This window comes from Nuphar pumila, chromosome 6, assembly GCF_984573655.1.
Source record: "Nuphar pumila chromosome 6, dmNupPumi1.hap1.1, whole genome shotgun sequence".
Taxonomy (NCBI): Eukaryota; Viridiplantae; Streptophyta; class Magnoliopsida; order Nymphaeales; family Nymphaeaceae; genus Nuphar; species Nuphar pumila.
In genome coordinates, this window is record NC_143254.1 from 33,372,278 (window position 1) to 33,434,453 (window position 62,176).

The 62,176-nt window shown below is 37.7% G+C and overlaps 1 protein-coding gene and 1 pseudogene across 2 annotated transcripts; both read left to right on the forward strand.

Annotated features, from left to right (window-relative positions):
- Positions 1 to 19,404: 19,404 nt before the first annotated feature.
- Positions 19,405 to 21,316, forward strand: LOC149834581 (ADP/ATP translocase 1, mitochondrial-like; annotated as a pseudogene). Its single transcript, XR_016432548.1, has 3 exons — positions 19,405 to 19,861; positions 20,221 to 20,605; positions 20,720 to 21,316. The product of XR_016432548.1 is annotated as an ADP/ATP translocase 1, mitochondrial-like (transcript).
- Positions 21,317 to 34,954: 13,638 nt separating this feature from the next.
- On the forward strand, positions 34,955 to 56,001 carry LOC149834582 (uncharacterized). Its single transcript, XM_090009399.1, has 9 exons — positions 34,955 to 34,993; positions 52,923 to 53,024; positions 53,308 to 53,397; positions 53,514 to 53,681; positions 53,788 to 53,915; positions 54,014 to 54,149; positions 55,149 to 55,226; positions 55,538 to 55,662; positions 55,815 to 56,001. Exons 1-9 carry the CDS (start codon positions 34,955 to 34,957, stop codon positions 55,999 to 56,001), a joined length of 1,053 nt encoding a protein of 350 aa, XP_089865525.1.
- Positions 56,002 to 62,176: the final 6,175 nt, after the last annotated feature.

Below are 62,176 nucleotides of genomic sequence, written 5' to 3' on the forward strand. Positions count from 1 at the left end.
ATTCTTTAGCAATGCCGTTAGGGTGGTGATTCTCTAACGATGCCATTAGGGTGGTGATTCCCTAATGATGTTGTTGAAGTGATGATTCTTTAATAATGCCGTTAGAGTGGTGATTCTCTAACGATGTCATTAGGGTGGTGATTCCCTAATGATGTTGTTGAAGTGGTGATTCTTCGACGATGCCATTAGGGTGGTGATTCTCTAATAATGTCGTTAGAGTGGTGATTCTCTGACGATGCCATTAGGGTGGTGATTATCTAATGATGTCATTAAAGTAGTGATGCTCTAATGAAGGTTGTTGGAGTGGTGACTCTCCAGCAATGCTATTAGGGTGGTGATTCTCTAACGATGCCATTAGGGTGGTGATTCCCTAATGATGTTGAAGTGATGATTCTTCAACAATGCCATTAGAGTGGTGATTCTCTAACAATATCATTAGGGTGGTGATTCCCTAATGATGTTGTTGAAGTGGTGATTCTTCGATGATGCCATTAGGGTGGTGATTCTCTAATAAGGTTGTTGGAGTGGTGATTCTCCAGCAATGCCGTTAGGGTGATGATTCTCTAACAATGCCATTAGGGTGGTGATTCCCTAATGATGTTGTTGAAGTGGTGATTCTTCAACAATACCGTTAGAGTGGTGATTCTCTAACGATGTCATTAGGGTAGTGATTCCCTAATGATGTTGTTGAAGTGGTGATTCTTCAACAATGCCATTAGGGTGGTGATTCTCTAATGATGTCGTTAGAGTGGTGATTCTCTGACAATGCCACTAGGGTGGTGATTCTCTAATGATGTCATTAGAGTAGTGATTCTCTAATGAAGGTTGTTGGAGTGATGACTCTCCAGCAATGTCGTTAGGGTGGTGATTCTCTAACGATGCCATTAGGATGGTGATTCCCTAATGATGTTGTTGAAGTGGTGATTCTTCAACAATGTCGTTAGAGTGGTGATTCTCTAACGATGTTATTGGGGTGGTGATTCCTTAATGATGTTGTTGAAGTGGTGATTCTTCGACGATGCAATTAGGGTGGTGATTCTCTAATGATGTTATTGAAGAGGTGATTCTTCGACGATGCCATTAGGGTGGTGATTCTCTAATGATGTTGTTGAAGTGATGATTCTTCGACAATGCCATTAGGGTGGTGATTATCTAACGATGTCATTAGAGTGGTGAGTCTCTAATAAAATGATGGAAGTGGTGAGGCTTCTTCAATGAGACAGTTAGGGTGGTGAGTCTCTAACGATGTCATTCAAGTAGTGGCTCTTTATCTCGAAGTCGGAGTGGTGATTCTCCGTATGGTGTGTTAGAGTGATGATTCTCTAACAATAGTCATCTTGAATGATGATCTTCTGGCGGTAGCGACACTGTTGGAAGAAGACTGGGTTGAGGAATAAAAGAACCACCCGAGCAACAGATCAAGGTTTATGTGAGTACTAATGAGAAGAATCCTAGTGAAAGGGAGTTCACACCACCTACAAAAAAGCAAAAGTGGCAGGAAGGATACTCGAACCGCCAACAACAAAAGAAATCACAACAACCAAAGGTTCAATAAATTTGTTGACTGTGCAATGAGGATCATCCCTTCAGAGTTTGCCCTCTCTATAATGGCAAGTGTTTCAAATGTGAGCAACCAGGACATATTGCTAAGTTTTGCCCAAAGAAGTCAACTGAAAATTTAGTTTAAGCTGATTCGACTCTATTGAAAGAAAAGACGTGCCATTAACTAAGAAATACCATAACCTTTTTGTCGATTGATGTTTGTAATTTCACGGACGAAATCCTTTTTAAGGAGGGTAGGATGTAAAACTCATGAATTTTAAAAAAATTTCAATGAAATAAAAACATGTGTTTATGTGAAATAATATGGTTTATGAAATATTCAATGTGATTTTGAGGCTTGCGGACCAATAGAGCGAACCCGGTAATGAATACTAGAAAGGGTACTTGGATCCGGACTTTAGTGAGATTCGATGATTCGACCCGGTTCACGGGGCTCAATGGGAAACCCGATGGTTTCGGGATGATAGCGTGAAATCCAATGCACATTTAAGGTACGAGAGTGCAAGTTTAGAACAAACGGAAGAAAAATCCATGTGAAAATGAGAGAAATCCATCAACAACAAAAAACGTTCCATTATGACATAAAAAGAATTTTCTTGCAAAAGTAAACACCAAGTGATGGTGTGGTGTAGTGGTAGGACGCACGGTTGTGTGGAGCCACAACCCAAGTTCAAAACCTCGGAGCGCCCACGTAGAAGTGAAAAGCATTGTTTTTTTTATGAAATCCGGAATGAAACCGAAAGGGTTAAATACAATTTTATTCATACACATTGCAACGAAAATAGAGATAGCACAAGTGGAGGGGTTCGTTGCCCCTTTGGTGGAAGACCTTGGTTCAAAACTACCTGTGCACGAATTTCTCCTTTTGCATAGGAAAGTGATAATTTTTACTTAAAAAAAAAAAACCTCTACCTCATAACCACCTCCCACCAAAAACGTGTTGGAGTAGTTTTAGCTCCTCTTTTTCAAGAAACAAGAAAAAAATCCCACCAAATGGGGGAGGGTACCAATAAAAGAAAAAAAAATTGAACTTTGAATAATTTTGCTAATAAGAGGGAGGGGTAGTTTTGGAAATTTCAAACACCCACTAAAAAGGTGGGCTGGAGATTAGGTTTTGAAAAATTAAAAATTTCCCTAAGTAGGGAAGTAAGTTAAATGGGGTGAAAAGGGAGAAAACGGTTGGATCTCTCTCTCTCTCTCTCTTGAAGTTTTGGCCAACCACCCTTTCCTTCCTTGCTGATCGTAGGGACTCCATTATTGAAGTTTTGTGGGTTGCTCCAACGAAGGAACGAGAGTGCAGCTGGGCCGTCGTAAGACTTCAAATAGGTAAGGGGCACTATACTTATGTGTGGTACTCGCTGCCTTGTAGTACGTATGGGATTGATGTTGCCCAGAAATCTGTACTAAACCATTCCAGCCATGGATGGGTATATAGGGGTCCAAGTTCTGGAATGAGATGATGAAAAAAAAAACGTTGGGTTTTGGATGGCCGAGTGATGGAGGGTTGATGTGAACTTATCCCAAATGTTTGATGGGCATTTGTAACACACAGTTAGAGTGGATGACTCTACAGGGGAGTGTATGTGTATTGACACCACAAAGATGAGACGATCATTTCGTCTTCCAATAGCTGTTAGAAATTTTAAGTTATATGCTCAGTAATATACACAGACCACATCATGGTTGATGTTTTCAGTGGAGTTAATTTTCATGCGATAACATCCAATACATCATCATTGGTTTATAATGTCAAAACAGTGTAGAAAAAAAATGTTGGGTTGAGTTGTGAAAAAGGGATTTGCATTGGATCGTTAAATGACCGTGGACTCCTGCACATGTCGATTGTATGTGGTAGGTAACACACATGAATATCATAGTGATACGTAAAAAGTTTTGAAAGGGGCTTGTCCTGTCGTGTATTTGGGTGTACTGGTATTTAGATTAGGTGTATAAACCACAAGAGCTAATAAGCATGTGTAAGATACATATATATATATATATATATATATATATATATATATATATATATATATATATATATATATATATATATATATATATATATATATATATATATATATATATATACACACAATGGGTTAATTCAATGTTAATAATTATAGTGGTTAAGGGGTTCAAATATATATAGTTTCACATGTTCGCATGTTTACAGTATCTGCACTTTCATACTGATGTGTTTCCTAGGAACAATCAATGGGTTATACTGTAGTTAAAGAGAATGACACAACCATTGTGGGATATTGGTTTTTGTTTTGAAACACCCAAATCCACACTAGAGGGTGTCCAGTTATTAGAAATGTCTGATTGTTATCATCAGACGGTCTTGATATGGGCCTTAGTTATATATAAAAAAAAAAAGAAAAGAAAAGAAAATTGTTTGTTCTTGTAACTTATAGTTGTTGCTAAGGCTGAACCACACATGAGTGCAAGGTTATGTTGGGGCTGGTTCGCTCGTTCCTTGTTGGGGTGAACCCAACTATCTAAATTGCTGGATTATTCTTAATGTTTTTTTTTTATATATAACCTGTAGCCCTTGGTAGCCAGCGTTGAAACACTGTCATTGGGTGTGTATGCTGCGACCAGGATGCTGGCCACTACTTGTAACATACAATAGACTGATAGGGGTCTATTGTGGCCAATTGAACCTGAAAGAAAATGCTGAACCGCATGGTGGAGGTGCAGTCTGTCAATCTCCTCCTTTCGGGAGGTTAGTGGAGCCTCATCCGAGCAAGGGTGATAACCGGACCGAGTAGTCCAGCTCCTCCCTAACCGTGGGTGACAAGTGAGTCCCAGGTTTTGAATCGTGCACACTCATGGTGGCAGCTACATGGCCACATCGAGTCAATAGCTCATGGAGCTGAGAATGTGCTTTCGTTTTCAACAAACCATGGGTGGGCCTTTCAAAAATATATTTAGTAAGAGGACCAAGCCTATATACCCACATAGATGGCAAACTTCATGGGTATGAATGTCTACGCCATATCTGAAAACAAATGTTAAAATAGGGGTTCTGAGTCGGGTAAGGTTCTGAGAAATATTACTTCATGATGGTGCTTATAGGCACCAAGACTCAAAAATGCATATAATTGGTGTGAACCCTGAGTCGGGTTTGGGATTTTGGAAATCCCCTGTGGTGCGATGGTTCGCACAAGAGAGACAAACAAATAAATGTGAATCATCAAATCACATGGTTCTAGGTATACCTGAGAGATGGTATATGTTACCGGACCCCTGGTTGTGCGATAGTTCACACGTAATTATAAAAAAAAAAGAACAAATAAACCAAAAACAAAACCTTCGAGATTTTGGGTACACCTGAAAGATGGTGTATGATACCAGATTCTTCGGGCTCTGGGTACACCTGAAAGACGCTGTATGTTACTGGACCCATGGTCTACCTCTGAGAGGGTAGGTGGTACAAGTTTCATGGACGTTCTTGTTTTCGCGAGAGCTAGGCATCTCACTGGGTGCCCAGTCCACGAAGTTAGGGGACCGGGACTACGAATGTATCCTAGGTGGTAGATTCAAGTCTTCCGCAGAAGTGTCATAGGGTGCATCCTAATTCTTGTTCTAACCTTTGGGGAGTTATCTCTCGGTCACAGACCGTTCCCTTTGAATATTTGTACGGCTAGTCATACGGGTTATTAAATAATAGACCCCTGTATGGTCTCGGTCCGCTACGAGGTTTATGCCTGTGCGTACCCACATGGTAAGAGTAAGATAAAACATTAAATAATTTAAGTTGCCTAGATATAAACTTACTTCTGAAGAATTGTGTACTGTTGATATGACTCATAAAACTTGTGGAATCTACAGCTTTGCACTGAATCATGAATTAGAATCTCATAATCATTTTCTTAGAATGATATAAATTTCCATGCTAGTTATATCTGCCGATGTTGCACATATTTGTACACAGGACACTGAGCACCACATATAAATATAATGCTTCTTACGCAGACAGGGGAGTCTGACCCTTCTGCTTTAAATGTTTTTCAGGTAGCAACTAAACGGAGCATCGGGGTGTCATTTTGGATAATGCCAAGAGATCTCATTTATTCAGTATTTTATGTTTGAACTCTGATTAGTAGATTTACATTTTTGTTATGAGATGCAATTAATGACATTAATGTTTTAATTAATAAATTGTATGCTTTTAGTACTTCTCTGTTTTACCCTGTAATGCACCCAAGTCTTGTTTACACACTTTCGCTATTTTAAAAAAAAAAATTTACTCCAAAATTTTTACTATAAAAAGTTGCGGCATTATAGCGCGGGCGGTGGAGGGCCGAACGCCCTCCTCACACCATTCGACTGCGCACTGGGTGGAAGGGAGGGTCGTTCGACCCTCCCCTCTCTTGGTTCATAAGGCAGAAGACCGCCAAATGGCAAAGGGACCTCTCCTTTTCAGATCGTCAGACGGTGGGCTATGGTTCTTGTCTGCTCAGAACGTCAGACGGGCGCTTGCCTCTTTAGATCACTGGACGACAGAGGCAGATGCCAAAGTGTTTTTGGGTTCGGCAGCAACTCAAGGCCGAATTCGGCCATCACCAGACTCGTCGGGGTCAATGGCATTCAGGGCCAGATTCGACCATCGTTGGACTTATCGGGGTCGACGATATTTAGGGTTAGATTCGGCCATCATCGGACTCATCAGCATCGACCATACTCAAAGCCGAATTCGGCCATCATTCGACATGTCGGGGTCGACGGCACTCAGGGCCGGATTCGGCCATCGTCGAACACCTCGGGGTTGATGGCATTCAAGGCCAGTTTCAGCCATGGACGGACATTTCGAGGCCAGCAAAAGCAAACACTCTGTTCAGGCTCGACCTGCGACAGTCGGGGTCGGTTTGGGCTTCAACCGATACGGCGACCCAAGGCAGTTTTGCCCTCATTCGATGAATCGACCAGGGGCCGGTTTGGCATTCAGTCGGGGTCGGTTCGACTTAGTTTTTATTCGGATTAGGAGGCAGCTGACCCGGTTCGGTCCCCATTTGGTTGCGGGGACTGAACCGAGTCATGTGGTATCACTATGCAAGTCGGGTCTGTTCAGGCCTGACCCCATGGCTCAGTGTCGGCACCTAGTTATGGTGTTATGGGTCTGACCCATGATGTGTCAGGCCTAATTTGACCCATTGATAGGTCCAGCTCAATCCCATGGGTCGGACCCTTGCAAGTACCTCATAATAATAATAAAAAATTATAAGGATTTTATTATTAAATTGAGGGGCGTTATGTATGCATTATGGATCACTTTAGAGGGTCGACTTTGGTTACTTTTTCAGCCCTATATGGATTGTGATCATATTTTTTTTTGTTCATATGCATGTATTGACGTATTTGAACCTTGGTATTCTTTTGATTTTGGGTCTAATTCTAATCGAGTTATTTGAAATAATATATTACCAAAGTAACCTCTCTTGTGTAGATTGACTCATTTAGAATATTTTGATGATTATATGTTCGAGGTTCATGCGAATAGTGATCGGCCCAAAGGAAGATTGCTATTGGCCGAGCCCAAATATATATTTTTCAGTAATAAATATGCAACAATTGTATGGTTTTCCCTGTGAATAACGAGTTGGTCTAAAGAATGACTCGTTGTTTGACAGGATTAATTGTCTATGTTTGATTACTGTATTGAGAGTACCACTTACAAGTTGACATTTTTGTCCAAAGACTAAATGTCAATATTGTGTTGGGTATCTTGTGATGGGGTTCACCATAGTTTAAATATATTATTTTATGTTAATGCATGTGAAAATGTGTGTTAATCATAAGCTTATTTTGTTCTTGATTTAGTTAATACTTCTGCTTCTACAATATCTGCAAACATAATTTCGATCTCTATTTTGAGTGGTTCTAATTTTAAAAACTAGAGAGAGAACATTATGATTGTTCTCGGATGTATGGATTTGGATCTTGCACTACGAGATGATCAATCACTTGCTCTTATGGATAGGAGTTCTACTGAGGATAAAAGAAACTCTGGGCAGTAGGATCGATCCAATCACATGAGTCTCATGATCATGAAACGTGCAATTTCTGAATCCTTCAAGGGCACTATGTCTAAAGAGGTTAATGTCAAAGGGTTCTTTAAAGAAATTAAAAAGCATTTTGCTAAAAACGAAAAGGTTGAGACAAACACGCTCCTTTCGAGTCTTGTTTCTATGAGGTATAAAGGTAAAGGGAACATTAGTGAGTACATTATGAAAATATCCCATCTTGTTTTGAAACTAAAGGCACTGAAGTTAGATGTGTCTGGGGACTTACTTGTGCACTTGATTTTGATATCCCTTCCTGCAAAATACAGTTAGTTTAAGGCCAGTTATAACTGCCAGAAGGATAAATAAACTCTGAATGAGCTCATTTCACACTATATGTAAGAAGAGGAAATGATGAAGTAAGAAAAGACAGAAAGTGTTCATTTGGCTGTAGCATATAAGAACAAGTTTAAGAAAAAGAAAAGGAATAAAAAAGCTATAGTGGACCCTCAATCGTAGAAGAAGCAAAAAAGATATCAGGATCCAAAGTCCAGTTGTTTCTTTTGCAAAGAGGAGGGTCACATGAAGAAAGATTGTACCAAGTATCACACTTGTCGTAAAAAAAATTACGCTCCTTACTTTGGTTTATTATGAGGTTAATTTGACTTCTATAGTCAAACACAATTGGTGGATGGATTCTGGTGCTACCACTCACATAAGTGTGTCTATACAAGGTTGCCTAAGTTGTCAAATGCCAATTGATGCTGAATGATTCATCTATGTGAGTGATGACAAATCAGTTAAAGTTAAGGAAATAGGGATATTTAGGTTATTTTTAAAGATTAAAAATTATTTAGATTTGAAAAAAACATATATTATATCATCTTTTAGACAAAATTTGGTTTCTATTTTCACTTTAGACAAATATGGTTATTCTTTTTTATTTAGAAATAATGAATTTAAATTATTTCTTTATTCAAATCTTATTGAGATCGGTTCTTTATCTGCGGTTGATAACCTATATTTGCTTAATATTATTGTCTCATATAATGAAACCTTGCATTTAAGTTCTCGTGGTACAAAACAAAAATTGACAAATAAGAATTCTGCTTTGTTATGACACAAGCGCTTAAGTCATATTTCTAAACAAAGAATTGAAAGGCTTGTGATAAGTGAAATTCTTGATTGCCTTGATTTCACTGACTTTCAGGTTTGTGTTGAGTGTATAAAAGAGAAATGAACAAACATAAGGAAATTAGGTACCGAAAGGAAAACAAACGTCTTAGAACTAATTCATATAGATATTTTTAGGTCATTCTCTATAGCTTCTTGGAATGATCAACAATATTTTATTATGTTCATAGACGACTATTCTCGTTATAGGTACCTATATTTAATTCATGAAAAGTCGCAGTTCCTGAACGTATTCAAATCATTTAAAGTAAAAGTTGAAAACCAACTTGGCAAAAGTATTAAGGCCATCATATCTGACCGTGGTGGTGAGTTCTATAGTAGATATGATAGATCAGGTGAACAATGTCCAGGGCCTTTTGCTAAATTTCTATAGAAATGTGGGATCGTCTCTCAGTATACCATGTCAGACACTTCTAGCATGAATGGTGTTGCTGAGAGACGAAACAGGACCCTAAAGGATATAGTAAGGAATATGATTTCTTATTCTACCTTACCAGAGTTCCTCTAAGAAAAGCATTAAAGACTACAACTTATGTATTGAACAAGGTACCATCTAAAGTAGTAACCAAGACCCTATATAAAATGTGGATAGGCAAAAAGCCTAGTATGAAGCATTTTCATATTTCTAGATGTCCAGTTGAGGCTAGGCCCTATAAGCCATATGAAAAAAAATTAGATTCAAGAACAGTTAGTTGCTATTTTGTTAGGTATTCTAAAAGGTCCAGGGGCTATAAGTTTTATGACCTTGTGAATACATCCTTTTTTGAAATGAAAAATGCTTGTTTCTTTGAGGATGCTGAGTTTGGGGAGATTGATAAAGTAAAAGACATTGCTTTTGAAGAAGAGTTTTTTTCTCTTCCTACAGTTGTAGTTGACAATGATAAGATTTCTATTCCTGACATTGTTCCTACAAATCTAGATCAAGGCAATGCTTTAGATCTCTATATCCAAAATCATGCTTTTATACCTAGAGTATAAACTCAACAACCTCAAGAACAAGTGCCATTAAGAAAATCCACTAGAGAGAGAAAGACAATTTCAGATGATTATATTGTCTTTCTACAAGAACATGAGGGTGATACTAGCTCAAGGAAAGATGATCCAATCAACTTTCATCAAGCAGTACAGAGTTCTAACTCTCAGAAGTGGATTGATGCAATGCATGAGGAGATTAAATCCATGAAAGGCAATAACGTGTATGTGTGGGATCTTATCACATTACCTAAAGGTGTGAAACCCATTGGTTGCAAATGTATATTTAAAATAAAAAAGGATTCAAAGGATAATGTGGAAAGATATAAGGCTCATCTTGTTACAAAAGGGTTTACTCAAAGGGAAGTCATTGACTATACAAAGACTTTCTCTTTTGTTTCTACGAAAGACTCTTTTAGGATTATGATGGCGCTTGTAGCTTATTATGATTTGGATATGCATCAGATGGATGTTAAAACTGTATTCCTTATTGGTGACATTAATGAGACAATATATATAGTGCAACTAAAATATTTTGTCTCAGGCAATGCAAATAAAATAGTTTGCAAGTTAAAAAAAATCATCTATGGTCTTAAGCAGGCTTCCCGTCAGTGTTATCATAAATTTTATCAAGTTGTCCTCTCAAAGGGAAGTCATTGACTATACAAAGACTTTCTCTTTTGTTTCTACGAAAGGCTCTTTTAGGATTATGATGGAACTTGTGGCTTATTATGATTTGGACATGCATCAGATGGATGTTAAAATTGTATTCCTTATTGGTGACATTAATGAAACGATATATATAGTGCAACTAAAATATTTTGTCTCAGGCAATGCAAATAAAATAGTTTGCAAGTTAAAAAAAATCATCTATGGTCTTAAGCAGGCTTCCCGTCAGTGTTATCATAAATTTTATCAAGTTGTCCTCTCATTTGGTTTTGAGATGAATGTGGTTGATAAATACATATACCATAAGTTCAGTGAGAGTAAATATATTTTTTTAATTTTATATGTTGATGACATATTTCTTGACAGTAATGATGTAGGCATACTGCACGAAACTAATAGATTTTTTATAAACAAATTTGAAATGAAAGATCTTGGTGATGCTTCTTTTGTATTAGGGATCCAAATACATCGAGACCATTCTCGAGGTATTCTTGAATTATCACAAAAAAGCTATATCGAAAGGATTCTAGATAAATTTGGCATGAAGGATTGCAAACCTGACGATACTCTTGTTGTTAAGGGAGACAAGTTTATTCTTGCTCAGTGCCCCAAACACCAGTTTGAAATTAATAATATGGAACATATTTCTTATGCGTCTGTTGTGGGGAGTCTTATGTATGCTCAGATATATACACGTCTGAATTTCGCATACATTATTGGGATGTTAGGCAGATATCTTAGTAACCTAGGTATGGATCATTAGAAAGCAACCAAACGGGTTATACAGTATTTGCAGAGAACAAAATGTTACATGCTCACATACAGGAAGTCAGATCAGTTGGAGATCATTGGGTATTTTGATTCTGACTTTGTTGGATGCCAAGACAGTCGTAGATCCACGTCAGGTTATATTTTTCTGTTGGCTAGGAGAGCTATTTTCTAGAGGAATGCCAAGCAGACACTCATTACTTCTTTCACTATGGCAACAAAATTTGTAGCCTGTTATGAGGCATCCAATCATAGAATATGGTTATGTAATTTTGTCACTGGGCTACGAATTTTAGATAATGTTAAAAGATCGCTAAAATTATTTTGTGATAATAATTCGGTAGTGCTATATTTCAATAATAACAAGAGTTCATCGAAGACAAAGCATATTGACATTAAGTTCCTTGTTGTTAAAGAAAGAGTGCAAAATGATCAGATATCTATAGAACATATTGGCATAAACTCCATGATTGCAGATTCGCTTACCAAAGATTTGCCACCCAAGGTCTTTCACGAGCACGAATGGGTGTTTTATCATTTTATGATATGCAAGTTTAGTGGGAGTTTGTATTTGGACGTTCTATGATATAATAAAGTTTCTTTTAGCACTTCAGAATAAAATTAAAGTTTCGATTTTATTCTATACTTATATGTTATGATTTCACTAAAGATTAAGGAATGACCAGTTAGAAATAGGCATGTTTGGATCACATTACATGTAATTTTCATGTTTCACATCCATACTTGATCCATGTCATTTGGTTATACATGATCATTGATGAGTTCAATTATGATATTTACAATGAAGACGACTTTGGTTCTATGTTGACATGATCAATAGACCGAATTGGTAGAGATATCAATTGATAAGATAATATTTTTTAGCTCATAAGGATATAATGCGTGATTATAAGGTAACATATGTGGCCCAAGTTAAAAATTGTTGAAAAAAAATGTGTGGGCCTACATATGATCAATCACATGTTATAGGTTGTTTAAGGTTCAGACCCACTTTATGTAATCTAATACGGTTGGGCCATGTGAGATCTCGTATGGTATGTTCTTATTATGTGAAGAGACCTCTTATGTCTTTATCTGTGAATCTTCAATTTTATGATGGGCTAAATTGAAAATAAACTCTAAGGTGGTTACAATTAGGTTATAGTGCCCCAACCTTATATAGTGGTTATTCTTTGAGGCTTGCATCAACATCAAGAGAAATATGTCCCTCTTTCATAAGGTTTAGATAATGACAATACCACATATAGAGGTTCTGAAAGATCATACCCGTCACAGGTTTATCGGAGCATCAATGGATTCAGATATGCTTCTGCATAAAGTTTCGGTTTCTGTTCAACGATTTAGCATGAACAAGATTGACAATCTATTTAGTTTTTCGGTGAATTCAAAATCCAATATTGGGAACCCTATCTTAAGTCTTTAAAGAGTGATCAAACCATACAAAAGGGGGGAGGTGGTGTAGCACACTTAACCACATTGCACAAATTGACGAGCAGTGAGGCTACACAAGTACATCATAAATGTGACTATACCTACAAACTAGTTGGAATATTCTGAGTTTGGCTCAGGCGGTCCACTGATAGTTACTGTTTCTGTTAATGATGCAAGTGGGTATGTTGAAGGTTAAGAAACTGTTTCAATTAGACCTTCGACGCAGGAAACTGTTTCTGCTAATGGTGCAAGTGTATATGTTGAAGGTTAAGGAACTGTTTCAATCAGACCTTGGATTCGGGTCAGTAAAGAGTGGTTTTAGTTGGGCAATTGCAGATCAGTAAAGAGTGGCATTCAATGTTGGCTATTGATTTATTTATTGTGAGCTTTCAGCTCCCCTCCAATAAGGATTTGGAGTTTTGAGTGCCCAACTCAGTAGAACATTTTGTTTGGCAAGAGTTCTACTGGCAGGGGCTCCACTTGTCTGGTAGGAGCAGCTAGTGCACGTCACTTTGTGTTGAGACGTTGCAGGCTCAAAATCCAATGGTATAGTTGTATAAATGGTAGGGGTTGGCCTGACCCCAACTTGACTATTAAAAAAAAGGTTACCACGTTGGCTTTGATTTTTTTTGTTTTTGCTGTGAAAAATGCTATAACCAGGAGCCCACAAGTGCTCCACTCTTCTGGTAGGAGTAACTTGTGAATGCTACCAAGTTGACAGGATGTCACAAGTTTGAAACCCACGGGTGACGTCTCTTGTCATAAGGTCGAAGCTGAGTGTACACTTCCCAGAGGGTAAGGGGGACCTTCGAGGGTTTTATCAGGGGGCTGTCCTTGGATTATTCAAATAAAAATTTCTAAACCTAGAACGTCATATGCATATGTGCATCATTAGCCAAAATAATGCCATTATCACCAAATACCTTAATTTTTTTATTCAAATGTTCAGGGAAATGAAGAATGACTGAAATTCTATGAAAAGCTTGAAAACAACCAGGTTTCTCATCAAAATTAGTTCAAAGAAAGATGAACCTTATTAATAATCATTGACAATATTGTCATGATCTGCATCTCAATCAATTGCCAACACAACATAAGCTGGAAGCAGTAGAGAACTGGTGAGGTAGGCGTCTTACTGAAATTGTAGTTTTAGCTAGCTTCTAGCAATTAATTTTCTTTTGGCTGTCATGGGAATTTGGTGTCCTTCAGGATTGTGTGTAGGGACTTAAACTGGTCGGACTCAGTTTGGATCTAGGCATTACTGAGTCCGGCATAATCAAATATAGCATAATTTGATCTGAATTCAAATTAGGAGTTGGACAGGGATCAGCTAAAACTGAATTTGGATCTGACTACCTTCAAATCTGACTTTTACATGTATCTGGATTCAAATTTTATTTGAACTTGGTCTTGGACTCTGATGCAAGATTAGATACCAAGTTCATATCTGATTATTAATTGGATCTATATTTGGTCACCAAATCTGATCCTGTAGATTTGGATTCGGTCTAATATCTGACTTGAATTTGAACATTCACGTACCTATAGTATTAGCTGTCTTTGATTTGGTGATCCGTATCTCTACTTCATATCATGCTTTTATATATATATATATATATATATATATATATATATATATATATATATATATATATATATATATATATATATATATATATATATATTAGGTACCCATCAACTTAAAAATAAAATAAAAAGGTCACCTCTTTGAGTTTATATGCTTATTTAGTCAATGGCTTTGATAGGATCCAGATCACCATGGTGGAATGTCTCAACACTTTGAGTGTCAATCTATTTATATAAAGAAAGGTTATTTATTAGGGTTCCATTTCAATGTTTTCATTAGGCTCCGTCAGGTCCATTAAAAAATCATAATTAGGGTTACTTTTTGCTTAATCCGAACATGTGGATGTGCTTGTCATAGTTTATTAGAATGAAAGTTCAATAAAATGGATGAAAGATACACTACTATAGTTTTTTTGACACAAAATATCATCTTTAATTGGGGTTGACCTAACTATATGGATTCAGCTTATAATTTTTTGTTAACCATGGTAAAACAGATTTACTGCATATGCCCTTGCACATAAGGGTTCTCCGGACCCTAACCTAACTCCGGGTCCATCTATAGGTAGGGGCATCAATGAGTCAGATTTTATTGGTTATCTAACCAAATACGATTATGTTTAGTTTCATTTGGTAAGCCAAAACCATATTCAATTATAATCTGATGCATATATAGTTTTGATTTTTAGTGATCGACAAATATATGAATTCGTTTATATGTAAAAAAGTGGATCTCGTATAAGTTCTTCACCATCAAAATTGGAATTTGTTTTGCTAACATCTGATTAGTTGAATATGGTATTTGACTGCAACCGATCCAAACAGTTTACATCCCTAGATATAGGCAAGCTGATGTGGTTTTTTTTTATGATGAGGATCCCTCACCAAAGCAAGGAAAACTATGGATGGGGCTCCACAACTATCATGTCATACATGGCTCACCTTTGAAAGCCATTGATAACCCCCCTGCACTTTGAGGGGTTTGATTTGGTGTCTTCATCTCAACACTAGGTATGGCAGTGGACCAGGGCGGGGAACAAGGTCTCCACCCCCGCCATGTCTCAAGATTTTGCCTTTTATCCCTGCACGGATTTTGATTTTAACCTCCATCCCCAGTTCATTCCTTGTTTCATTTGACCCATCTCCGGTCCAAATGAGGCGAGGTAGGGCAGGAGCCTATTTCCTTGATCTTTCCGCCGTTACTGTCTTTCTCTGTTAGAGGAATCAGGAGAGAAGAGAAATGGGAGCTCGTGCAGCTCATTAGAGAAAGGAGAGAAGAGACAATCAATAAAGAGTTTTATGTTAGGGTTATATATATATATATATGTGTGTGTGTGTGTGTGCGTGCGCGCGTGTGTGTGTAATTTTATAATATGTATAAAGATATAATAATAAATTTCTTAACGGGAATCAAAGACGGAGACATACTGGGCAGGGTGAGGCAGGGGCAAGAGTAAGTCCATCCCCATACTGGTTTTGATTTTAACCTTCATCTTGAGTCCATTCTCCATTTCATGCCCTCCATCTTCGGTCCAAACAGGGCGAGGTAGAGCACGGGGCCTCCGTTTCCCCCCTCCCTGATCCACTGCCATCCCTACTCAACACTAGGGGTGGCAAAACTTGACATGACCCACCAACCCGCCTCTTAGGCAGGTTCGGGTTGGGCTTAAACCAACCCGTTTAATAAACGGGTCGACCCGCCTAACCCGTTTATTAAATGGGTCGGGTTCGGCCGCCAACCTGGCTGACCCGTTTAATAAACGGGTTAGGCGGGCGGGTCAACCCGCCAACCCGACCCGCCAACCCGACCCGTCGACCCGCCAACCTGACCCGTGAACCTGAGAACCCGTTTACCCGACCCAACCCATTTATTAAATGGGTTGGCGGGTCGTGTCGGGTTACCCGTTTATTAAATGGGCCGGGTTCGTGTTTGCCACAACCGACCCGTTTAATAAATGGGTCGGGTTCGGGTTGAGGTATGCTGACCCGCCAACCCGTCGGGGGTCGGCCCGCCAACCCGACACGATTGCCACCCCTACTCAACACCCTCACAACCACCCCCTGGTTCGTTCTCAAGGATGAACGTTGTTGATCATCCCACTTTCTATGGTGTGAGATGTGCCACGTTCGTTCATTGCAGTTACGATTTGTTTTGTGTCCACTCTTTTCTCGTTGTAAAAAGCACCTGCAATGGCAAAGTTGTTGGGCTGCAAGGGTAGAATAGTAAATGAGTATGGACCCACATAGATCCATGTGTGGATCATAATATCAAGGGACGAGCTTTTGGCTCATGTTTTCTACTATGTCACAGGGATTATTCAACTTGCCTTCCTGTCGTGTCTCTTTGTATATTATTTTTAATAGAAAAGTATACAAAAAATGATGTGTCTCATGTCTTTTTTATGCATGTCCTTGTGACATAGGTTTTATGTGCTACATGTGTGTGGAATCCATGTCAAATCGAGATCCAAGTTCAGAAACTATGCACCCGAACATGAACTGCGATTGATTTGGGTCGGAGATGTGTTTTCTTACGACGGATTAGGTCTTGTTAAATAGATACATGACAACTCGGTTTTGGATTCATCCACACACATGGATCTACTATAGTCCGATCATATAAATCATATGAGGTTGTTATGGATCCTAGGCCCAACCGCTGGCTTAGTTGCATTTTTTGTAATAATTCATAAAAAAAAAATTAGACCCTGAAGTAATACAAGGACGGCCTCATTCGACGGACGTGAGGGAGGGAATGGGTTTGGGTTAAGGCGGGGCGTGAAGTCCGGAAGAGCCAAAAAAAAAATTAGGGTTTTGCTTTCCGCATCATAAAGTGGGAGTCTTTCCCATTTCCTCTCTTTCTCTCTCTCATTATTGGAGCCCTCTCCTTCTTCTTTGGGAGAAGAAACGGAGAGCAGAAAGCATACACCTAGGCGGACAGACCTCCTGGAGGTATTTCTACTCTCTCTCTCTCTCTCTCTCTCTCTCTCTCTCTCTCTCTCTCTCTCTCTTTTCTTGATCATTGATCGGTTGGATCTGTCTCTTGTTGATCCACCTTTTGTAATATCTCTGATTTTTTTTTTCATTTTTTAATCTCTATCACGAACTTCTATAGGTTTTTTCTTTTGTTTTTCGTGTTCAGTTCATCGTGAAATGGCGATTCTCGTCAGGGTTTTGGATGGTGACGGTTTCTTTCTAATTTTTTTCTCTTTTATTTATTGCGATCGGGACGATGTTGTTAATATGTGTTTTCCAGAGGCGCATCGGATCTATGTGGTTTTTCTTCCATAAATGGTAGATCTGTTGCTTTTGTTGCGTTGTGGTGATGATGCTTCGAGATTTAGGGTTTTGCTGGTTGTAGGACTGGCTTGCATCGTCATTCCGTGTTGTTCTATTGAAATTTTGAATGATCTGTGAGAGTATGATGCTATTTCGAGTAGATCCATGGTTGTTACTGTTGTTGTTGTCGCCTTTTTGTAAATGATTTGATAGTGATGTGATGTGATGATGATGATGTGATTCTTATTTTTCTCGCGCATTTCTGGGTTTTCATGGCTATATGAGAGGATGTTTTCTGAATAGATCTCTAAATTACTTTTCCTGATCTTGCATTAACTTTGCTGAAATTGTCCTAGTTGGATCTTCACAACTGAGTACTTCAACCTCTAGTCTAGGAGCATTCTTATTGCTCAAAATTGTAAATACCATCTTCATTCTGCATGTTTCCTGGGAGTTGACTTATGTTTGTGTCAAGCAATTGTTTCTTCTTCTTCTTTTCAATTGGGCGGTCCTGATCTTTTGTGTCACAAGTGCTTTCCCCACGATATTCTTGATGTGTGGAATATGGAATATGGATCGGCCCCTGCACGTAGCCCACGTATCTGCTTCAAGCCAGGGAGAACACATAACTGAGATATTAGTTTAAACTCACCGTAGGGAAATATAAAAGTCAAATTAAGACCCCGACTGCGTCCTCCAAGGTAAAGATCTTTTGTGTTCCTGAAATACATCGGGTTTGCAGCATGTCATGGATTCTGGCATTTGTTTTCCTGTATGCGGTTATTACCTGATTTCTTTCTTCACGTATAGCATAATTTCTATTTTTGCTGATCGCTTTGTGATTTACATAGTGGGGAAGCTGGTGCTTTCTGGATGGAGTTAGCACCCTCTGATGACGTTCTTCCAGTGTGTGAAATTTTTATATGTTCATACTCATTTTCAGATCACCTAGATTTGTCTCCTCTACCCTTTTCATGATTGGTATTGCTTGATTAATGGTTCCTTGTGCTTTCCTTCCTTGATAATGGTGGCTCATGAATGTAATATGTTCATACATTATTTCACTGTTTCTTTTTTGGTGCATGGAGATTTTTATATTCTCCAGTATAAAACCCTGTGTGTAGACAGGCTGAAGCATTTTTTTGCTCTACATTGTTGTATCAATTGCTGGCTTCATTGTTGATTGAAATGTTATGATCTTCATTTCAATTGAGATAATGAAAAATCATCTCATCTTTTTATATTGTTAACATCGTTGGAGGATGTATAGTTTGTGGTTTGTGCATATTTTGTGTTTGATTTGTTGTACTGATGATGAAGATGGTGGTGGTGGTGATGATGGATATAATATGGACAATGAAAATTTGTCCATAACCTAGTATCCGATCTTTTTTTATCATTATAGTACAATTGTTACTTCTTGTTATGGGTACTGACAAAATAGATCAAGTATAACCTTGGATAGGTTTTATTTTCTTACGTGTATTGTAAGATTGTTGTATATTATTGAATTATAGGATGATCTTTCTTCTGGTTGTGGGCATTTGGAGTTGAATGTTGTTAAACGTGCCTTTCACATTACAGTGAGTTTTGACTTTTGAGCATGCTGATAAGTCCCTGTATGTATCCTGACTTCTTGAATGGCATTACACAGTGCTGGTTGTTTAGCTGTTCTCTCTCTCTCTCTCGTCTTTCCTTTTTCTTCCCTCCCTTTTACTATTTTCTCTGCACCCCTCACTTTCTCTTTATATTCTAAGCCATATTAGGAATTCTTTTACTATTTTCTCTGCACCCACTCTCACTTTGTTTTCATATTCTAAGCCATATTAGGAATTCTTGTGGTGCTATTTGTGTGGATTTCTATGTAGCCATAAATCTTGATTATGTTATTGTAGGTCTTCTGAGAAGCAAAATGACTGAACAGCGGTGTCATCCTTCTGTTGCTCATAAATTATCTGGGCAATCTTACCTATATTCAAGACTCTCTCCCAATTTGCAGAATAGAAATGTCATCAGACATGAAATCCCTAGGTACAACATGAGCCATATGGCTGGTATTTATGGTAATGGCGGTCTGCAGTGCCCTGCCAACACCTTTCCTGCAGTACCTGTATCACCTGTGTTTGTTCAGGCACCTTCAGAAAAAGGCCCTAATGCCTTCATTATTGATTTTCTCATGGGAGGAGTTTCTGCTGCTGTGTCGAAGACAGCGGCTGCTCCTATTGAACGCGTGAAGCTCTTGATCCAGAACCAGGATGAGATGCTATAAGGGAATTGCAGATTGCTTTAGCCGTACAATGAAGGATGAAGGAGTTGTGGCATTGTGGAGAGGAAACACGGCTAATGTGATCCGTTACTTCCCCACTCAGGTGCATTGTCCCCTCCAATATTTTTGTGTTGTAGTTCTAGAGTTCATTAATATTGTTTTTTTTTATGGTTGAAGACTTGGTTATTTTATATGAGGATTTAGGAGTTTAGTTTCCAGTGCTCAATCTCTTGAAGCCTAGAATGTAAATCTCGACTGTGGACCAAACTATGTTGTCATTGCTGAACTTGCTTCATTTTTGTTTAAATAGGACTTTTTCTGTTCTCTGAAAAGATTAAAGATGACCACTTTCGATGATTGACATGAGTCTTTTTTGGGAAAAAGCAGCTACAATGTTTAGCATACTATTGTTTTCTCTTTTTTCTTTTTTTCTCTAAACCCATAAACTTATTGGCACGCCAGGCACTAAACTTTGCTTTCAAGGATTATTTCAAGGGCCTATTCAATTTCAAGAAAGACAGGGATGGATACTGGAAATGGTTTGCTGGAAACCTGGCATCTGGTGGAGCTGCTGGTGCGTCTTCTCTACTCTTTGTGTACTCTTTGGACTATGCCCGAACTCGTCTGGCCAACGATGCAAAGGCTGCAAAGAAGGGAGGGGGGGAAGGCAATTCAATGGACTTGTTGACGTCTACAGGAAAACCATTAAATCAGATGGCATTGCTGGACTTTACCGTGGGTTCAACATCTCTTGTGTTGGAATCATCGTCTACCGCGGTCTGTACTTTGGAATGTATGATTCTCTGAAGCCTGTGGTTCTGATTGGAGATCTGCAGGTTAGTTTATAGTCATACCTGTGCGCTCAATTGAATTGCTGTTATCTGCGTTTGAATTTTCAAGATCCACCATCTCACATATGATGCGTGTGTTTGTTTGATCATTGCAGGATAGCTTCCTTGAGTTTTCTCCTTGGTTGGGGAATCACAATTGGAGCTGGACTTGCATCCTACCCGATCGACACAGTGCGTAGAAGGATGATGATGACTTCTGGGGAAGCTGTCAAGTACAAGAGTTCCTTGGAATGCTTCTCACTGATATTGAAGAACGAGGGCGCAAAGTCGCTGTTCAAGGGTGCTGGTGCTAACATCCTGCGTGCTGTGGCTGGTGCTGGTGTGCTTGCTGGGTACGACAAGCTTCAGGTGATCGCCTTCGGTAAGAAGTACGGATCCGGTGGCGGCGGCTAATGGCCGTTGGCATAGCCATCCACTGATAGCGATGAAAAAGAGACTGCAAGTGAGTAGTTTTAGATTTTTACCAGGGTTAAAAATTTCCCTCATTATCCAGAAGTTTTTGCGTAGGTGTATTTTTGCGTTTTTTCTTAGATTTTTGAATAATTCGATCAGATTTTTTCTGCGGAGATTTATACTTTCTCGCGAACTTGATCTGCGCCACATGAGTATATTTTGACCGCAGTTGGTATAGAACTGCGGAGGTTGTAGTAGTGTTTACCTCTCTTTAGCCAAGGAAATAATAGTCTGAAGTGATTTAAATTGTAGAAGCTACTGCTTTCTGTCTCTTCATTTTCTTTTCCTTATTAATTTTGACTATGGGGTGACCGATTGTATAATTGTATTGGATTGGTCATTTTCTTTACCTTATTAATAGAATGTTGCTCTCGACATGTAACTCAAGTTGCAAGCAACTAATCCGGTCCCACTGTGGATCAGACTTTCTAGACTTCCAATAGAATGTTGGAAGAGGGATGTCTTTGAAGTCATTGCGTCCTTATAGGGTCAACTCCTCGACATCGATGGATTCACCTGGGCCATGGATTGGTATGTTTTCCCTCAAATCTGTGTTGCAGTTGCACTGAATTGTGTCCCGAAACTGCATATTGAAATTGCTATCCTAAATCAGAGTACTTTCATGCGAGAGATCATATACGAACAAAGTTTGATTCTGTTCACATTGTGGTGCGACCAACCACTCGTTAGTTACTTGTCCCGCTTGTAAAGAACCAGCGTCAGATCATACGCCGTCTCCTCCCACTGGTGATTCGTAACAGATCAAGTTGCACTAGAGGTCCAAGTTAAATGCGTCTCGCACCCAAGCAAGGAGGCAGGCCAATCGTTTTTCAGTTTTAACGAACCTGGAAGCAAGGTGAGGTGGACCCACCTACAGAGAAAAATACCTCCCAAACGATGGAGGTGTACCAATCGGATGCAAATACGGTAGAAGAGACGCTGATGTCCCTTCCAATTTTCAACCACCACAGCCCTTTCCACAAAGGGTCATCGTGGAGATTCTAAAAACCTGTTTTAACTCCAAAGGTGATCCTGAATGATGCGACAGAGCTCCGTGCAACAGGCCTCCCTACCAGTTCACTATCAGGTCATTTAGAGGGTCGTCGTTCTCAGACCCTTCCCAAAACAACGACAGTCCCAGGCTCGTGAAATGATCAGGTGCAATATGATTGCACAAGCCCAAGACCTGATGGATGGCGATCGGGTGCTTAATGCACAATTTTTGTGCAATCATATTGCACCCGACCCTCTCTCTCAAGGATCAGACCTGACAAGCAGGTGGAGGACAATCCTTCAGCGTCAGTCAACCCAGCTTTCACTGTCGTAATTAACATGTAATTTTTTGTTTTAAGTTTTCAATAAATAGGCAGGGGTCTGCCTAACCCCAGCTTTCACTGTAAAAAAAAACATAATATCGTGACAAAAATGGCTAGTCCTTTTCTTTTTCCATGAGGAATGGGAAAACCACTTTTGAGATCGTCTGTCTCCTATACTTTGGTCGTTGTCCTATTGGTGTAAACCTGTGGTGCATGTCTCCCATACTCATGGTTGCTGTCTTAATGATGTAAACCCGTGGTGCAGCCACTACTTGCCCCCAGGAAGTCGCCTTGAGGGCCATGATTATCCTTCCTCTTAATAGAGCAAGGGGCATGGTTATCCTTACTCTTAAGAATGCAAGGGACTGACACTTCAAATACAAAGCAAGAAACCTTTAAAAGGCATATAGAGCCCTCACATCCCACTCTATAGAGAATGGAGCCCCTCTCTTGTAGATTGACTAATAGCTCCCTCCAAAAGCAAATGAATTCATAAATGAAATGGATCTTAACAAAGAGGCATCAACGTCATCAATGAAGCTTTTCTTTTTACCAAATAATTGAGGAGACATTGTCTAGCTGAGGACTATAGTTGTGGCAGACAAAATTCTATCTCAAAGAAGTTACCAACATTAACATCAGTGGTCATCTTACCTCTATAATACACAGAGCAAAGCTTATAGAATTGGCTTGTCTTGATTCCATCACCACCACCACCAATGTCTAAAGGTTCGGCTTTTCGCCTGTGGTCTTATCATAGATCCTCTTTCGGTTTGGTGGTTCAAGTCAGGCAACTTTGACAATAGCAAGAAAACCGTTTGGATATGGAAGTTCCAACGCGTCAAGTGCAGTCTACTAAAAACGACTACAAAAGATCAAACATGAACTTTATTTACAGAGAAGCAGGAGGCATGGACACAAGCAGATGGAGATCGATATCCAGTTCCAGAAGAGAAGTTGCGTGTGGGTCTCCCCTCACTCAGCCACTGCCATCACATGCAGGGACGGCTCAAGAGAAGTTGAGGCCCATATTTTTCCATTTTTTTTTTCATTGGAGTCCCTCAGCATATGAAATATAAGCGTTATATTTTTTTTCATTTGAGGCCCTAGGCGGTGGCCTCAAATCTCAAAGATGCCAACCGGCCCTGATCACATGATCCAAAGGACGAGGCGCACTGCACCTATAGTTTTCGATTGTTGTAGTGCCTGCAAATCTTGAAAGGGACAACATACTCTCGGCTAACCCTAAACCACGAACCTCCACGAGGTCCTATGCTTTGGCCCTCCTCCTCCTCCATCCCCGCAGTTCCTCACTTTGTGTGCTTAAAAATTATGTATAACCAAGGCAACCTATGACACTAGTGGGTTCGCCTCCCCCATGGGAGAGACAGAGAAGTGAGCTCACTAGGCGAAAGCTTCAGCAGAGTTGGCGTAGCATTGCCTCGTCTATGACCTGAACAAATTCGGTCAGTCAAAAAAGATCCCACGATAGTCTGCAGGCAAGCAAGGTAGGGGAGATGAGATGATGTTTGCTATGCCATTAAGAACTTTGAGGGTGGAATTTTTTTGAAAAGATTTAGTTTCATGTGTATAGCAATATTGGTGTTGGTAACTATATAATAATGATGTTCTATCCATTTGTGTAACTTGAGTTATAAAATCATTACAAAGGTTTTGGTGAACTGTTTTTGGGGACGGGGGAATTTTACAACCTATGAGCAACGTGGGAAGGGAACACTTACCTAACTGTTACCTAATAAAGATAAATGCTATAAAAGGGACTACTGATGAGAGACCCTGTGCAAAAAACTAAACGAAAATCATACGTGATTTCCATTGTTGGAATTAGATCCTGCTCACCGTCGTTGAAGGTGCCTGTGCTCATTGGAGGGTTGTGACCGGCTCAGGAGTCGAACATCCCAGAATTGCCGATTCAGGATCACTTAGGGGTTGTTTGCAGATCGACATGGCCGCTCCAGGTATGCCACCGCCCTTCTCTTGCGCATGCCTCTACATTGGGTTATGGGCTCACACCATGCTTTTTCGCTGCGCGGGCCTGCTTGGCATTTTTTTGGTGACTGTCGCCATGGGGCAACAATATTTTCCTGCAGTCCATCACCGCAAGGTGATGTGGTTCATCGATATTCAGCCATCTACGGATCAGAGTTGGGGTTTTACCTGCGCTGTTGGGTTGAAGGTAGCCCAACCCGCGCCGTGGTTGCCTCAGACTGTCGCCGGGGGGGGGGGTAGTTGTTGTTGCCAGATTGCCGACATCCGTCCGGCGACGTGCAACAACAAGGGTTTTAAAACCCCTCCTTTTCCCATTCTCTATTCCATCTGCCATCGGGCAATGGGGCTTTCACGTTGATATCTGCAGGACGTCGTGGGTGCATCATCGGGAAGAGGCGGCCTTCGTCGGCTGCTTCATCAGCGCTAAGGTCCGTCCAGCGTCACGTGGCGAAGCCCTCATTCTTTTTTCTTTTTCTGGCTTCCCCTCTACCATCGGGTGAGGTGGGAGGAGCGTCGCCGGCGGGGCTCTGGAATGGGTCACCGGCAGGCGGCGTGGGTTGTTGCTCAGGCGACGTGGGTCACCATGAAACCTGAGAGAAACCCTTTCAGTCTCTCAGGATTTGTAAACAGAAATCGAGTTTTTGTTTTTAACGCTGCAACCATTTCGAGCCCGGTATTTTTGACTCGGTGTCAGGCCCGATCCAAACCCATTCAGAGTGGATCAGGTCTGTCGTTTTCCTTGGTTCGAACCCAGACCCATAATGGTTCTGGGTATGGGTTTGATCCAGAATGACCGGGTCAGACCCAAGTTATGATTGGATCAGGTCTGACCCGGATCCGGTTTTGTACCCGGTCAGACACGAATTTGGTTGTATCGGGTCAGACCCAGATTTGGTTGTATCGGGTCAGACCCAGATCCGGTTAGAATCGGGTCAGACCCAGATCCAGTATGTACCGAGTCACACCCAGATTCGGTTTGTACCGGGTCAGACCCAGATCCGGTTAAAACCCGGTCAGACCCGGATCTAGTATATACCGGGTCAGACCCGTATCCAGTAAAGACTGGGTTAGACCCGGATCAAGATTATACCGGGTCAGACCTGGATCCAGCTTATACTGGGTCCGACCCAGATCCAGCTTATACCGGGTCAGACCTGGATCAGGATCTTGGCACTATTTGAAACTGAACTGGATATATGACTGATTCGGCCCTTTTGGGACCGGTTCGAAACCGTTTTTGATCGATTCTTTCCAGTTTTTCATCGGTTCCGAGATGCTAAGACCCTATTTTCATAAATATAAGAAGATACAAGGATTTTGGCATAGTTATAGAGTTTTATGAACTTTTGTTCATACTTGACACCGGTTCATAAGGTTCAGAACTAGTTTGAACCCTTAGATGACCGGTTTGGGGTTGTTTCAGACATGTTCAGGGTGTTTTCAGACCAGTTCTTGCTTATGGACCTCGGGTTTTACCCATTTAAGCTTGGTTTTTGTTATTATGCATGCATAAATGAATGTAGAATATTGGCATCAAGGATAGCAAGATGACTTAGTGAATTTGTGTCACCAAAGTGACTGAATACATGTATGTTGTTATTTTTTTTTGTTCTATCATATAGTTTTAGCCAATATTATTGTTGTACTTAGATTCATGAAACGATAAACTACCCAAAGGTAGTTTTATCGTGTTTGGAATTTAGGTAGGATAAAATGATGTAAATGTGTTGAGATACATCACACATGTGTATCCAAAGGTACCATGTGTTGATGGTCTAGCTTCACATAAGCCTTAGTTTTACCAACTGTGGTTGGTAGGCATAGTGATTACGCATGTCAGAGCTCTTACTAAAGTAGGATTCCGATGACCCCCTGCACTCGCCCAGAAATAAGCATATTCAAGGCTTTTTATTTATTACTTTTTCCATAAAGTTTATCTCGTATATGCTTTCTTTTGATACATGTCTTTTGTCATACATTTCCTAGTTCTGTGATTCTAGATGGCTAAAGTTTTATTTCTTTTCTTAATGGATCTAATTTTAGTAATTGGAAAGAAACTGTCATTTTCACATTAGGGTATATGGATTTGGATTTGGCCTTAAGAATGGATGAGCTTGCTGCCCTGATAGATCAAAGCACTGCTGAACAAAAGAGTGCTTTTGAGAAGTGGGAGCGCTCGAATAGACTTAGCCTGTTGCTTTTGCAATCTAAAGTGGCTAAGAATATTCGCAGTGCTATCCCACAATACAGGATAGTGAAGGAATTCTTGACTATCATTGAGGCATGGTTTGTCAGTTCCAATAAGGCCAGAGCCAGTACCCTAATATCGAAACTCATAACTATGAAATATTCTTGAGGGGGTAATATTCACCAGCACATTTTGGAAATGAGAAACATAGCGTCTCAGCTGAATGACATGAAGTTGACCATTTTGGACTCATTCCTAGTGCATTTGATTTTGGCGTCCTTACCTTTGGAGTATGAAACTTTCAAAATCTCTTACAACACACATAATGATGAATGAACATTCAATGAACTTATGTCCAAGTGTGTTGAAGAGAAAAAGAGATTGAAAGGAGAGAATGTGCAAAATGCACATATGACTTCTCATGGATCCAAGGTAGGACCAAAGAAGAATGCATTTAAGAAAACTGCTAGGAAGAAGTCAGTAGAAGATAAGACATCTCAGAGCAAATAACCCGATTCTGCTCCCATAAAGTGTTTCTTTTGCAAGAAGAAGGGATACAAGAAGGCAGATTGCATAAAGTATAAGAAATGGTTAGAAAAGAAAGGTAACTTGTCATTTGTTTCTCATGAATATAATTTATTATAAATTTCTGAAAATAGCTTGTGGATTGACTCTGGTGCTACTGTTCATATTTCCAACTGTCTACAGTCGTTCTTGAACATAAGGAAACCAACAATGCATGAACAAAGCATCTATTCGAGGAACAAGATGTGTTCGCATGTGAAGGGTTTTGGGACCTGCAGGATCACTTTAGATACATGCATAGATTTAAATCTTTATGATGTCTTTTATGCTCCATCATATAGTAGAAACTTTATTTCAATTTCAAGATTGGATAAATTTGGATATTGCTTTAAATTTGAAAATTCTAAGTTATTCATTTATAGAAATTCTATTGAAATTGGTTATGCATTAGTTTATGATGGTTTATACAAACTAAACGTGAAGATCCAAACTCAGAAGTATATGACTTCTGAATACGCATTGGTTGAGAATAAACATAGCATGATAAATGATAAATCCTACATGCTTTGGCATCGAAGGTTGGGTCATATATTTGAAAAGAGAATAAAGAGACTTATAAATATAAGGATCTTGAAATCTCTAGATTTTACCGACTAGTTAATCTTTTTGCAGTGGTATTTTTAAAACATATTTTTCAATAAAAGCTTTAGAAAATCATCAACCAAAAGTATAAAAACCGACTTTCCACTTTCATGGCGAGTACGGGTCGAATCCTCAGAGAACGGGAGAATATTCAAATTAAATCTACCAATTTAAATTTATTAATATCATAAATGTTTATAATGAATTAAAACAACTATAATTAAATTACACACTAAAAATTAACTAATGCAAATCCTAAATTAGATTGCTCAAGCCTTCGCCAGATCACATGGGCATTTTCATCCTTTCACCACATATAACTTTCTTGCGCTTGACGTAATTAACCTTTAACCTGTAGGAGACTTATCAACCTAGACAAAATAAAATAAAAAGTCAGTACATAAAACTATGAGAATTAATTCAAAAAATATACTAAAATTAATTCTAAAAATACTCAGAAAACTAAATTATAATTAAAATAAAAATAAGTTAAAGTATAAATGCTACTTAACTAACCAATTTATATTAGATCTAACTAATATAACTACTGTAATTACACTAACTATTATACAGAAAAATATGAAAAATAATAGAAACTAACTAAATTAGTAAAATGCTTGTGTTGCCCTCGTTATAGTGCAAAGTTAAATTTCTGACAGGTTTTTGAAAACAGACAGTTTGAATGGGAAAACAAAGTCCAAAATTGATGAATTTTATTTTGTTCTATTCCTGACATATGCAAAAATCTGTTAGATTCTACAGAACTAAAAAAATCATCCGAAAGCTCCAGATATAAGCGTTTCAAAACTGAGAAAATTTTGTATATTGCCTATCCTGAAATTAAAAATCCCCAAAAACCTGTTTTTGAAAAACATTTTTAAACCTGACCAAATCAACTTCAATTGAGCTGATTTTTGGTCTGCTGATAGTCAACACACAGATGAATAGAATAGAATTAAGTTTTTAGAAAAACTAGGAAAAATGCACATAAAATAATGACTGCAATTTGCTATAATTTTTGGGTTGAAAATTCAATTCACTATTCACATGCAAGCATTCACTTCATGCACTATTAAATTTAAACACATGCGATAACAGACCTAAACAACTCTAATATGATGTTAAACATAGTGGATAAAATATGAATTAACTAGCCAAGCAACCTAACAATAAATCTAAATTCACAAAGAAGTTAATGTCAATTTATTCTAGGTCAAGGCTAAAATGCATACAATTAACTACACTAACTTAAACTAAAACATAAATCTGAATTAAAGCATCTACGTCAATGAGATTAACTAACCTAATGGATTTAATTCAACATAAACTAACTAATTAACTCGAATATGAAGATTAAATTTACAACTAATTTAACTTATACTTAAAAATTAATTGAAGCTAACTAAAGTTAATTTGCCTAATTAGGGTACAAGGGGGCAGGTTTTGATTTAATTCAAGATAGTGCATGCCCCTAGTGGACCCCACTATGGCTAAGTACTATTGACAAGAAAAGAATTTGAGCCTACTTAAATCCCTACACCACACGATTTTAATTAAAACCTAATCACTATACCTAGTTACTAAAAATAATCAAGGCAATTAGATTAAAAAAATGAAAAGCAAGGAAAGAAATTTCAAATTAAAATCTTGCCTACCATTCAAAATATGACAGCTACCTAAGACTAAGTACCACACTCAATAGACTTACCTAAGGCTGAACAAAAGAATAAAAAACTTCCCTAAATTGCTAGACACGATTTTGAAAACCAAATTCAAGAGTCAAACTTTTCCTAAAATGGTTAATGAAATATGTAAGCATTATACTAAGCTAAGTTATTACATGGAAGGGTGGCACTAATCCATATTGGTTAATTCGGAATTAGGCGGGGTCCATCCAATTTTCCTTAAAGGGATATTGACTTCTCAAAGTCAAAAACGCCAACCTAAGAGGGGTCCACACGTTTTTGAATAGAGTCTCCTAATTTAATAGATGAAATCCTACTTAAATCAAGATCTTTAACATTTAAGTAAGGTGATTCAAAGTCTTGAATCACTTTACTTAAATGGATAAAAAATAGATCACTCTAGGCTGGGTTTTTGAAAAGGAGTCAGACTTTCTAAAACAAAACCTCCAAATTTTAGAAACCTCAATTAATGACCAAAGTCACCACTTTTGTGCATTGACTACATATGCCCTTCATTTGAAATTCAACATATTAAAGTTATACTAACCTAAACCAATTACCTGTACACTAACCTAGCTAATGACTAACTAAATGCATGACTAATTGAGAATGCAATAAAAAAAATCGTGAAATGCTATTATTAATAAAATCACAAAGTTAAATTAGCTAACTAATTAGGATCTACCAAAACCGAAATTCATTGAACCTAGACTATTCAAGACACTTTCCTAACCTAATTAAACTTTCTAAAAGCATCTAAGACCTCACTGGACCAGCAATGGCTGCCAGAACCTATGTAAAATATGACAACACTGAAAACTCAACTTTACACAAAATACCAAAACAAATACAAATTGTAAAAAAAAATAATTGAAGTAAAACAAAACTAAATATTTATTTACGCTAACCACTAACTAAACTAGACCTTGAACTGTCAAAACACAATATACATTTGTTGGAATCACAGTATGATCATCAGAGAATGATTTATGAAAAATCATAAGAATCAGCTGGACAAAATCTAGCCAATTTTTGCAATTTGACACACACAAAGGATGCAGACCCAACCAATTGTAAAACCAGGCCAGACTCAATCTTAGACTATATAAAACAACACTTTCTAACCTACTGTTATCTGCTAAAAAAATCAGAATACTAAAAATTAAAAAACATCAAAACCGGCTAGACTATGTCTAGCCGATTTTGCAATTTGGCAAAAAATGAACAATGTAATACATGATACTCTAAATGCATATGAGACTTGATCTTAAAATCTACACAAATTGTAATTTCAATATGCTTACTTGCTGAAAAAAATCAGAAAATCAAAATTGACATAAGGTAAAACTTGACTCACATGGGTAGACTCGATCTACGCTAAAAGAAAGGGGTGAAGAAGACCAACCTCTAGGGCGATCCAACGACTGAGGGGGGAGGAAGAGTGGTCAATTGGAGTTGAAAAATATTCCCATCACGTTTCTTGATGGTCTTCCACGTCCTCTTCGCAGTTACACTCATTGAGGAACTGATTTGAGAAGGGTTTGAAGAAGAGAGGAAGAGAGCCACGATGGAGGAAGAGGACGTCTACTCCTTGTGATGCAGACGACACATCACCGAGAAGAAGTTCGCCTTTGATCTGAAGCACCTGCAAGAGAGCACAACAACCAACAAAAAAATAAACAATACAAAAAGAAAGGAGGAAGAGAAGAAACACGCCAATGGGGCGTGTGAAAGAGAGAGAGAGAAGAGAGGCGAGAGAGAATAGGCGATTTTCCAAACATACAAAGATAGTTGAACCCTAAAAAATATAACTATTTGTACCCTAAACTATTGATTAATTGTAAAAACTACCTAATTAAAAAGTTAGTTTTTACCTAAATACTAAACTAGTTGTTATTTGCAAGTAGGTGCCTAAATGTCTTAGAAAAAGGTGGTTTTCAGAAAATATTATTGAAAAAGTCATTGGATCATGTGGGTTTATGGATCTACAAGGTTTGAGTCCAGTCCATGATCCAAACTTGAGTTCTTGGGTCATATCTGGATCCCTTGTGCCTCAAATTCCGATCCAAAACTCCAAAAATGCATTATTTTCCTCGTTTTAACTTTGATTAGAGTGAAATTCGAACCCTGACCTCTTTATACCTAATTATATCAATACATGAGTTTTAAACCTTAAAAACATGTAAAAATGCATGAATATTCTATAGAAATGATATGCATTTCATGCATCATCAAATGCCCCCATGCTTGAATGTTTGTTAGTCCCTTAACAAACTGCTAAAGAAAGTTAATATGCTAAGAGCTAAAAATAAACAATGCATGTAAAATAAAATAAAATAAAATTCCTAACTCACTTTTGTAGGAATCCCAGTTGCATTTAGCTCATGCAACAAGCCTGTTAAACCCTTGGGTCACCCCAATGGACAAGGAATCGTGAGGGTTTGCAGTGATGCTACCTATAAACATTGATGTCATGCAGAAAATAACAATTCTTTTTCAAAAAATATTAGGCAGTTAAGAAATTAGTTTAAGTAAATATTTTATGTAATTTACATTCTCATGACATAATTAGAATTTAATGCCTCCACAGTAAAAACTTTTTCCTTTCACTTTTCTAAAAATTATAATTATCTATGATTTTTTCTTAGAAAATCAAGTATTATCAAGTTATTTCTCCTTTATCATCACTTGTATGTTTTTTGCACAGTATTTCACAATTACTTTTAAGCAATGCATTTTTCTTTAAGCTCATTCTTTTTTTTTTCAATTTTCATAATTTTAATTTTTTCTTCACTTGAGCACTATTTCAAATTTCCAGTTTTCGTGACCCGTGTAGCGAGCTTTGGATCAGTGACTCCTAGGGCAGACAACCTTAGGGAACTAGGTACAGCGTATCCCTCGAACTTAATTGCTCGAGTCACTAGACCTTCCATTTTAATAGTTTACGTATAGTCTTCTTCTTTGTCATGTGCAATGTCTATATCTATTAGGCTTTCTATTAAGTCCATATAACAGGCTTTCGAGCCGATGGCTCCCAAATCAGATGACTTTAGGGCACCAGGTGTAAACACCCTTCAGACTCTACTTGCTCGAACCAAATAGGCCACAAATATCGACTAGACAAGGAGGTGATTTCCTTCGTTATCCTTTTCGTCATGAGACTCAAACACTTCAACTTGTATCTAAGCCCAGCTACTGGAGATCGTGAAGACATCAACAACTAAACGTAAGCTCTTTTTATTTTAAGTTCATTTTTCTATATTTTTTATTTGCTTAGTTTTTCGAAAGCATATTGTGCATACTTATACTTTAGTGATTCAAAACAATTCTAGCATTCAAATACTATCTTTTCTTTGAAATTTACATAAATAACTACTCTTTTTTAGATTAGTTCCAAAAAAAAATGTTCACATGGGGCTTAAAATTTTCTAAATTGTCGGATTATGTCAAAAACATTCATAAATGCTAAAAACTTGTTTCTTAAAAGTCTAATTTTATGAGTTTTAGCTACCTAAACAGATTTTTTTTAGTGTGCATCTATACCATCCCCCCATGCTTGAATGACATTGTCCCTAGTGGCATACAAAAATGCAAACATGCAAATGCAGCATGGGTCTAGCTTATTAATACTATTCAGTAAAGATTTATGATACATGTATAGGGTGTACCCAATGCATACGAGCGTGTCCTACAGATGTCCTGGAAATGATACCCTGGGACGGATGTAAAGCTAAGCAAATTGCTTCCGCACCAAGAACGAAGGACTGTGTAGGTTGTAAGAGATGTGAATCTGCCTGTCCAACAAATTTCTTAAGTATACAGGTTTATTTATGGCATGAGACAACCCATAGCATGGGTCTAGCTTATTAATACGTTACAAAAAACTCCCCTTGAATCCATTTGATGCACACTAAAGAACAATAAAATAAATATGGGAGAAACAAAAGATACCACCTGATTATATGCAAGGCCTCTTGAGTTGATAATTGTCTTGACTTCGCACCACCACTATGCATATACGAATGCATAGTTTTTTGTTGATCTGGCCAATGGTATGCTCCTGAAGTTGTGTCCTACGTCTGGTAACCTGGAACTCATACACTTGAAGCATCAAATAATACGCATACCTGCATGACAACAATAAAGTCCAAGTAAAAATCAAAACAAATAATAAATAAAATTATATTCCTACTATATACATACGATACACTATCTCTGCTCAGATCCTACTCTGGTCCTCAATGAAGTTCTGGCATCTTCAGCTCGAAAGCCTAAAGTTCCTTGCCCTTGGGATTCAACACAGGTTGGCTTGGCAGACCACCTTCGGTTCTCCTCGTCAATGCATATGCTAACTGGCCCATCTGCGTTTCAAGCTTGGCTATAGACTGAGTATGGGAGTTGAGCATTTGTTACACTTCTCTATAGCATTGTGACTGGAGGTTTTCACCTCCTATAATGCTTGAAGAATCTTCTCCTTAAAAGACAACTAGGAAGTTGTCTCCTGAGTAGTAACCATGGGAAAGGTAGGAGAGGGCTGAGGATAATTCAACCTCTAAAATGATTGAGTGAAAGTACTGGGCCTAACCTAGTGAGATGGAGGGGCAGGGACTGGGGCTTGTTGGTTCTTCCATCAAAAATTAGGGTGGTTTCACCAACTCGGATTGTATGAAGATGAAAATGGGTCATTCGAGGGATTGGCAAACCCCTGAGCAGCCTGAACTTGTTCATGAACAAATTCAGGATACTAAGCTGCTGAAGGGCACTCAATGACAAAATATGCCAGACTGACATATAGAGCACACACCTGATGAATGGGAGATGGGCCTGCGAGAAGTTGATCCAACTTCTGAGAAAACACAACCACTTTGCTTTGCAGCGCAACAGTCAGACCAATCTCTAGGACACCACCTTTCTTAGGAATGCCGGGTATGGGTCTCTCGGGATAGAGGCATGATGTAATGAATTTTTTGCTAACGTATCAAACAATCTTCATGCCACTTCCTCGCTCTTCAACATAAATGTCCTCCCACACGAAGAATCGATCTTCTGACGATTCCTGTCAGACAATCATAAAAACTTTGCACCAGTTGCTATCTCGGCACCTGATGATGGAGACATTTCCTACGGAGATCCTTCATCCTCTCACAGGTCTCATAAAATTGCTCACCATCTAGCTTTGAGAAGCTAGTGATGGCTCACTTAAACTGGTTCATCCTACCTATGGGAAAGTATTTCTTCAGGAACTCCTTCTGCATCTGATCCGAGGACCCTATTTCTATAGCATCTAAGGACTTCAGCCAATACTTGGCCTTAGCCTTCAATGAAAATAGGAAAAGGGTCAATCTCAAAGTATCATCCCAAAAATTATGTATCTTCACTATAGAACAAATTTTGAGAAACTCGTCAAGGCGCCTATAGGGATCCTCGTGACTAAGGCTGTAAAAAGATGGAAGTATCTGAATGACACTGGTCTTAATCTCAAAATGGGACGCCCCTACATCAGGTCCCCGAATGCAGAATGCCTAGATGTACTCTGTAGAAATGAAGTACTCCCTCAATGGACAGGTAGGAGCTGGAGTTGGAGGATCCATGTCATCCATTTCTCTTGGACTTCGAGGAGAATGTAAAATTCTCTCTGGGTCATCGACAAAAGGATGCAGAGGTGTACCTAAAGCTCTTTGCCCATGCATACACTGGTACTAAGACCACATGTATGAAAACAAACCTAAACTATCTAAAGTGAACTAAATACAAAATAAAATCATAAAAATACAAAGCAAATAATAGTAAACTAATATAAACTATGTCAGAATTATTTAACTATTTTATAAAATTGACATAACACAATCTACTCTAAATCACAAATTTAACAAATACAGGAAATTACAAACTATGTTCTCTAAAACTCACCTGTCTATTCACTCCTTGAATCATGCAGTTCAGTGAATCCTAATAAAATAGTACATGAATCCTATATTTACTAACTATGTTAAATCCTATATTCACTTACTAATCCTACTAACTAAAAAGAAAAGAATAATAAATAAATATTAATAAACTAAAATATTAAAAATAACAAAATATCAATTGTCGTTCCTCGACAATGGCACCAAAATTTGGTTGATCTTTTTGCAGTGGTATTTTTAAAACATATTTTTCAATAAAAGCTTTAGAAAATCATCAACCAAAAGTATAAAAACCGACTTTCCACTTTCATGGTGAGTACGGGTCGAATCCTCAGGGAACGGAAGAATATTCAAATTAAATCTACCAATTTTAATTTATTAATATCATAAATATTTATAATGAATTAAAACAACTATAATTCAATTACACACTAAAAATTAACTAATGCAAATCCTAAATTAGATTGCTCAAGCCTTCTCTAGATTGCAGGGGCATTTTTCATCCTTTCACCATACATAACTTTCTCGTGCTTGACGTAATTAACCTTTAACCTGTAGAAGACTTATCAACCTAGATAAAATAAAATAAAAAGTCAGTACATAAAACTATGACAATTAATTCAAAAATTATACTAAAATTAATTCTAAAAATACTCAGAAAACTAAATTATAATTAAAATAAAAATAAGTTAAAGTATAAATGCTACTTAACTAACCAATTTATATTAGATCTAACTAATCTAACTACTGTAATTACACTAACTATTATACAGAAAAATATGAAAAATAATAGAAACTAACCAAATTAGTGAAATGCCTGTGTTGCCCTCGTTATAGTGCAAAGTTAAATTTATGACAGGTTTTTGAAAACAGACAGTTTGAATGGGCAAACAAAGTCTAAAATTGATGAATTTTATTTTGTTCTATTCCTGACATATGCAAAAATCTGTCAAATTTTACATAACTAAAAAAATCATCCGAAAGCTCCAGATATAAGCGTTTCAAAACTGAGAAAATTTTGGATATTGCCTATCCTGAAATTAAAAATCCCGAAAAACCTATTTTTGAAAAACATTTTAAAACCTGACCAAATCAACTTCAATTGAGCTGATTTTTGGTATGCTGATAGTCAACACACAGATGAATAGAATAGAATTAAGTTTTTAGAAAAACTCAGAAAAAATGCACATACAATAATGACTGCAATTTGCTACAATTTTTGGGTTGAAAATTCAATTCACTATTCACATTCAAGCATTCACTTCATGCACTATTAAATTTAAACACATGCGATAACGGACCTAAACAACTCTAATATGCTGTTAAACATAGTGGGTAAAATATGAATTGACTAGCTAAGCAACCTAACAATAAATCTAAATTCACAAAAGAAGTTAATGTCGAATTAATTCTAGGTCAAGGCTAAAATGCATACAATTTACTACACTAACTTAAACTAAAACATAAATCTGAATTAAAGCATCTACGTCAATGAGAGTAACTAACCTAATGGATTTAATTCAACATAAACTAACTAATTAACTCGAATGTGAAGATTACATTTACAACTAATTTAACTTATACTTAAAAATTAATTGAAGCTAATTAAAGTTAATTTGCCTAATTAGGGTACAAGGGGGCAGGTTTTGATTTAATTCAAGATAGTGCATGCCCCTAGTGGACCCCACTATGTCTAAGTACTATTGACAAGAAAAGAATTTGAGCCTAACTAAATCCCTACACCACACGATTTTAATTAAGACCTAATCACTATACCTAGTTACTAAAAATAATCAAGGCAATTAGATTAAAAAAAATGAAAAGCAAGGAAAAAAATTTCAAATTAAAATCTAGCCTATCATTCAAAATATGACAGCTACCTAAGACTAAGTACCACACTCAATAGACTTACCTAAGGCTGAACAAAAGAATAAAAAACTTCCCTAAATTGCTAGACACGATTTTGAAAACCAAATTCAAGAGTCAAACTTTTCCTAAAATGGTTAATGACATATGCAAGCATTATACTAAGTTAAGTTATTACATGGAAGGGTGGCACTAATCCATATTGGTTAATTCGGAATTAGGTGGGGTTCATCCAATTTGCCTTAAAGGGATATTGACTTCTCAAAGTCTAAAACGCCAACCTAAGAAGGGTCCACACATTTTTTAATAAAGTCTTCTAATTTAATAGATGAAATCCTCCTTAAATCAAGATCTTTAACATTTAAGTAAAGTGATTCAAATTCTTGAATCACTTTACTTAAATGGATCAAAAATAGATCACTCTAGGCTGTTTTTTTTTAAAAGAAGTCATACTTTCTAAAACAAAACCTCTGAATTTTAGAAACCCCAATTAATGACCAAAATCACCACTATTGTGCATTGACTACATATGCCCTTCATTTGAAATTCAACATAAATAAGTTATACTAACCTAAACCAATTACTGTACACTAGCCTAGCTAATGACTAACTAAATGCATGGACTAATTGGGAATGCAATAAAAAAATTGTGAAATGCTATTATTAATAAAATCACAAAGTTAAATTAGCTAACTAATTAGGATCTACCAAAACCGAAATTCATTGAACCTAGACTATTCAAGACACTTTCCTAACCTAATTAAACTTTCTAAAAGCATCTAAGACCTCACTGGACCAGCAATGGCTGCCAGACCCTATGTAAAAGGCGACAACACTGAAAACTCGACTTTACACAAAATACCAAAACAAATACAAATTATAAAAAAAATAATTGAAGTAAAACAAAACTAAATATTTATTTACCCTAACCACTAACTAAACTAGACCTTGAACTGTCAAAACACAATATACATTTGCTAGAATCACAGTATGATCATCGGAGAATGATTTATGAAAAATCATAAGAATTGGCTAGACAAAATCTAGCCAATTTTTGCAATTTGGCACACATAAAGGATGCAGACCCAACCGATTGTAAAACCAGGCCAGACTTAATCTTAGACTATATAAAACAACACTTTCTAATCTATTGTTATCTGCTAAAAAAATCAGTATACTAAAAATTATAAAATGTGAAAACCGGCTAGACTATGTCTAGCCGATTTTGCAATTTGGCAAAAAATGAACAATATAATACATGGCACTCTAAATGCACATGAGACTCATTCTTAGAATCTACACAAATTGTAATTTCAATATGCTTACTTGCTGAAAAAAATCAGAAAATCAAAATTGACATAAGGCAAAACTTGACTCACATGGGTAGACTCGATCTATGCTAAAAGAAAGGGGTGAAGAAGACCAACTTCTAGGGCGATCCGACGACTAAGGGGAGAGGAAGAGAGGTCAATTGGAGTTGAAAAATATGCCCAGCACATTTCTTGATGGTCTTCCACATGCTCTTCGCTGCTGCACTCATTGGGGAACCAATTTGAGAAGGGTTTAAAGAAGAGAGGAAGAGAGTCGTGATGGAGGAAAGGACGGCTACTCCTTGTGATGCAGACGACACATCACTGAGGAAAAGTTTGCCTTTGATCTGCATCACCTTCAAGAGAGCACAACAGCCAACAAAAAAATAAACAATACAAAAAGAAAGGAGGATGAGAAGAAACATGCCAATGGGGCGTGTGAAAGAGAGAGAAGAGGGAAGAGAGGAGAGAGAGAATAGGCGATTTTCCAAACATCCAACGACAGATGAACCCTAAACAATATAACTATTTATCCCTAAACTATTGATTAATTCTAAAACTACCTAATTAAAAAGTTAGTTTTTAACTGAATGCTAAACCAGTTGTTATTTGCAAGTAAATGCCTAAATGCCTTAGAAAGAGGTGGTTTTCAGAAAATATTATTGAAAAACTCATTGGATCACATGGGTTTATGGATCTACAAGGTTTAGGTCCAGTCCAAGATCCAAACTTGAGCTTTTAGGTTGAATTTGGATCCCTTCTGCCTCAAAAACTGGTCCAAAACCCTAAAAATGTATTATGTTTCTCGTTTTAACTCCAATTTAAGTGAAATTCGAATCGTGGCCTTTTTATACCTAATTATATCAATACATGGGTTCTAAATCTTAAAAACACATAAAAATGTAAAAATATACTATAGAAATAATATGTATTTCATGCATCATCACCGACAATGACCCGTCTGTTGATTGCATAAAGGCTAAGCATACAAACACATATAAAGAGGGTGACAAACATAGTAGTGAGATATTGGAGATTGTCTATATGAATGTATGTGGAGCTTTTACCCCCTGTTACACAGGCAAAAAATATTTGTCTCCTTTATTGATAACTATTCACAGTATATGTGTTTCTACTTGATTTACGAAAAATCTGATGTTTTTCATATGTTTAAGGAATTTAAGGAAGAAGTAGAGAAACAAACTGACAAAGTTATTAAAATAGTCAGGTCTGGTAGAGGTGGCAAATATTATGGTAGATTTACTGAGATGGGGCAAAGGGAAGAACCATTAGCGAGATTTCTCAAAGAGGAAGGCATTGTGCCTCAATATGCCATGCCTGGTAGTACCTACAAGAATGGTGTAGCTGAAAAGAGAAATCATACGCTTAAAGAAATGGTCAGGGCCATGTTGAATTATTGAACACTTTTCATAAAGTTGTGGGGTGAAGCCTTAAGGATTGTTGTGCATATTTTGAATAAGGTGCCTACAAAATCTGTGCCTAAAACTTCCTACGAGTTGTGGACAGGTAGGAAACCATCATAGTCTTATATGCACATATGAGGATGTCTTGCAGAGGCTAAGTTGTATAACTCCTACATTAAAGCCTATGATCCAAGAATAACCAGTGGATATTTCATTGGTTATCCAGATAGATCAAAAGGATACAAGTTTTACTGCCCATCTCATTTACCACAGATTGTTGAAACATATAAGGCAAAATTCCATGAAGATGATTAAGTAGGATTAAGTGCACTTTAAAACCTTGGTTTTGAGAAAATACAAGGTCTAGTCTCGTGTTAAGGAAAATACCGAAAGATATCATATTGTTTTCGCTAATGATGATGTGGTGGATCACTCAGTTGTTGATGCATAAATCCAAAATGAACCTATTGTGGATAATGCAGAAGAGCACGAATAGGATGAACAGATTCAATCTAAACCTGCAGAATGACCTGTTTGGAGATCCATAAGAAGTAGGAAATCTGCCATACATCCTGATTATGGTATACCTTCAAGAGTCTGATGATTTCATAGATATAGATGATGACCCGTTGACTTTTATGGAAGTTGTTGAAAGCAAACAATCTTTTCACTGGATAAAAGCCATGAAAGAAGAGTTAAACTCTATGACTAAGAATCAAGTGTGAGATCTTGTTGAGTTACCTAAAGGAGTAAAACTTATAGGGTGTAAATGGGTCTTTAAGACCAAAAGAGACTCCAAAGGTGACATAGAGAGACAAAAGGCAAGATTGGTTGCTAAATGATTCACCTAGATGCAGGGCATTGACTATAATGAGACATTCTCTCATGTCTCAACTAAAGAGTCAATGAGGATAATTTTGGCCCTCGTAGCTCATTATGACTTAAAGCTACATCAGATGGATATAAAAACAATGTTCCTTAACGGAGATCTGAATGAAGAGGTATACATGGAACAACCTCTTAGTTTCTTTGAAGATGATCATTTAGTTTGCAAACTTAACAAATCAATATATAGACTTAAGCAGGCCTCCTGACAGTGGTATATTAAATTTTTCTAAGTCATCATGACTTTTGGGTTTACAGAAAATATTATTGATCAATGTATATACTTTAAGGAAAGTGGGAGTAAGTTCATTATATTGATGTTGTATGTGGATGCCATTTTGCTTGCAACCAACGATATAAAGTTACTTACAAAGACAAAACAGTTTCTTGCATCACATTTTGATATAAAAGATATGGGTGAGGCTGCTTATGTACTTGGCATAGAGATTCACCGAGACAGAGCAAAAGGTTTTCTAGGCTTTTTCCAAAGATCCTACAAAAATAAGGTATTAAAGCGATATGAGATAAAGAATTGTTCTCCTAGTACAACACCCATATCAAAAGATGATAAATTGAGCTTAAAAGATTGCCCACAGAACAAAATTGACAAAGCACAGATGAATGCCCATCCATATGCATCAGTTGTTAGCAACTTGCAATACACGCAGACTTATTCACGTCCAGATATATCTTTTACAGTGGGGGTGTTTGGTAGATTTCAGTCTTACCCAGGCATATCTCATTGAAAGGCTGCTAAGAAAGTCTTGCAATATTTGCAAGGGACAAAAGACTATATGTTGATGTATCATAAAGTTAATCACCTCGAGGTCATTGGCTACTCAGATGCAGACTTAGGAGGATACCTTGATAGTAGAAAGTCTACTACTGGGTATGTCTTCTTACTTGCTGAGGGAGTGATCTTTTAAAGGAGTGAGAAGCCGACGACCATAGCTGCTCACATCATGAAGGTAGAGTTTATAGCATTGTATGAGACTACTTTGCAAGCCATATGGTTGAAGAATTTTATATCACAATTAAAGGTGGTTGATTCCATTGAGAAGTCACTGAAGGTCTACTGTGATAATGAAGTTGCGGTGTCCTTTTTGAATAACAATAAAAGTACTATGTCATGTAAGCATATGAAATTAAAGTACTTTGTTATTAAAGAAAGGATAAAGAATCATCTAGTGCATATTGTTAATATTGATACCAAAGAAATGATTGTTGATCCTCTTACTAAAGGGCTAGCACCGGGATTGTATTCTGAACATGTATTGACGATGGGCTTGTTAAACTCTTTTTGACATATGCATATGAATAAACTGATCATATACAGTTTTGGTTCTTATTATGGTTGTTTATTATTAATCTCATGAGGATTAAAGATTTAATTAAGGATCTGTAGAATAGTTTTTAAAGGCCAATATATTCAGCAAAGCGATTCTCATAAGGTATTCGGTCAAGGGTTTATCGTTGGGACAAGTGGGAGAATGTTGGAGTCACCCACGTAATGTGGACGTTACCCACATTAAGGACTCCCATAAAGGTATCCCTATCGTATAAGCCCCATGAATTTGGAAAGGAACAGTTACGTAACTTTTACCTAATAAAGACTGATGCTATAAAAGGGGTTGTTGATGAGAGACCCCTATGCAAAAAACTAAAGGAAAATCATACGTGATTTCCATTGCTAGGATTGGATCCTGCTCACCGTCGTTGAAGGTGCTTGTGCTCATTGGAGGGCTGCGACCGGTTGAGGAGTCGAACATCCCAGAATCACCGATTCATGATCACTTACCGGTTGTTTGCAGATCGACATTGCTGCTCCAGGTATGCCACCACCCTTCTCTTGCGTAGGCCCCTACAAGCATTATGTTAGTTCATGAATTTCCAGGCTCACTTATGGGTAGTAACGAGCACAATATAGGTTGATTGTGATTTCTTGAAGGCTTCAAGCTAAATTCTTTTTATAGATTTTAGTTTGGGTTGTAAATTCAAACTTTGTTGCCATCATTAAATGGCAACTTGGGGTTAGGTTTAACAATAGTATATGTATTTATAAAGGGAATCCTTTATTGCTCTACTTCTTTCTTAATATCAATGAACATCTTTCTTGAAGACTACAATTGGCTGAAAATCTAATGGTTCAATTTTTTAGTGTTAAATATGTTCTTTTAAGTGGAGCTTTAGTTTCTTTGTTGATGATGCATTATTTTTCATTGAAGGCAATTGTGTACTGAATTTTTGGGTTGCTTTATCAAAATTTTAAAGTTCATTCACAAATGAAAAATCTGAACTCATCCTCCTCCATCTCTCTCATGCTAGAATTGAGAAGATGCTAAAACTTTTCCAACGGCAACAAGATAAGATTTCATTTTAATATTTGTGGTCCTATTTTTAGTAACCGGGTAAAGCTTTTCAGCATGAGCTGCCAATTTTTAAGTTGCAACACAGATTGAGATGTAATGCAAAAACTATTGTCAATGGCTGGAAGAATTGCTCTCGTAAAGGTGGTTTGGGGTTTTGTTTCTACTTTTATACAATGTGTAGCCATCGTCATTCTCATCTTTTCACTTGGGAATGTAATTGTAAACCCTTGGATGAAGGGGTAGGGTTAAGTAGATTAGGTGTCATTGATCTGGCATTGTTGTCTAAGTCGGGTTGGACAATTTTTTTTTATATATTTACATGGAGTAACCACATCCAGAATCAAAGACCTAGTCGCACTGGCTTTGCCTGGTGCATCTACTGTTGTCCTGACAGCGTAAAACTTCATAGGCTTACCCCTTGCCCTAAGGGAGTCTCCATGCTTCGGCTTGTGCAACGAGTGTTGCCCATAAAATTTGAATCTAGACCACCTACCTAGCGGCCTAGGTTCCATCCCACTATGCCAAACCCCTTTGGGGCTCATGTTGGATGGTAGGCCTTTAAATTTAATGGCCCTTGGGTGAGTCTAAGCATGCTTATTTTGAGTCAAGTTGTTTAGATGAACGGATGGAGAGGGATGTTGGGGTTGAAAAGTGTGATGTGTATATTGTCATTTGGGGCACCAATAGGGGCTCAACTTGTCTGGCAGGAGCAGTTAGTACATGTCACCTTGTGTTGTGACATTGCAAGTTCGAATCCCAATGGTATGGTTGTATAACTAGTAGGGATATGCATAACCCCAACTTTCTCCATCGAAAAAGAAATATTATCATTCGGGCATGAAACTTCGCACTAATGACCATATTTAGGGGTGGGCATCGTGCTGGGCAAACCACGAGCCGACCATGGGCCAGGCTTCGGCCTATAAATTAAGCCCAAACACAACTTGAACCAGGTTTTTCGCCCAACAAGGAGGACATGGGCCAGCCCGCAGCCCAGCTCAGCCTGTGTATATATATATATATATATATATATATATATATTATATATATAACATAATATATAATACATTATATAAATAATATATATTATATATAACATAATATTATATGCAATATACATTATATTTTATCTATAATATAATATATATTATATATATTATATAATAGGTCCAGTCAGGCCCAATTAGGCCCACAGGCCCAACGGGCAGGCTGTGAGCCAAGGTTTTCGCAATGGGCCAGCCCAAACCCTTTGGCCTAGCCCATCATTGACAGGCCGTCCCGGTCTACAGCCTGGTCGGCTTGGTCCATTAGCAGCCCGACCCGGCCTGATGCCCACCCCCAGCTAGGGGTGGCAAAACCTGACACGACCCGCCAACCCAATTCGCTAACCCGCTTCTTAGGCAGGTTCGGGTTTGGCTTAAACGGGTTTGTGTCATAAACGGGTCAACCCGCCTAACCCATTTATTAAATGGGTCGGGTTCGTGTTAGGGGTATGCCAACCCGCCAACCCGGCTGACCCATTTAATAAATGGGTTAGGCAGGCGGGTCAACCTGTTTACCCAAACCCGACCCGCCAACTCGCCCACCAACCTGCCAACCCGTTTACCCGACCCAACCCGTTTATTAAACGGGTTAACCGGGTCGTGTCGAGTTACCCGTTTAATAAATGGGTCAGGTTCGTGTTTGTCACAGCCGACCCGTTTAATAAACAGGTCGGATTCGTGTTGAGGTATGTTGACTCGCCAACCCGCCGACACGACCCGCCAACCTGACCCGATTGCCACCCCTAAGGATGAGAGATCTAGTCGCGTCGTTGGCTTTACCTGCCCTACTTATGGGTAGGGGTGTCAACGGGTCGGGTTTGATTCAGATCTAGGTGGAATCAGACTTTGATCAAATTTTTGGGTATGGTACCGAGTTAGAGTGATAAAGGATTCCCTTTATAAATACCTATACTATTGTTAAACCTAACCCCAAATTGACATTTAATGATGACACATGTTTGTTGGGTGTATAACAATACAACCACAATAAATTGAGTGAAAAATCAGAAGAGGAGTAATGGATGAAAAGAATTTGTGTGTTGGATTTTAGACCACCTTCTTTCCACTTGCATGACCATTCAAAAAACTAATAGTAACTCTTTTTTGGATAATCAAGAAAAAACTGCCTCCCTTACCGAGTTAAATGACGTAAAACCTCGCATCCTCCTTACTAAAGAGTGCACCCAGTTTCAGCCACACAACAAAGGACACACCACTGGATTTAGAACTTGTGACATCTTGGCTTCACTCTTAATTTGCTAACTAATTACTATAGTTGAAATGAGCTTCATTACATAGCAAACGAGTACTAACTGACAACTAGGGATGCACATGAGTCGAGTTCGAGCCGAGCTTGGGCTGGCTCGGCTCAGCAAGAAGTGGTTGTTCAATCTCAGCTCGAGTTGAGCTTGAACAACCTTAAAGTTTTTTTAAATGTGGGGTTTGAATCCAGACCACTTTTAAAAGTGTCCAAAGACTTAACCACTAAGCCAACACTTCATTTTTGTGTTATGTAAAGAAAATTAATATACATATATAAAATCTATTTTTTTTATATAACTATGTGAACCGAGCTTAATCAGGTTTATCAAGCCTGACTACTTATTCAAGCTCGGCTCATTTATGTGCACCAACCCTAAACCTTTGTTCAAGCATGGTTCATTTATTTTTTGAATGAGCTCGAGCCGAGCTTAAATGGGTTGAGCCCAAGCTAGCTCGACTCATTGTGTATCCTAACCTTGCAAGGACTACTGCAAAAAAAAAGGTAAAAATAAGAATATGCATACCTTACATCCTGTAGTCATGCTTCCATCGTTACAAATGGAGTCATTAAGGCCAGGTTGATTTTTTTTTATGAGGAACTTGCTTAATTTGGAATTGTAAAGTTGGGGAGTTTTTTTTTTTGTTTTGAAAGGCAAAAGGTTAGGCAGACTCCTACCATTTATACAACTATACCATTGGGTTTTGAACCTCCAACTTCCCAACACAAGGTGAGGTGCAGTAGTTGCTCCTACCAGACAAGCAAAGCTGCCTTGGTAAAAGTTGGGATTTGAAGAGATGGCAAAGAGGTCATTTTGATAAAAAAACTACTTATAAAAGAATGCCTAAAAATGTCCCCCATGATTCCTGCTTGGTGGTAGCCAGTATGGCACATGGTCAAAAAAGAAGGAAAGAGAAATGGGAAATTCTCACATGCCACAATTTTCAAAGGATTTTGAAAATTTATTGTAGAAGGGGAGGTAGCAATTTGTAAACCTGCACATTGTCAATTTTAATTTTAATTTTTTGAAAGGTATGTTGGGGTTAGGCAGACCTCTACCAGTTATACAACTATACCATTGGGTTTTGAACCTGCAACATCCCAACACACGATAACATGCACTAGCTGATTCTATGAGACAAAGCGGAGCCCCCTTTGGTACATATTGTCAATAGGGATGGCAGTGGAGCGGAGAAAAGCGGGGCCCCGCCCCGTTTGGACCGGGATGAAGGGTATGAAACGGGGACGAAGGTTAAAATCCATCCCCGTTCGGGGATGGAGGCGGGGATGGACGTACACTTTTGTCCGCCCCGCCCCGCCCCGTCCCCGCCATGATCCCTGCCTCGACCCGTCCCCATCACTTTTCCCTGCAATATCCTCGCCTGTCCCGCCTCATCCCCTTTTGAACCAAAGATGGAGGACATGAAACGGGGATGAAGGCGGGGGTGGAGGTTAAAATCCATCCCCGCCGGGGATGGAGGCAGTGATGGAGGTTCTAATCTTGAGGCAGGGGCGGGGGTGGAGACGTTGTCCAAAAGATTGCATTATGAATAATGTTTGGTACAATTCCATAGCTTCTATATAACTATGAGTTATTAGATTATTTTCATGATTGGTAGTAATTATGCTTACTTTTGGGATTGTAAAAAGTTCTTCTAAAAAACTTTATATGTATTATTTCCTGAACATTACATGTTTTGTTTGTCTCATAGTAGACTTTTGTTTTTAAAAGACTTCTTTTTAAGACAATATGCTCTTGTCTTCCCTTTAAAAATTATTAGATCTTTTTAGTGAGGTTTCTCTCTCAATAATATTTGATATTCTTGTGCCTTAGTGCACTTTTTAATATTTGTGCCTTAGAGCACTTTGTGTTATTTTCGCCTTAGCGCATTTGATGAATGAATCTTCTTGTCAAGTTTTTTTGTAAACTTGATTATTTGTCAGGTTCTTCACATGGTAAAGATAAATTTGATTAGATCTTTTGTATGTAATGTGGCCTAGTGCATCTATTCCTTGATTGGTGAATTTATGACTTCATCTTTAAGAATTGATTATGTTAAGCATGATTCTTGTTTATTCAAAAGGTTGTCATGAGACATATTGTTATGCATATGATTGCATTTTTTTCTAAGATTGGTCATCTACCATTATTGGTTTTTTCGATTTGAAATTGTCTTTTCATATTGGTTCCTTTTATGAACTCATCTATTTGGAAAATGATTTCCATGAGTATTTATTGCCTTCTTATGGAATTTGTATTGTCCATCACATACTTTTATATGATGCATCAATCTTCTTGGCCTTATTATTTTTGAATCAGAGATGTTTGTTGGGGTGAGTTGTGTACACCACGTTTTATATCATTTTAGATTGTCAACTTTTAGTTTGACTCTAACTAACAATTATGTAATCTTTGATTGCGAGTGTATTGGATCACTCATTTGTTTTTTGGCCATTGTTTTTATTATGGATGCTTTTAATTATGTGTATCTGTGATGAATATCTACTTTTTGAAACCATGGTGTTCCAAAATATGGTTAAAATTGATATTTTTTTAATTGCATTAGTGTTTCCATTACAAGCCTTCTTACCTCGAGTGTCTTCTCCTTTTTATGTCTCTTATTTAAATGTCATCATATGTAGACAAGAGATGTTTGTTCATACCTTTGTGTATGTTTTTAGCCTATTGTTGGCTTTGTGTTTTTGTTCTAGTCGTTGATACACTTGTTTTTAAGTGTCATTATATGTAGACAAGAGATGTTTATTCACACCTTTGTGTGTGATTTTTAGCACATTGTTGGCTTTGTACTCTTATTCTAGTCGTTGATACACTTGATCCTTAGTGTCATTATATGTAGACAAGAGTTATTTATTCACACCTTCGTGTGAGATTTGATACATTAGTTTTAAGTGTCATTATATGTAGACAAGAGGTGTTTATACACACCTTCGTGTGTGTCTTTGGCCCTTTAGTAGCATTATATCTATACTCTTGTTCTAGCCGCTTGTATACTTGACTTGTGGGTTTTGAAGGTCTAATGAGGTGATTGCTTATAGTGGATGAACAATTGTTGAGATTTTCAAAATTTCATATTTATGGAAATTTCTAAATTTATCATCTTCTGCAAATTGGTTTTGATTTGCGTATATCATTCTCTTTATCATGTGGGATTTTTTAATTTTGCAAGAATTTTTTTAAATCTTTACTTGTTTTTTCCTTGTATGAAAAAATATTTATTGATAAAAGTTCATGCATTTCATTGATAATATATATATATATATATGTACATTTGGATCTCTATAATTAAAATCACTCTTAAGATGTGTGAGTTATGTTTCTAATTGATTATCGTGCTCACATTGTGGTACACATAAAATTAATTAACTCATCTTTTATTGATAAAATTAGTTGTCTCTTCATTATTGTTTCATGTTTATTGAACATGCTTTAACTATATGATGCATATATTAGCATGAACTTAATTAACTTTTTTTTTAATCCGTTGTGTAAAAGTTCTCTTACTCATTCAATAAACTTGTTCTTTATTTTTTAGTGCATGTGTACTCCTTTGAGAGTGTTCATCTTGCCTTTGTGGACATTTTGGTCTATTGAGAATTTAGTGCCTTTGAACACATAGCTTTAGTCTTGAGGACATTTTCACATGGTGCATAATTGAAATGCTTCTTTAGCAATTTTTTTGTGATAAATAAATATTCATTATTTTATCATGCTCTTTCATTTATATCCTTTTGTGGGATTTGTTTGAAGTGTCCCTAATAGACACTCTTGAGAAATTCATATGCTTTTTGGAAGACCACCATTTCATTTTTATACATAATTGTTTATCTCTTCTTAATGAATCACATGCCTCTCAAATAATCAAGTCTTCTTATGATCAATGTTATGATTTCTTAAAAAATAAGTTGATTATGATCTTTGAGAGATGCTCCTCTTGTCCTTAAAATCTAATGATTCGAAAGTTGTTATTATTTTGTTTAAACCATTTTATTCTTGCTTTATATTATATTGTTTTGCAACTCTTGGGCTAAATTTTTTTTCTTGTGTACTTGGAGTCTTCTTTTGGTTTGTTCTTTCTTTTCCGGATCTTTAAGATGTGATACCTTCGATACATCATGGAGATAACCAATGAAGGTGCTTGGGGATGATCACCAATAAAAGTGTTTTGAAGACTTATATTTGCAAGAATTTTCTGAGATGCCATAGAGATAGAGATTCTTCTTAAAGACTCTTGAAGACTTGGACTTCTTCCCAAGATTCGTTTTGTATTTCCAAATTTTTGGGATAACTTTCTCCATCAAGTTTAAGGGGGAGTGTTAATATATATATATATATATATATATATATATATATATATATATATATATATATATATATATATATATATATATATATATATATTCTTTTGTAATACCTGATAGGGGTATTGTCTTTTTACATAGTTGTTTTATAGAAACAACTATTTATTAATTAGGTTATTTTATCTTTTTTATTTTTTGTAATTTTCCTTTTAATTCCCTTTTTAAACACACATTGGGGGTCCCACATAGAGTCGTTGGGGGCTCCCAAAGTCTCTATGGGGAGCCCCCAATGGCTCTCCCTTTTGCCCTTTTTTGTTGTATAAATAGGAGTCATTCCTCCTATTTGTAAGCCTTTTTCCAGGCTCATTTCAATAAATATTCTATTATATTTTTTTCATGCTTGTGTAGCCTTTTTAGGCTTTTATATTGTCTCTTTGTGGACTTCTTGTTTGATTGTCGTAGTGATTGTCCATTATTGGACTTTGTGAATGCTTGCGCATTCTTGAGTTACATTTCCACCTATTTCCTTACAGTTTCCGCCGAACAAGAGCTTTAGCAGCGACAAAAGTCGCCGCTAAAGCTTTCAGACCTTTAGCGGCGACAAAAAGTCGCCGCTAAAGGTCCAACACCTTTATCTGCGACAAAATTTGCCGCTAAAGGTCTTCTTTGGCGGAACCACGCGCGGAGCGTCCATCACGTGCGCGATGGACGCTCTGTGAGAGTTCGTTTTGGTCATGTTCGAAAGTGATCATGCACCTACGAGTTTTTCACACACACACACACACACACACACACACACACACACACACACACATATATATATATATGATTGAAGGCACAAAACTATTGAGTATAGATCAACTTCTTTTAATAATTTCTAGATTTTATTGTATATCAGACCTTATGGTTGTAATCTACATGGTTTATTTAGTAGAAGATGAGTTTTGAATTATGTGATGGTGACATGTAAATGGGTTTTTTAAGGGCTTCAATACTCAATGGCCCACAATACATTAAAATTTCACAACTAAAAAAAAACATATTTTTAGATCAAAATAACATAATCCAAGGTTTGATCCTTAGCAAACAAACCATGTTTAACACATCTATGAGGTCAGATTGAGTCAGTAAAGCTTGAACCTATGATTTTCAGGACAATAGTTCTGCACACTCAATAGCACCAGCTTTTGACCCATCTCTCTCTCTCTCTCTCTCTCTCTCTCTCTCTCTCTCTCTCTCTCTCTATATATATATATATATATATATATATATATATATATATATATATATATATATATATATATTAGAGCCACTAGAATATGTTAACTGAAAAAATGTGGACCACTGTGTAAACTAGGCATTTCTGGTGCTTTTTTTTTGTGATTTTGACCCTGCGGATGTGCTAGGCATGGTCCATTTGCTAGGAGTTGACTGTTATATATTTTTGACAAGAAAATACAATTTTTGGATGCTTGAATATTTACTAAAATCCTAAGCCATAGATTTTCAAGCCTTATAAGATCCCTCTTATGCATCGTAATTGGATGATCCAAGAGCCTGTCCCTATAAAACCTATCATATAGATTACATCCATAGATTCCATGCAGTGAAATTTAAGATAAGGAACAAAAAAGCTCATGAAAGTCTTGGTTCATACTTCAGTTCATATATTCCAGTTAACACACACACACACACACACACACATATTGTGCTATGTAAAATTATAAAGCAATAAAGCATGAATACCCCAAATTGTAAATTCTTGAATAACAATTTTGATTATAAACATCAATAGTAAATCCAAGTTGAAACTTGTTATTTAATATAATCCTATGGTAAATCTAAAGAAAAAATAATGCAAGTAAACATAAAATGAACGAAATAAAGTTAGTGGGACAATGTTGACCATGTCTAGTACAAGTTTGACTGTGTCCATGAAGTGTTGTGGTGTGTTTAATGTCGTGTCTTGTATCACAAGGACATAGGTGATATATATCAAGAAACATGTGATGCCCGGATAATATAACATTTTGATTGTTTTGGAAGTTGTTTCTCCTGAGGCATGAAAGAACATGTGAAATGAAAAGAGAGACCCATCAGATAAATATTGGTATCAATATGAAACTTGGTCTTAAAAAACAATCTGGTCTTTTTGGTGTAATATCACAACAGCTTCATTTTCAATATTGATAAATGGATCTTTAAATGGCTTTCTCAGCAACTTGAGAGAAGTGTTTGTGATGGCCAATTAATGACTCTATTTTTCCTCATAAATATGGGGATTCTTTAGTTGGAAATTTTCTTTTATGTTGCATAACCTGACAACATCTTGTATGGTCCTTGTTAGGAAGTGACAGAAACTGTACTTGTAGTGTTTGCATGTGTAATGGGTAGTTGCATAGTTTTACATGTATCATGGCTGTGTTGGAACAATGATTGGACAAGGGCATTATTGTAATTTGTATGTAACCATAAACATATAATAGTAAATCAAAGAGGGCAACCCAACAAGGAATTAAAATGGGTTGCTGGTTCTTCTCCAAGAATCTCCCTTAGGCTTCTCACTTAGATTGTGTGAGGCCTACATCGTTCAGTTAATCCACAAAATTGAAACTCTCTAATCTAAACATTCCTTCTTTTCTTCCTAAACTCTCTAATGAGTCTTTGTCCCTTTCGACCTCTTCCCTCGTTTATTCCACTATTTTTTTCTTATTTCCTCTATAATTCCTTGCAATGTAAAACTAAATTCAGATTCAGCACAATATATGTGTATTTGCTGATGGGTGCCTTTGCTTTATTTTTAGTATTACAGAGGCCCAGTGCCAAGGAACTTTTGAAACATCGGTTTATACGAAATGCAAGAAAAAGTCCAAAACTTTTGGAAAGGATAAGGTGCAGAATATTACTTGTGAAATTCAAAGATTAAATTTCAAATCATTCTCCACATAGTTGTATTGAACTGTTTGTGTCAGGGAGCATCCCAAGATCCAGGTCAAAGAGGGCCTGGGGTCCCAGATATCCAAAGGTTTAATAGATGAAGCCAGGTGCCTTAAATACTGCAAATATCTGTTGCATGTGTATCAATCTATCATGGTCTAATTTTCACTTAGTTCAATTCTAGTCCTGGAAAGGGATCCAGAAATGCTGGCTGGGACTTCAACACCACTCAGGGTACAGGGACTGTTCGTGCTGTGAAGCCACCTCAGGCTGCTGTAGCACGAGAAAAAAAATCAGAAGTTACACAGCCTCGCTGTCCCAAAACAAAGTTCAGAAAGAGGGAATTTATGGCCTTCCCCATCTGGCAGTACAGTACAAGAATCGTCTTCCAACCTTTCTCCTGTGGAGGATGCAAGAAGTCGTCCTGATGATGAAAGAATAGACTTCTCTCTGGAGGATGTAATCTCTCTCTCTCTCTCAAGTTAAAAAGTATCAGTTACTGTGGAATTCACCCATTTCTCCTGACAGTGTTTTGAGATATGAAATGCACGTTTACAGGACAAACTATTAGTGAGTAGCTCTGGGACGGTGATAGTACGGTCACCAAGCATAAAATCACCGTCAATATTTGGCCGTCCAATTGCTGTGGTATGATCTGTTTGCTGCTGAAAGGAGTGGTACAGGCAGTCTGTGGATTGTTTTACCTCTGACTGGCCTACATCATAAGATACATTAGCCTCTGATCCTAATTATCTATTCTGCAGTCAAGCAGCAGGAATATGTTGAAAGAGGATGCTGGCAGTGGCACAGTTGTCATCCGTGCTCAACATGATGAAGTCGATACACCATCTAGAACTCCAAAGTCAAGACTGGGTGTTCAAGAGAAAAACTCAACCACATCAATTGAAGATAGTGCAACCAACCTTGCAGAGGTGGGCACTATCTTTTCCCTTCATTTTCCATTCTGCCATTGTAGTTAAGTGTATTCTTGAAAATGGTTTCTAACTTTCTATTCTTTTGTTGGATGGCTTTCTTAAGGCTAAATCAGCATTACAAGCAGGGCTGAGCAAGGGAAATGTGCGCGAATGGTTTGCACTGGGAAAGCTTAATGTTGATGCACAAGAATCAAAACTAGGAGACTGGACACCAAGATCAAATTCTACCAGGTGTAATTTTCTTTTTGTCACATTTATGGGAATTAAGTTAGTCATGAATTTTTATCTGATTATGACTTTTCCTCTAAAGAAAATGCTTTTTAGTACAGAAATTCTCTTGAAAGCTTAGATGCACATAAAGCAGAACCTGCAGTGCATCGATCAAGTGTTGAAGAGGTGAAAAAACATCTTCCAGTAGTTTCCTCACCAGCATTGTCTTTGTTGCTTATTCCTGCCTTGAAAGAGGTGAGTTTAGGTCATAGACTTTCTCAACTATTATGCTCCATAAAGTTCTTTTTGCTTATTCTTTTCCTTTTAAACTATTTTCCCAAATGTGTTAATTTCTACAAATTCTCAATAGTTAGACTAACATTTCACCTCCTTGATGGTTCCATGGAATTTATCGATTGGAGATAAATTTGCTATAATCTTGTTCTGCTGATTGTCTGGCTTGGTCTTGTTCACAATTCTTTAATTGAAAATAAAGGAGTTTTATTTAAAACCATAAAGCTGTTTGAAGAATAATTGGAGTATGTCCACCTGCCCTAAAAGGCAGAGTAGCTAGTCAGAATTAAAAGATTTGAATCACTTGATGCGACTCCACACTGATTGTGAGAGAGTTTGCTTTGTTCCCAAGAAGATGTCAGGTTTCGTTGGAACTTTCCTTTTTGCTAATGATTAACCAGTTGCTGCAGCTTGACAGACTTTGATTACTTATACATGTCCATTATGTTAATGGCATGTCGAGTCAACTTTGAGTGCTGTCTTTGTCATCATTTTCAGTATGGAATGAAGGATTATGTCTCTAACTCAGCAGCTGAGATGCCTGGTTTTGACACCATTTCCTAAGCTCTATTGAAGAGCTGAGATGGTCCAAGGTTGCATTGTAACTATGATTTGATTTTCAAATTTGCTTTATATCACTGGTCAATTGGATGCTATAAGTAGACGTGTGGAAGACTTTCTCTAAGTCCTCCAAGTCAGTGACAATTTATCAGATTCAACACCTTCATTGTCATTTTCAATAGTTTACACAGTTATGTTTCAACAACAATTTGAAAGGCAGAATAAAAAGGGTAGCAATATTTTGAATTTGTGATGAAAACTACATTGGGTAATAATGATGGATGGAGTTGAATATGTAGTGTGCAAAGCATGCAGAGTGAAATTCCTTGCTTGGATCATGGGATTGTTGGGTCTAGCAGCTGTCTCTTGCCTTTGAACTTTTCTGGTTCTTCCTTTCAGCTTTCTTCTTTATCTAATAGCACCAACTTTGCTAGAAAAGTAAAATCAGATTATATTCTAGAAATGCTGGTCAGAATGGTAAAGGAATCTGGTGCCATCTTTGGTGTAACCTGGTCTCCTCCGTCCCTTGGGACCAGGGGATATTGCAGGAATATTCACCTGCTGCCCATCAATTATGTTTTCTGGCCTGATCTTAGGCCCTGACTCACCACCATGGACAAACCTTGTGAAGGAACTTTAGGTTTTGAGGGTGTTGGATACAGCTTATTTACATGTTTGGATCTTAACTGGCTAGTTTTGAAAAATATGTTCATGATTGTCTTATTTTGTGCCTGATTATGCGTATGTAATAAATTTGACAGTACATGACTTCTTTACATGTTTAACAGGCTGCTGGTGAAGAAGCAGGAGGACCCGTTGATCGTGCTGCATCTGATTCACTAACATATCTTGAACACCACATTCCTGGTTCATGTAAAATTCTTGTCAGCAAATTGCTTGAACGGCTTGGAAGGTATCTTGCTTTGTTCTTCCCTTTCTGAGTGCTCAGTTGTATGGGATTTTATTTTTGTTGCTCAAATTTATTGCTGAATTTGTTTTATTGTATTTTATTTTCTATTCTGGACTTCTTAAAATCTATTCACTGAAGCCAAATTACTGTTACAGCTCAAAGGAATCGTCCATAAAGGGTGTCCAGGAACTGGCAACCTGTATCTTTTCAAAGAATACAATAGCTCCAGAGCCAGAGAATACTGCAAATACAAAACCATTGAAATCAGAAGACAGGAAAGTGCCTGACCTTCAAGAAAAATCAAATTTAAGCCTGCTTGGAAAGTTCCTCTTGTCGAGGTAGTCATCTGCTTTGTTTCTTTTTTTCCCTTTTTTCTGGTTAGCTTTTTGTAAAGGTTCAAGAACATGATACCAAGCTGTGATTTCACACAGGTGGCAGGGGCAAGTTTCACAAGAGGTGATGTGGCAACTAATGTGGCTCTTCTCATAGAAGAAAAGTCAATGAACACATCTTCACACCAGAAAGGAGAATAAAGGCTTGTGGAGCCTATAGGGGGCACCAACTTGGAAGGAGGAGACCGTCAAATTAGTGGGGCCCATAGGGGGCCAATTGGAAAGACAAAAAAAAGGAAACAAGGAGGTGTCTCCCCATCTTTCCCTACTTTCCAACAAGGTAGGGTGGGACGTCCCACCCTCCTTTTTACTTTTTTACACTTTCCCAAAAAGTGTGTATGGGTCCATCCTAAGTAGGTTTCCTATTTTTGAATTATGTTTTTGGTATGTTATAAATCTAGTTAGGGAGGGACTTCAGTCAGTCCAACTGACCCTCTTCCTAGTCTAGTTATGATTGTCAGTTAGGTCACAATTTTGATAGTTAGAGGGTATATGGGCTAAACAAGTTAGATTTATTTTTTGGATTGGAATTGGGTACTAACCAGAGTTACCGGAAGCGCCTATGCTATAGGGAAGCACGCTTCTCCGATACGCGCTTCAAAAGCGCGGAACGCGGCGCTTTCGAAATGCACGGAGAAACGCATGCTTATAACAAAAAGACGTGTACCCCATTAAAGGGGGATGTGTACCCTTTTAATGGGGTACGCATTAGAGTTTTACCATTTTACCCTTTTTTTTAAAAGAAAGAATTTTTCCATTAAGGGTAAAATGGAAAATTTTAAAAAGTCATGAAAAATAAAACTTAAAAGAGGCTTAGGTTTTTTTTTTCATGCCTCTTTCGAGCCCTTTCTTCCTCCCTCTCTCGCTCAGCCGATTTGGCAACCTTCTCCAACGACCTTTACGGTGCCATTTCCGACGACATTTTCAACGTCCGACGACCTCTACCGACCAACAATGACTATATTCAGGTACATTTATATCCTTACTCACCGTTAGTCGCTCCAACCGATTGAATGGTCTGGTGTCGGATCGTGGTGATGGAGGCAGTTCGTTGATTACGACGTCACGAAAAGTTCATTGAATCTTATCATTTAGAGAAAGGAGAAGCTGTAATAGGTTTCCATAGGTATTGCTACTCTTTCTCTCTCTTTTCTTGATTCGTTGATTGGTTGGATCTGTCTCTTGTTGATCCACTTTTTGTGATGTCTCTGATTTTTTTTCATTTTTTAATCTCGATCACGAACTTCTATAGGTTTTTTCTTTTGTTTTTCTTTCTCGACTTGTTTTTCGTGTTCAGATCATCGCGAAATGGCGGTTCTTGTTAGGATTTTGGATAGTAGCGGTTTCTTTTGGTTTTTTCCTTTTTTTATCTATTGCGATCGGGAAGATGTTGTTAATATGCGTTTTCCAGGGGCGCATCGTTTAGATCTATGTGGTTTTTCTTCCATAAATGGTAGATTTGTTGTTGTTGTTGCGTTGTGGTGACGATACTTCAAGATTTAGGGTTTTGCTGGTTGCAGGACTGGCTTGCGTCGTCATTCCGTGTTGTTCTATTGAAATTTTGAATGATCTGTGAGAGTATGATGCTATTTCGAGTAGATCCGTGGTTGTTACTGTTGTTGTTGTCTCCTTTTTGTAAATGATCTGATAGTGAAGTTATGATGATTGTGATGATGATGATGTGATTCTTATTTTTCTTGCTCACTTCTAGGTTTTCATGGCTATATGAGAGCATGTTTTCTGAATAGATCTCTAAATTACTTTTCCTGATTTTGCATTCAGTTTGCTAAAATTGGCCTAGTTGAATCTCCACAATTGAGTACTTCAACCTCTAGTCTAAGGGCATTCTTATTGCTCAAAATAGTGAATACCATCTCCAGTCTGCATGTTTCCTGGGAGTTGACTTATGTTTGTGTCAAACAATTGTTTCTTCTTCTTCTTTTCAATTGGGTGGTCCTGATCTTTTGTGTCACAAGTGCTTTCCCTACGATATTCTTAATGTGTGGAATATGGAATGTGGTTTGGCCCCTGCTCGTAGCCCACGTATCTGCGTCAAGCCAGGGAGAACACATAACTGAGATATTAGTTTAAACTCACCGTAGGAAAATATAAAAGTCAAATTAAGACCCCGACTGCATCCTCCTCCGAAAAGATCTTTTGTGTTCCTGAAATACATAGAGTTTGCAGCATGTCACGGATTCTAGCATTTGTTTTCCTATATGTGGTTATTACCTCATTTCTTTCTTCACGTATAGCCTAATTTCTATTTTTGCTGATCATTGTGATTTACATAGTGGGGAAGCTGGTGCTTTCAGGATGAAGTTAGCACCCTCTGATGATGTTCTTCGAGTGTGAAATTTTTATATGTTCATACCCATTTTCAGATCACCTAGATTTGTCTCCTTTACCCTTTTCATGATTGGTATTTCTTGAGAGTTATGTTTATTTAGGTTGGGAGTTATGTTTTTTTTTTACGTTGATCTTTTCACAGTTTGAGGTGTAGGTTAGGGTGTGGACATGGTGAGCAAACATGGTCTCTCCTAAATTTTTTATCTCTAGGTAGAGATGTTCAAAAATTCTAAAATTTGGACAGTAGGTAGTGGATGGGTGTAGGAAGACAGTGTACAAATTTCATGGTGAAACTTCACAGATTTCTTGAGATACAAATTTTTAAACACGAACAACAAAGCATGCTAAGGTTCTGTCTGGTATAGAATGAGATAGGGGGGTTTGGGTGAAATTTTTTTATCTCCCCATATGAAAATCAGTAAATTTTGAAAATTTGCCAAGACTTAGAGAACATGTGAGATTATGTACATACCAAAAATCATTGGTTACCTCCTTACATATTAAGAGAACCAGATTTTTGAATCTTGGCTAAAATTTTGAAATAACAAGATATAATTCAATGGGTCTAACACACTCACTAAATCTTACTCTCGTTTGCTCTGATGGGCGAGTACAAAAAAGGATAATGATATCTTAGATGGTGCAATGCTCGCTCTTGAAGTCATATCTGCTGGAAATGAAGAGCTCTCTATACTTTATAGGTCACAACTTGTGGCATTTGCATCAAGAAGTGAAAGATTTAACTGAATGCATTGAATCCTACAATGATGGTCCTTAATTGGTGGCATTTTTATGGTGGTGATACACCTGAGTTGAGAGCATTAACTATTAAGGTTTTATTTCAACCTATTAGCACATATTCTGCAGAAAGCATGCTCTCATATAACCATGAAAACCCAGAAGTGAGCGAGAAAAATAAGAATCACATCATCATCATCACAATCATCATAACATCACTATCAGATCATTTACAAAAAGGAGACAACAACAACAGTAACAACCACGGATCTACTCGAAATAACATCATACTCTCATAGATCATTCAAAATTTCAATAGAACAACACGGAATGACGATGCAAGCCAGTCCTGCAACCAGCAAAACCCTAAATCTCGAAGCATCGTCACCACAACGCAACAACAGTAACAAATCTACCATTTATGGAAGAAAAACGACATAGATGTAAACGATGTGCCCCTGGAAAACGCATATTAACAACATCTTCCCGATCGCAATAGATAAAAAAAAGGAAAAAACAGAAAGAAACTGCTACTATCCAAAACCCTAACGAGAACCGCCATTTCGTGATGATCTGAACACGAAAAACAAGTCGAGAAAGAAAAACAAAAGAAAAAACCTATAGAAGTTCGTGATCGAGATTAAAAAATGAAAAAAAATCAGAGACATCACAAAAAGTGGATCAACAAGAGACAGATCCAACCGATCAACAAATCAAGAAAAGAGAGAGAAAGAGTAGCAATACCTCCAGGAGGTCTGTCAGCCTAGGCGTATGCCTTCTCCCTTTTGTTTCTTCTCCCAGAGAAGAAGGAGAGGGCTCCAATAATGAGAGAGAGAAAGAGAGGAAATGGACTAAACGAGATCCATGGGTGTCAGTCCATATCCATAACCACCGGGTAACCCGCTTGAATGGGTCATCACACGATCACCATTGAGCTCATGTCCAAATGCAGCCCAGTCCCAACAGGCTCATGTCTTTGATCGAGCCTTGGCTAGGTCTATGAAACTCACTAACCCAGCGGTTGGGCCTAGGATCCATAACATCCTCATAAGATTTATATGCTCGTACTATAGTAGATTCATGTGTGTGGATGAATCCAAAACAGAGTTGGCACGTATCTAATTAACAAGACTGTATCCGTCATAATAAAACACATCTCCGACCCAAATCAATCACAGTTCATGTTCGGGTGCATGGTTTCTGAACTTGGATCTCAATTTTGACATGGATTCTACACACGTGTAGCACATAAAACCTATGTCACAAGGACACGGATAAAAGATATGTCACACCATTTTTGTGTACTTTTCTATTAGAAATAATATACAAAGAGACATGACACGAAGGCAAGTTGAATAATCCTTGTGACAGCAGAAAACATTAGCCAAAAGCTCATACCTTGATATTATGATCCAGATATGGATCTCTGTGGGTCCAAACCCATTTACTATTCTTTCCTTGCGGGCCAACAACTTTGTCATTACAGGTGCTTTTTACAAGGAGAAAAGAGTGGACACAAAACAAGATGCTAGAAAAGGTCTAATGGGTTCGGGTCAAAGGCGTGACATGCAATCTTAACGGCAATGAACGAACGTGACACATTTCACACACCATATAAACATATAAAGTGGGTTGATCAACAACGTTCATCCCGGAGAACGAGCCAGGGGGTGGTTGTGAGGGTGTTGAGTAGGGATGGCAGTGGATCAGGGGAGGGGGAAACGGGCCCTGCCCCACCTCGTCTCATTTGGACTGGAGATGGAGGACATGAAACGGGAATGGACCCAGGATGGAAGTTAAAATCAAAACCAGTATGGGATGGACTTACTCTTGCCCCCGCCTTGCCCTGCCCCGCACCATCCCCGTCTCCGATCTCTGTTAAGAAAATTACTATTATATATATATATATATATATATATATATATATATATATATATATATATATATATATATATATATTCCTAACCCTAACATAAAACTCTTTCTCGAATCTGTCATTTCTCCTTCCTTTAATGAGTTGAGTGAGCTCCCATTTCTCTTATCTCCTTCCTCTTATAGTGGAAACAGGGTCCCGCCCTGCCTTGCCGCATTTGGAACGAAGATGGGGGACATGAAATGAAAAATGGACTGGGGATGGCGGTTAAAATCAAAACCCGTCCAGTGATGAAAAGCAAGATTTTGAGACGAGTGAGGTGGAGACATTGTCCCCTCACCCTGGTCCAGGGCCATACCTAGTGCTGAGAAGAAGGCACCATATCAAACCCCTCGGGTGCAGGGGAATATCTATAGCTTTCAAAGGTGAGCCATGTATGACAGGATAGTCGTGGAGCCCCATCCAAGGTTTTCCTTGCTTCAATGAGGGATCCTCATCATAAAAAAAACCACATCAGCTTGCCTATATCTAGGGATGTAAACGGTTCGGATTGGTTGCTGTCAAATACCATATTTGACTAATCAGATGTTAGCAAAACATATTTCAATTTCAATGGTGAAGAACTCATAGCAGATCCACTTTTTTACATATAAACAGATTCATATATTTGTCGGTCACTAAAAATCAAAACCATATATGCATTCCATCATAATTGGATATGGTTTTGGCTTACCAAATGCAGCTAAACAGAATCGGATTTGGTCAGATAATAAATAAATTCTGACTCATTGACATCCCTACCTATAGATGGACCCGGAGTTAGGTTAGGGTCCAGGGAGCCCTTATGAGGGCATATGCAGCAAAAATAGAAATTATGCTATACATGAAGAAAGAAATAAGGTAATAACCGCATACAGGAAAACAAATCCAGAATCCATGACATGCTGCAAACCCGATGTTTTTCAGGAACACAAAAGATCTTTACCTTGGAGGACGCAATCAGGGTCTTAATTTGACTTTTATATTTCCCTACGGTGAGTTTAAACTAATATCTCGGTTATGTGTTCTCCCTGGCTTGAAGCAGATACGTGGGCAACATGCAGGGGGCGAACCACATTCCATATTCCACACATCAAGAATATCGTGGGGAAAGCACTTATGACAC

What these genes read in the sequence shown, in the direction of transcription:
- LOC149834582 (XM_090009399.1), top strand. Translation starts at nt 34,955, where the DNA reads ATGTACTCTGTAGAAATGAAGTACTCCCTCAATGGACAG. An exon ending in CCAAGATCAAATTCTACCAG is followed by an intron (nt 53,916 to 54,013) that starts GTGTAATTTTCT and finishes TTTTTAGTACAG; the next exon opens with AAATTCTCTTGAAAGCTTAG. An exon ending in TTATTCCTGCCTTGAAAGAG is followed by an intron (nt 54,150 to 55,148) that starts GTGAGTTTAGGT and finishes TCTTCCTTTCAG; the next exon opens with CTTTCTTCTTTATCTAATAG.